Consider the following 72,089-nt stretch of genomic DNA (forward strand, 5'->3'; position numbering starts at 1 on the left):
TAGTCAATCATGATCCACTACCCTGTCCAATAATTGGTTTTTTGCTACAACAAAATAAAGATTAATTCACATTTAGATATTAAGAGTAACTTAGTTATGAATGTTTTTTTTTTGTTCCTACACGATGTAATAATATCTTAAAGTTTAAATGAGTATTGTAATATAGCTTAACGGATTAAGTCCATTTTAAGTAAAAAAGAAACAAACACAACTAGCCAATATTAGCCTTACAAATAGAATAATTTGGTAAAACATAGAAACAACATTAAGAGGTGGACAACTATATTAAGATATGTAATGCATAGTTGAAGTTACAATACAATAATGGAGAGTATCAAAATTGAATCATGGAATGTGAAGCATTTTGTAAAAGGGTAAAATAGGAAAAACTCACACTCACTTATTTGCTTCGATAAATTCTCTGTACTCTTTCTTCATTTTGACCCCTGATACACTCCTGCGTATCCATTCATAATAAATGTCAAGACTAAATAGTGTTTCAGAAAATGTAAAAGTAAAGAACAAAGAAATATGAAAACCTGATCATTTCTTTGTTCTTGAAGAACTGCACACATGGTGTACCCATAATATTTGCTGCCTCAGCAACCTCGGGATCTTCTTCAATATCAATCTCAACAAAATGGACATTCTGATCAAACTCATCTATCACCTATAATACATTTTCTTTTCAATACTTAATGATATTTCAAAAAATATTATTAGTTATTATTACCTTGCCAAGAATTGGCTTCAATGTCCTACATGGACCACAAGTTGGTGATGTATATAGTACACATATGAGTCTAGGGCTTTCATGGTACAATTTTCGCAATGCATACTGCAGATAAAAATAAAAAAAATATGAGTATTATTATATAACATCCTATTTCCATTTCTTTCTGTTAGGTTGTAATTTTCAATTTATTTATTTTTCTTATTATACCTGTCCCCTGTGCTTAGTAAGTGTAATGTCAAAGCCTTCCTGCACATCTCGTGGTGTGAGCTCCTTCTTAACTTCTTCAGTATGTGGCTGTGAAAAATATAAACAAAAAGATGAAATTAAAGTTTTAGACTTTAGTTTTCTTCACCGTTTTTATGTTTGACTTTTTTGGTCAAAATGAAGTAACCTGATGAAACTCAATGAGGAGATTATTGCTGACAAGATATCTCTCCACTGATAAAGCAGCTATGCATCCTGATCCAGCTGCAGTTACTGCTTGTCTCCATTCATGATCCTACCCACAAATTTATTACATATACAATTAATTTCATACAAAACTTTGAAACTTTCTTTTATCAAAAAATGGTATTATATTATATTACCTGAACATCTCCAGCAGCAAAGACACCTTCAACAGAAGTTTTTGCGTTTCCATCCTTGACCAAAATGTATCCGGAATCATCTAGATCAACTTGGCCTTCCAACAACTGGCTGTTGGGGGAATGACCGATTCCATAGAATAAGCCTTTAGCCTCCAAAACTGATTCCTCTCCTGTATCATGTTTCTTGATTAAAATCCCTGACATCTGTCCTTTTGTGTTGCTCACAACATCCAATGTCTCTGTGTTGAAGTGCACTGTGATATTCGGATTATCGACAACTCTGAAACATTCGCCAGAATCAACCTGTTAAACAAACATTCAGGGAGTTGAATCTTAAATACACATTGATTCTAAATACCAACCTACTTTCATTTCATCTTTCTCTTACACCATTGTTTTTTTTTTTTTTTTTTTTTTTGAGGTTTGAAAAATGACTGACCTATCCTGCATTGCTTTGGATGCCCTCATTTGATCCCTGCGTACGAGTAAATGCACATGTCGAGCATATTTAGTCAAATAAATTGCTTCCTCAGTAGCAGTATCACCTCCACCAACAACTGCAAGAACTTGACCCTTGAAAAGTGGTGAAGCTCCATCGCAAATTGCACATGCACTAATTCCCCTACTCCAAAACTCATCTTCACGTGGTAAATTCAGTCTTCTTGCAGTGGCTCCTGTTGCTACTATGATACTATGACACTTCACCTAAACATAAGTTTATTTGTTAATGTTTTATGTTTATTTATTTGTTTCTTTATAACAATTGAGGATTTACCTTACGATCGCTGCTTTGTATAGTAAAAGGACTGTTATTCACATCAATGAATTCTACATCTTCTTGATAAAGTTCTGCTCCCCATCTCTCAGCTTGACGCCTCATCCTAATAACCAAATAACAGTTATAGATAGCATCATACTTTCAAAGCTTTTCTTATTAGGAAATCATGTTATATATATATATATATATATATATATATATATATATATATATATATATATATATATATATATTTGTGGAGATACGTTTTACATTTTACAGTTTTACCTATCCATCAAATCTGGACCAGTAATTCCATCTGGAAAACCTGGAAAGTTTTCAACTTCAGTGGTGGTCATTAACTGTCCACCAGGAACACCACCAACTTGATATCCTTCAAACACTACAGGCTTCAAATTGGCACGTGCTGCATAAATTGCTGCTGTGTATCCAGCTGGACCTGAGCCTATGATTACCAAATTTTCAACACCTTCCCCTGCTAAAACAAAACATAATGTCGCATAAAAAATAATGACAATGAAATTATAAAATCTTGGGCCCTAAGAAAGTAAATTAAGATTGTATTAAGACTGTTGTGGTCCTATATAGTATGAGGTAATCTACAAGTTAAAGGTTTTTAACTTGTAGTTAGCAAGAATGTCACAAATATTCATTGTAGGTGCAAAAAATTTCACAAAAATAACCTTCATAGTTATTAACTTTTGTCTGTATTAATTCATTGGTGTCAACTAAAGGTTTTTTTGCAAAGTTTTGAAAGTGTAATGGCTCGTTAACATGTTCATGTCAAGTACAATGGTTAGAAATGATATTCATGATTTCATTCACATCTATAATACATAACCGATAAGAGGCTCAAGCTCCCATTTAGTGCATAATGACCAAAAGTCCACAAGCTTATTACTATACTCCCTTCTTTTCCTAAAAGCAAAATGAGACATTTTTCCACAAACTTACTAGTATTCCATCCATCCCATGGAAATTGCAGCAATCTACCAAACATGTAGTTTAATGAAAATGTCAAGAACGTAGTAATGGAGTCTTGTGAAAACGAATCAATGAAGATAACTTATTTGGAAGGATGATAGTCAACAAATAGTCCGTTTTTAACATGAAATTTTTGAAAAGGGAAATGTTTAGATTTTCATGGGGCATCTAAGAAAGGGAACAGTTGCAATTTCAATGAATGAGGGAGTATATCTCAGATCATTATCGATATGAATTTCAACCTTGTCTATAAAATTATACAAGCTATTTTTACAAGTAATACTGCAAATACAACATCAATTGGTGTTAAGTTTATCTCGAACATACATGCGGATGCTCGAAATTTCAATAGCCACAAAATCCACATCATTTTACATATAGAAGTACTAGTTTGAAATTCTATGTTAAAATTGTAGCGCTCCTTTCGAGAATGGAGGTTAATACTGGAGAATCTTAAAATTGAGACAGAACATATGTCCATGCATTTATCCATACTCTCGTCCAACTTAAATGCAATAACATCGCTTCCTCTACTATTGAGTTCAATTCAAACAAACAAACACACACACACACACACACACAAATAGATATAGTGTTAACGATTGTTAGTAGGTACCTGAAGAGGTAGGTTGGTCAGCGGATGAAGCTGAAACTCGTAAAGAAGACGGCGGCAGCGAACGACGGTGACTGCAGAATCGACCGCCGATGTTAACGACAGAGTCGAAACGAAGAGTGGTGGTGCGTCGACAAGTCAAAGCGAGTAAAAGGCTGTTGGGAGTAAGAGAAATAGAATGATTGGACGGAGAAGCCGAAGTAGCTCGTCGGCTGAGAGCATTGTTTCCGATAGCGATTCCGATTCCGACGCCGTTGGCAATCTGAGCTGTTGTAGCCATTGGTTTCGGACCATACAATTACAATATCCTTAACCAACTCAACCCAACCCAAATAACAAACACACACACAACTACTGTGTGTTTTTGGGAATCGTATATTTGTCCAGTGCTCTATCCAGAAGGATCCAAACCAAACACGAGCTCTATATCTTCCCACCGTGTATTTTCTAAAATTGTGTAATATGAATTTTAATTATCCCTTTTCTTATCTTAATGCCCATGGTTTTTTTAAAGGAAAATTTATTAATCTGATATTTTTTTGGGTTTTTTTCTAAAATATAATTTTTTTTTTCTTTTTTTGCAAAATAACTACTTATTCCAGAATTAATCGTTCCGGAACCAATTATGGATTACTTTTCGGATGGTCTAATCTATTTCATTGGATCCATAATGTTTATTCCGGAGCAACCGTATATTTTTCAGATCGGGATTTTGAATATAATTCGAAGCGGCAACTTCATTCCGAAAAGGCACATTCCGATTCCGACGCTCCAACTAGATTACGACGCTTCAACTCAATTCTGACATGCATAGACACTCATATCCAACATGGAAGACGAGAACTATGACCATGTTATTTTACGATGTTTTCGTTTTCTCTTTGTTTGTTTAAGGTTCCTATTTTTCTACTGTTACTTACTGTTCCAAATGTAGTAGTCCACCTCCGGAATGAACTGAAAATGTTCTGGAGTTTAAATTAGGGAAATCTTCAGAAAAGTCCTAAAATTTTACCCTAATTTACGAAAAAGTCTCAAACTAAAATTTGTTTACGAAAAAGCATGAATCACCGGTAAAAATGGCGATTTGACCCATTTTTTCCGATAAAATGTACGTTACATGAAGAAAATGACCAAATCATCAGTAAATTTTATTTTGGGACTTATTCGCAAAATAGGGTAAAATAATGGGACTTTAGTGAAACATGTAAGTAATAAAACCGGTAAACCGGAAAAAAGGGGTCAAATCGCCATTTTTACCGGTAATTTATGCTTTTTCATAAACAAAATTTAGTTTTGGACCTTTTCGTAAATTAGAGTAAAATTTTAGAACTTTTCTGGATATTTCCCTTTAAATTAAAGATGTCGTTGTTGTAGGACAAACTAAAAAATAGTTCAGAATTAAGTTTAGTTATTGTTAATTTACATCGAAATGTTGTGTTCTAGATCTTAAAATTTCATTCTGGAAGCCTCCAGAACACGAAAAACCATTCTGGAACACGATAAACTCATCTGGAACATGAAGAACGGGTCCAGAACTAGTCTGGAATATTAGTCATTTTCATTTTAGAATGAAGTGAAAAACAACTTTTTTATTTGCGCAACACGACATGATTGTTGATGCATCAATTACACTCTTGTGTAAACCAAAAATTGGCGGGGAAATTCCTGCGACATTCAGAAACATACCCGAATGTGAGACTATGTTCCGGAATACATGTTTCGGGAGGTGGTTAGACATTCCTAATGTAGATGGGGATCATTTGCTTGTACATTATGTCTTTTGCCACAAAATTATCACTAAACCCCGAAGCTAAGTAGAGGAAATGGTTTTGAGATTGGGGGTTACGAGTTGTATTTCGGGAAGAAAGAATTTTGTCTCATCACTGGCTTCCGGTTTTGTGACTATTTTCCTGCTTCTGCATCTGGCGCCACCTTCTGTTCCCGTGCCTTTCCTATGGTCCAACGAATGTCTCGGTCAAATTACAACATGTTACAGATGTGTTTAAACAATCACTTAATGAGTTATAGGGTGAGGATGCAGTCTGTGTATGTCTTCTATACATGTTAGAGAAGGGTATCAAGGTCGGTTGGCTAAACAACATGTTACAGAAGAGTATTTCGCTTTGCTATCCAACCTTGATGAATTCAACAAGTATAGTCATCTATTTTATGATTACTGATTAATTAAATTACCTATCGTTACTAATATTTTTGTAGAAATTAAAATTCTTAACTAATTTTTTATGTGGTAGATATCCATAGGGGAGGATAATTTGGGATCATTGTACAAACAACTATACATTGTATTCAATAAGGTTGAGAAGCTTATACATCCAAAAGAATCGAAAGATAACGAACCTTAAAATTTGACTTACACCCTACAGGTTTTTTATACGCTTTTAAGGTAAGTATATAATGAAAATTTTATTATTTATCTTTATTTGCTAACATTCTAACTAATTTATATTTAATTGTTTGCTAACATTTAGATATAGATTATTGAGACTTTTCCAGTGAGCAATTTATTTGGTACTCGACAAGAGAATGTGATCCCTCGGGTTGTTGCATGGTCAAAACTGAGGGCATTACAAAAGACTAACTACAACCAGTTTTTACAAATAGACGACGTATGTTTACTTTATTATTTATATATTTATTTATTTTGTAACACCCTGTTCCCAATTGATTCCTAATTCGAGGTTGTGGCCCGAAGATCGGTCATCATAAGGCTTAGGGCCTTTGAAAAGGTGAGATCTAGACCCATTTGGGTGCAAGTAATGTGATTAAAGTGATATGGGTGTTCGGTTCATGTTTTGGAGCAGAGGGGTATTTTGGTAAAGTGTTGGTTCGAACTTTTATAGAAATTGGATTTTTGTTTGGAAGGTCTTAAGGACGGTATGAGTTGATAGAATTGTAGAGCTTCTCGTTACCTTTTCGTGGATATAACGATCGTCGGAAACGATCTTGTAACGAAGAAGTTATGGCCTTCAGAAGATTGGTGAAATTAGGGTTTCACCGGGTACGTTGGGCACACATTAGTGTACGCATGGCGTACTAGAAGGAGGACTAATACGCGAGGTGTAAATCTCGAGTACACTGGGCGTACTAAGCCAAATGATCGCGATCATCCTTTGGAGTACGCGTGGCGTACAAGAACTACGCATGGCGTACAAGAAGTACGTTGGGCGTACTTCAGTCAATCCCAAACCCTATTTTAGGGTCGTAGACCCTATATAAACTCCTTATCTCATCACCTAACCCTGATATATTCAACCTTAATCCCTCCAAACCCCGGAAATGAAACCCTAGCCCTCTTTTGAGTTTTTCGGTGTTATTTCATGCTTTTGGTGTTCATAGAAGAAGAAGGAGCTTCTTAAAGAAATGTGGGATTGCTTGAGGCTTTTGGATCCATGCTTGTTGCATCTTGAATGTATAAAGTTTCTACCTTGGTGATCTTATATGTTAGATCTAGTTCATGAAGTATTTTGTGCATTTTGGAGTCTTTGTGTTAAATATGGGTTTTTACTCTACTCCAAAATCAGTGGGTGCTAGATCTTAGCTCCATTCAGTCCCTAAGTTCATAAAATTGCAAGCTTTATAGTGTATTTTGGTCAATGCAGGCATTAAGAACTTTGTTAAGTCCTTATTAAGCTTTTGAGCCCCTTTTTGCCATGCAAGCACGTACAGTTTCCAACTTTACATGATAAGTAGTCTTATGGAATTAGATATGAGAGTTTGGCACTTTGTCTTAACCAATTAAGGGGTTATTAGAGTGAAAAAAGGGTTTGAGGAGTACGTTAGACGTACATAAGTGTACGCTCAGCCTAATGCTTAATTTGTGCTTAAAGGACTTGTACTCTGTGCTTCGAGGCCGTGTACGTGGGGGGTACATCTTGAGTACGTTAGGCGTACTCCCCAATTCACCATAATTGGGCCTTTTGAGTTTGGGCCTTTTTGGGCCAATAAGCTTTTGTTTTTGGGTAATTATTTACAAAAAATCATGAACTACCGATAAAAATGGCGATTTGACCCATTTTTTCCGGTTTACCGATTTTATTACCTACATGTTTCACTAAAGTCCCATTATTTTACCCTAATTTGCGAATAAGTCCCAAAATAAAATTTACTGATGATTTGGCCCTTTTCTTCATGTAACATACATTTTATCAGTTTCATTGTTGGTCGAGACTAATTAATAGTCTACTATTATTACTATTATATAAGCGTTAAATAATACTTATATAACCCATAATAATAGCCCAAGTACTTATTATAAGTTCATAATAACGTTACTATAATTAAATAAAAGTTATATTAAAAATAGCGTAGGCATAGCTCACTTACAACGAGTTTTATAGAAAATTGGGCTTTGCTCGGAGCAGCGTTCCCGAGCCAAAAAAACTCTTCTTCTCAGAGTTGTCGAGCACTCCGGGGCTTCCACCTCGTGCTAGGGAGGTTCCCTAGGCTTTTCGGGGGGTTTCGGGGCTAGAGAGAGGTTCTAAAGAGAGAGAGAGAGTAAAGAGAAGAAAAAATGGGAAATGTGTGAAGAAAATGAGGGTGGGAGAGGTTCTATTTATAGGGTGAAATATGGGTGAACTTGGTGCCACATGTCATCATATGGTGACAAGACTTTGGGAGAAAACAATGGTCAAGATTGTGCCACGTCACCCATTTTCGCACAACACACTTCCAACTTCTAAAATCCGTAACTTTCTCATACGAGCTCCGTATTTTACGTTATTTATATCCACGCATAGGTAAAAATAAGATCTACAACTTTCATTTTGACTCTGTCAGCTAATTCTGGACTGATCTTAAATTTAACAATACGATAAGATTAGATTGTTAAATGACCGCGAAAAATTCGTAACTCCTTCATACATACTCCGTTTTCGTTCGTCTTTTTACCGTTGAGTTCCTATTAATGAGATCTTCAACTCTCATTTAGGTTACGTAAGCCAAAAACCGCTCGAACTAAAATTCGAGTTTCGGGTCGTGCACTGCTAAGCCAAATCTTAGAAAAATCATAACTTCCTCATACGAAGTCAGATTTGGGAGTTCTTTTTATGGACGATCTCAGGTTAATATATTCTATGACTTTTCATTTATATCACTAAGTCTAAAAGTCTCTCTATCATAAATTCACTATTTACATCTCCCCGGTGTCGTACCAGTTCTGTCGCGAAACTTCGACGGGTCATAACTTCTTCATTATAAATCGGATTTTGGCACTTTTTATATGTACGGAACCCTTGAGACATATTCTACAACTTGGTTAAGATTATTTATTCTAAATAATCTTTTGTCAAAAAGTTGTTTTCGACCCCTATTATCTCTAAATTGATTAGCCCGAATCTACGGGCGTTACAACATTCCTAAGAGTATCTTGGATGTTTTTGGTGCCTCTCCTTTCTCTCTTGTTCGTTCTTGTTGCTTATGGTGTTTGTGACTCCATTATAGGTGCAACGCTTGGGGCAGTAGGCTTTCAGAAGTCAAGATCAAGAAGGTTTGTGATTGTTATTGCTACATAACAATCAAGGTAATATTCCTAACCCTATTCATATGTGATTTTCATATTTGTATGCTAGTCAATTAGGGTTTATTGCTTTGGTATTCAATGTTGTATGTTAAAATTAGAAAAACTTAGATCAAAGCAATTAGGGTTGCATGAACACCATCAGATTGATGTTATGCTCATAACCCATCAATATCGATATATTGTTATAGTTTATTGGGCTTATATGTGTTTTGGATTTATATATTTGTGTCGACACGATGTATGTGTGGTTGGGTTGATGCGGTCCTAACCTCTCTCATATTCTTCTAACTTGCTACTTGGTGTTTGTGACTCATTAGAGGTGCAACAATTGAGACACTAAGCTCTTGAAGGTCAAGATCTACAAGCTACAAGTTAAATGTATTCTTCTAACTTTGTTTTATGTTACAAATTCCAAAAATTATATGCTAGTTAGGGTTCATGCTTTGGATGATTTGATTTGCATGTATAACTTGAGAAAAACATAGATCTGAAGCATTGGGGTTGCATGTGCACCATATGAATCTTGTAGTGCTCAAAACCCATCAGTTATACCCCTAGAAGTGAATTGGAAGTGAAGCATGACTCACCATGGAACATGTAACGCCTGTGTTTCTGGACTTTTCATTAATGTTGATATAATAGTCTAGTTTAACCTTTGTAACCTGTTTTGAAATAATAGAAGTGTATTATTTGAGTATTATGTGTTTTGTGATAATCGTGTGTCTTAATTTAATTAAGAATAAAAATAAGCGTCAAAATAAAATATTAGATAAAGCTGATATCTATGGATAATGTTGTAGTAGTTGAAACGAGGTTTCCGAATATATAAAGAATGCCGAAATCCGAGTTATAACGAAGAAGTTATGACTTGTTGAAGTTTCGCGACAGAACCGACACAACGCTGAATGACGTAAAATATGAAATTAAGATATAACGATATTTATCACTAGTAATCTAAATGAAAGTCGTAGAGTTCGTTAAACCGAGAGCATGCATAAAAAGAACGCCCAAATTTGACTTCATATGAGGAAGTTATGATTTTTCCGAAGTTTCGACTTAGCAATATGCAGCCCGAATCCTTGATTTGAGATCGAGTGATTTTTAGCCGAAACAATCTAAATGAGAATCGAAAATCTCGTTAATAGTAGTGAAACGATAAAAAGATAGGCGAAAACGGACGTCAGATAAAGAAGTTATGAATTTATAACGGAGTTTTCGTGTCTCGGCCTACTAAAAATAATATAAAAGTAATATATTTATAATATATTAAAAATAAATTCAAAATTAGCCAACGGAGTCTAAACGAGAGTTGTAGAGCATATTCTCACCTACGCTTCGGTATAAAGAACGTCGAAAACGGAGTTCGTATGCGAAAGTTATGAATTTCTAAATTTCGGGGCGCGAAATCCCAAAACTGTCGCCCACCACGACGTGGTAAAAGTGTCACGACGTGGTAGGAGCTCTGGAGTCTGTCAGACCCACTTACAATGACGCATGCAGTGACGACCCAGCCACCACAACGTGGTAAACCGTACCACGACGTGGCAAAGGCAAATTTTTCCCTATAAATAGATTTGAAGGGCCAGGGGAGTTTGGTTGCTCAAATTCTATCCTCTCTCTCATATTACCTCGATTTACGTGCAAAGAAGTACCCCCAAAGCCCCGGTATCATACCGAGACCCGAAGCAAGTCCCGAAGCTTGAAGATCCCGCAAAGAAAAGAGTTTCCGAGCCGAAGCTCTGCCCGTAAGAAGCCCAGTGAGTGAAGTGAATCCAGTTTCACTGAAGAATACTACTCTTAGAGCCGTAGTGCTGTCCGATCATCTTCTGATCAAGTGAGTGTGTAGTTACTTTCTTATAACACATAATTATGAAGTATTTGGTACAAAATACGTGTTATGTGTATATTTTGTTGATTATATGTGTGAATGTATATTCACTTTCTTCTAACTCATAGATATGATTTATTCTCTATGAAATATGTGATACGTGTGTGTGCCTCATCTGTTATGTGGAATATGTATTGATTGAACATGCTATACAGGTTTTAAACTATGTATAAAAATATATATTTTTATATACTAATATGTTGGGTAGAACATGGGTAGATAGTTGATGTGTGATAAACAGATGAGAGACCCCGTTGTTGTTGTTGTTGATCTAGTTATTCAGCGGAGTATGGATAACGACCACGGACTCTTTCTAGACAGTCTCGTGGAACGCTAGCAGGCTCATAACTTGTAGGTGTTGTGAACGATGTGTTCACCGGTTTACTCTATCCCCCTCATGGTTGCCTTTAGGACATCTACTGTTGAGGAAACCCCTTTGCAGTAATGGCCGTCCCGATGAAAATCCTAGATTAGGTCCCTTGAGATAGATGTTGTTTTAGGGACGTAAAGTGAGGATAACTGGAATGGGTAATCGGGTTATTGTTGGATTGTTGGTGAAATTAAATATAATTATTTATTGTGGGTTGAAAACCCTATATGCTCACTAGGCTCCCAAGCTTGACCCACTCAGTTTTGTTGTATTACAGGTAGTGGCGCAAGATCATAAGTTGGATGACTTATCAAGATCTTTTGATATTAGACTAGTCGTTATATGTAACTGTTGTATGGTCTATCTTTTGTTGTTTATGCTTTTGATCTGTTTATCGTAACATGACATCCCGAATATTGTTATATAATGAAAATGCATCTCTTGATGAAATGCTTTGATAAACTTTATTTTATCATATTTTGTTTTGGGAACAAATTCTGCAACTCTTTTAAATCAAAAAGATTTACTCTGAAATTATTTTAAAAGCATAAATGAAACCGGTCTTTTCTGGCCGTGATTTTGGGGATGTCACAGAACAAACCTTGTCCAACAAGGTCCTATTACACCTCTCAGCCGCACCATTTAACTGTGGTATCCTAGGAGGAGTAAATTATAATACTATTCCACATTCCTTCAGATAGTCGTTGAAATTGATACTAAGATACTCTCCACCTCTATCAGATCTAAGCATTTTTATCTTCCTTCCTAATTGATTCTCGACTTCTTATTTGAACTCTTTGAACTTTTCAAAGGTTTCTGACTTATGCTTGATTAAGTAGACATAACCATATCTGCTATAATCACATTTAAAAGTCATCTTGTCCAATTGCTAGGTTTGAGGGCAACCCAAAAGGACTGTAGTGGGTTGTTGCTACCCTTAGAGTATGGTATGAGATCTAACCGTTGGCTTCTGCATTTGTGTTTGGGCTTGTCGGCCCTGAAATCTCCAAACCTAATACTTTAAATCACTTAACATAGAACCAATATCCAAAACCTACAAAACCTAAAACCCGAAATCGTACCATTCTACGGTATCCTAGTGGGGACGGTTGTCTTCTTTGATGACCCTCCAAGAGCAAGGATAGAGGGAAAAGATGAACTCATCAGGCGGATGTGGTGGTCTGGTGGATGATGAGAGGGATAACAATGGCTTCAAGCAAAGATCAACACATCAAGCGGTGGTGGTGGTTTGGTAGACGACTCATTTTTTCATCAGGTTGGTGATTCAACCTGCAAACTTGAATTTCAGGTTTTAGAATGTACCTTCATCATAGTTGCACTTCGTTTTCATAAACATCGATCTTTTTCTATGAGACCAAGGTTGATTTCTAATATTCATCATCGATTATATTTCAAACATTTCGATTTATGTGGTTTTAGTGGGATTTTGATTTATGGGTTCAGATGGAGAAAACTCAATTTATGGGTTTCATTTGGATTGTATCTGTGAGTTTTTCCTCAGGATTTTAGCTTTGGATGTGAGTTGTACATTGAATTTTTGTTTTGGATTTTGAGTTGTTGCTTTGATTTTAGATGTATTTCATATTTATGATTAAATATTATGTATTATGTTGACTTTACAGTGATTTCTTCGGTACCGGTAATGTGGCCGGAGATGGTGACTGGAGCTAGTACCAGAAACATGATAGTCTCCTCCATTGGGGGAAGGGAAAAAGATTAAGTGGGGTTAGGTCCGTTCAAAAAAATTATTAATAATAGTTTAAGTAATAAAAAAAATTTACAAAATAAAAATATATCATTAAGGGCAAAATAGTCTTTTTAGGTCTGCCAGGAACCAAATGCGAAACAAAATTACATTTTATGGACCGCCCGAGTTAAGAAAAATAATTAGTGACCAAACGCACAAATTACCCCAAACCACAAGGACAATTCTTGTAATTTACTCCATATATTAACCTAGTTATTTTATATAGTAAATTACCAAAATCATCCATATGGTTTGGTCAAATATACGTGTTTCGTCCCTAACTATTTTTTTTGCCCTTGGACTATCCATGTGGTATTAATTTGTTGCGATTTTCGTCCCTAAAAATATTAAATGATGATATTACCCTTATTTATTTATTTTCATTTAATTTATTATTGATTTATTACTAATATTTTATAGAAAATTGTTATATATGGTTGCCATCATTTACTATTCTAATCAACACCTCCCCCATCAATATCTGCCTTCAAGTACCACCGATAGTCTGACACCTCCACTCAAACCCATAAATCCAACCATTCACCATCACTACCATAACACCATCGTCACCCTTCTATATCCTAATCGGCACCACCATCTTCTCCATCAAAGATCAACACCAACACCGACAATAGTAACATTGCCCACAACCACATTCATTTAAACTCCCATGACTTTTCAATTTCTTTCTAATAATAATTATAATTTGGTTAATTAGGTTAAATAAATATCAAACCTAAAGTGTAATCATATATAAACTAAATTTCAATATTAAAATAATATATTTACTTCTACATATCAAATTATGTTTTTTAACTTTTAACATATTATATTTAAATTTATTTGTTATATATAATTTTGGAACAATTTGTATAAAATACTTAAATAATTAACTTAAATATAACATTACATAATCAACTTAAATATAAATTTTAATTCAACTTAAACAACCCAAAAAATATTTTGTAAATAGTTAAAAGTGATAAATTGTAGTGTCTTTCTAATAATGATTATAAGTTGGCTAATGTGAAATTCCCAATTTTCTCGGCCAGAAAAGACCGATTAAATTTATGCTTTTAAAATAAAATCAAAGTAATTTTCCAAAAGATGTTGCGGAATTTGTTCCCAATACAAAATATAATAAAAATTAAACAAAACATTTCTTAAAGAAATAAATATTTTCATTATACATCAAAAAACTCGGGATATCATGTTTTGAAACAGACCAAAAGTATAAATAGTAAATTATAAGCCTTACAACAAATATTTACAACTACTTGCTTATAATTCAAAAATCCCTCTTCAACCTCCAAATTATGCTCGGGGTCCACTACCTGTAATAAAGGAAATTGAGTGGGTCAATCTTGGGAGCCTGATGAGCATATAGGGTTTTCAACCCACAATAAATAAATTTGTTAATTTCATCAAACAACAGTAACCCGATTACCCATTCTGGTTATCCTCACTTTACGTCCCTAAAACAACTATCACAAGGGACCTAGCCTAAGGATTTTCATCGGGGCGGAAACACTGCTTTGGGGGTTTCCCAGCAATTTATGTCAAATAAGGCAACCATGTGGGGATGGGGTTCAACAATTGAACACCCAAGTTCAATAACACCTACAGGTGGCGAGTCTGCCAACGTTCCAAAGGATTGTCTAGAAGAGTTTGTGGTCGTCATCTAAACTCCGCTAGATGACTGAATCAGCAACAACATCGAAACCTCTCATCATTTTATTTCATCACACATCAACTATCTACCCATTTTTTACCCAATACTTTTGTAGATAAAAATGCATATACAGTTTAAAACCTGTATAAAACATTCATTCAACATTCATTTCAAATAAACAAACAATATAATTACACATAGCACATATTTTATAGAAAATACTTCATATTTATGTGTAAGAGGAAAGTGACTATACACTCACTTGATAAGACGATAATCGGGCAACACCTCGTCTCTTAAAACGATTGTTTTCGATAAAAACCATGATGATTTCCCAAAGACCGGGCTCCACACAGGCAGAGTTTCGGCTCGAAAATCTTTTTTTCTCGGGATCTTTAGGGCTCCCGGAATTGCTTCGGGTGCTAGGATGATACACTAGGCTTCGGGGGTATTTCTTGAAAAGTAGAAGAAAGTTTAAGGGTTTAAAGGTTTAAGGAAGTAAACAAAATCCGGCTACCCTCGAGTTCTATTTATAGGGGCTAGAACCTCGATTTACGTTGGGCGTAAATTTAGAGTACGTTGGGCGTACTGCGAGGCGGTCCAGTACGCTGGGTGTACACCGAGTACGCTGGACATACTAAGGGATTATACCGGACACATCAAGGCTACGAGCACGCATCGATCATACGAAGTAGTAGGCTACGTGGCCCAACTCAGTCCATGAACACGAGTATGCTGGTCGTACTCTGATTTTCCAAACTTCTAAAATTTGTAAGTTTTGCATACGAAATCCGTTTTTAATGTTCTTTATATCCACACGTAGGTGAGACTAAGCTATACAGCTTTCGTTCAGACTCCGTCGACTAATTTTGACTTTATTTTTAAAGTTATATATTTAACAGGTCGGGACAGGAAAAGTTCGTTAAAAAATCATAACTCATTCATCCGACGTCCATTTTCATATGTATTTTTACCGTTAAACTATAATCAGCAAAATCTTTGATTCTCGTTTAGATTGTTTCGGCTAAATCACTCAATCTAAATTTTGAGTTTCGGGTTGCATACTACTAAGTTGAAACTTAGAAAAATCATAAATTCCTCATACGAAGTCAGATTTGGACATTCTTTTTATGCATGCTCTCGGTTTACCGAACTCTATGACTTTCGTTTAGATCACTAAGGCTAAAAATCGTTCTATCGTAAATTCACTATTTACGTCACGCAATGTCGTTCCAGTTCTGTCGCGAAACTTCGACGGGTCATAACTCCTTCGTTATAACTCGGATTTCGGTATTCTTTATATCTCCGGAATCCTTATTTCCATCACTACAACTTTCTTCGTAGTTATCGGGTTTATCTAACGTTTATTTTCCGATGCTTATTTTTTATTCTTAACTTAGTAAATCATAATAATTAAGTAAACAAGTACATAATTCACATATTATTCACATAATTCCTTATATTATTTCAAAACGATTTACAAAGGTTAACCTAGAGTATTACATCATTTTTAGTACTTAGCCCAAAAACACGGGCGTTACAATTCTCTTCCCCTTGGGATGATTCCGTCCTCGGAATCATACATCAACAAACAAATGTGGATAGCGACTCATCATGTCACTCTCCGTTTCCCAGGTGAGATTTGGCCAATTCGCATGTTTCCAATGCACAAGCACTAATTCGAAAATCTTGTGTCGCAACTTCTTAGTCTTATGGTCAATAATTGCCTCTGGTTCTTCGATTAACCTCTTGCTTTCATCCAACCTTAATTCGGAAATTGGAATTATATCGGAAATATCTCCCATGAACTTTCTTAAATAACATACATGGAAGGTGTTATGAATACCATCTAGTTCTTCTGGTAGTTCTAGCTTGTAAGCTTGATTACCAATCCTCTGAAGAACTTTAAACAGTCCAATAAACCTTGGACTCAATTTTCCCCTTTTACCAAATCTTATAAGTCCCTTCCACGGTGAGACTTTAAGCAAAACCGAATCACCAACTTCAAATTTTATCGACTTTCTTTTCTTGTCAGCATAGCTCTTTTGACGATCTTGAGCTGCTAACATCCTTTCCCTAATCACTTTCAACTTTTCAACAGCCTGATGGACTATTTCAGGTCCCATAAACTGTTTTTCCCCAGCTTCAAGCCAACACGGCAGTGTTCGACACTTTTCTCCATACAAAGCTTGATAAAGTGCCATCTTGATGCTTGAGTGGAAACTGTTATTGTAGGAAAATTCTATCAAAGGTAAATGTTTATCCCAATTACCTTGGAATTCCATGGTACATGCTCTCAGTATATCTTATAGTGTTTGAATCATTCGTTCGCTCTGACCATCAGTTTGCGGATGGTAGGTTGTACTCAAACATAATTTCGTACTCATATCCTCTTATAGACTTTTCCAAAACCTCAACGTGAAACGGCTATCACGATCCGATACAATAGTTAAAGGAACACCGTGAAGTATTACTATCTCCTTCATGTAAGCATTAGCAAGTTTATCTATAGACCATTTCTTATTGGCTGCTATGAAGTGTGCACTTTTCATAAACCGATCAGTGATCACCCAAATCATGTCGTGACCGTTCTTCGTTCTGGGCAGTTTAGTTACAAAATCCATGGTGATGTCTTCCCATTTACCCATGGGTACAAATAAAGGTTCTAAACTCCCATACGGTTCCTGATGTTGTGCCTTCACCCTCGCACATGTCACACACCCGACCACATACTTTGCAACATCAAGCTTCATCGTCGGCCACCAGTAATTAGGTTTCAGGTCCCTATACATTTTCGTGCTGCCGGGATGAATCGAGTACATGATATTGTGAGCTTCTTCCATCAGAAGATCTCTTAATACTCCTATCTTAGGTACCTAATTTCAATCTTGGAATACCTTCAGTCCTTGAATCTTTATACCGAATACTAACGTTTTGCCCAAATGTTCTTCCTTTCGGTCATTCTTTTCTGAAGCTTCTTCTTGAGCTTTCTTTATACTTTCCACAATTGTCGAGACAACTTCTATTCTCATTGCCCTTGGCTTTTTTCTTTCAATATTGACTTTCCGACTGAGAGCATCAGCAACAACATTTGCTTTACCATGGTGTTAAAGTATCTCACAATCATAGTCCTTGAGTAACTCTAGCCAACGTCTTTGCCTCATATTCAATTCTTTCTGATTAAAGAGATATTGGAAACTCTTATGAGCAGTGAAAAGTTTGCACTTCGTGCCATAGAGGTAATGCCTCCATATCCTTAGAGCAAATACTACCGCTGCCAATTCCAGATCATGGGTGGGGTAGTTCTGTTCATGCTCTTTCAACTGTCGAGATGCATACGCTATCACCTTTTCTCTTTGGGTCAAAACACAACCCAACCCAACACCAGACGCATCACTATAGACAACGAAGTCTTCAACTCCGTCGGGTAGAGAAAGAATCAGTGCTTCATATAATTTCTTCTTTAGCAACTTAAATGCTTCTTTGTGCTTATCACTCTAAGTATAAATAGTTACTTTGTGGGTCAAACCTGTTAATGGAGTAGCAATCAAAGAAAAGCATTGGTTAAACTTTCGGTAATATCCACCCAATCCTAAAAAGCTTCAGATCTCCGTGGGACTTTTCGGTTGTTCCCACTTTATCATAGCTTCAATCTTTGCTGGATCAACCATTATCCCTTCTCGGTTGACCACATGACCCAAGAATTGTACTTCTTGAATCCAAAAATCACATTTGGAGAACTTAGCATACAGTTTCTCCTTCTTTAAGACTTTTAACACTTCTCGCAAGTGTCTTTCATGCTCCTCCTGGCTTTTTGAGTAAATCAGAATGTCATCTATGAACACTATCACAGATTTATCAAGGAATGGTTTACAAACCTTGTTCATTAAATCCATTAACGCTGCTGGAGCATTGGTTAGTCCAAACAATATAACCAAAAACTCGTAGTGTCCATATCTTGTTCCGAATGCAGTTTTCTTAACATCCTGCTCTCTCACCTTTAGCTGATGATATCCTGACCTTAGATCGATATTTAAAAAATAGCTTGAACCTTGCAGCTGATCGAACAGGCCATCAATTCTTGGCAACAGATACTTATTCTTTATTGTTGCCTTATTCAGCTCTCTGTAATCAATATACATTTGCATGCTTCTTTCCTTCTTCTTTACGAATAACATCGGAGCTCCCCAGGGCGATGAACTAGGTCTAATGAAACCTTTGTCCAATAACTCCTGAATTTGCGTGATAAGCACCTTCATTTCTGTCGGTGCTAATCGATATTGTGCTTTTGTTATTGGTGTGGTTCTTGGAAACAAGTTGATACGGAATTCTACTTGTCGATCAGGGGGTAATCCAGTAAGATCTTCGGGAAATACTTCTGGATAATCACACACCACTAGTATACTTTGTACCTCATTTTTCTTCTTCTTTGCATCGATCATGAATGCCAGATATGATGTACATCCCTTGGCCAAACACTTTCTGGCTTTCATTGTGGAAATGGTTCCAGAATTTACTCTGTGTTTGTCCTCATACACCATAAATGACTATTTCCATGGTGGGTTTACTCTTACTATTTTCTTCTTGCATAATATTTCGGCATCATTGGTGTTAAGCCAATCCATTCCCAACACAATGTCGAAACCATTTAACTCAATAGGCAATAATTCCTTGTGGAACTTATTCCCATTCAAGTCGATGAAGATGTTTTTCACGTGGTGGCTAATAGGTATAAACTTGCCACTAGCAACCTCGACTATTAGAGCATTAACTAGTCTATCAATAGGCAAAGCTAGTTTTCTACCAAATTAATGCGAAATAAAGTAGTAGTTGGCTCCAGAATCAAACAAAATTTGGGCAGGCAATTCGTTTACAATAAAGGTACCTGAAGCGACATCAGTTTCTTCCTTTGAATCTTTAAGTGTCATCTGGAAGACTCTCGCCTTCGGCTTTGGTGGAATGTTGCGTTTTGCTGCCTCTTTCTTTTTCGGATAGTCTTTCAAAATGTTCCCTTCCTCGTTACATCCAAAGCATACCCTCTTGTTGGACGGACACTCATTGGCATAATGCCCAGTTTTCCCACACTTGTAGCAAGTCACCTCCTCACTACACTTCCCAAAGTGTTTTTTCTTGCACTTATCACACCATTTCGCCTCGCCTCCTCCTCTTCCTCCAAACTTCTTCGAATTAGACTTCGAAAATTTTCTTTTCTTGATGGAACCTGAAGTTTCTTCAGACTTTCTCCTCTCGATCGCCAACTTCAACCTTGCTGGTGGTTCTTCCCTTGATCATTTCCTCAACAGACTTGGCAGCCCAAATAGCTACCTCTAGAGTACGTGCCTGTTTTATTGGCACAGGATACTCCCATGGAAGTCCCTATGCGTACCGGTCAACTTTTGTTAGCTCGTCTGGAACGATGCGCAAAGCAAACTCCATTTTGTATGTAAAGGCATTGGTGTATTCATTAATGGATATGTTGTCCTTCTTCAACGTCAGGAATTGGTTCTCTAGCTCTAGCATATTTTGGGCCGAGCAGAACTTGCGTTTAAAGTATACTAAGAACTCTGGCCATGTTATTTGTAGTGGCTCATTAGGGCTTACGGTCTTCCTCAGAGTGTTCCACCAACGAACAGTGCCACCTCTGAACTAACGTACTGCATATGTGGTTTGTAATTTTCCCTGGCAACCACATGTCATGAAAACCAACTCCATTTCTGAGATCCAATCCATAACTCCGATCGGATCTTCCTTTTCGGTGAAGTTCAATGGTTTGCAAGTCTAGAAAATCTTTGTACTTGCTTCCAAGTCCATCATTTCCTCTATCTTGGTTGTTTTGTCTAACTATAGTCGGTTTGCCTTGACCAACAATCCTACTGAAGTTTCATCCTTCCAACTGCCCTTCATTCAATTCGGGCTGTTCAATTGGTATTGTAAGTTCTTCACGATTCTGCTGAAGCGGACGTCTAGTTTCCTCCATTTGACGATCCAACATCGTCTGAGTACCCCAACCATTGTTATTGGCTCAAGTGCTGCTGCTGCAACAGGTACTTGCTCAATCGCTGGTAGTTGAGGCTGTTGAATCCTGTTCCCGTTTGCGTTTCCAAGATAGATATTTAAATCATCTATATCACTCTGAAATGTTTACATGCTAGTTCTAATATCGTAGTCACACACTTAGAATCCTACACACATAAGGTTTCCAGATCCGGTCGACAACAGACCATAGATCCGAACAAATAATATCGTATATGGAAAACATATAGCATTTAGCATATAAAAGCATTTTAGGCAATTTCCTAAAATATTCTAGTGCTCGTGTCTAAAATATGATAGACACTCGTTTCACAATCATCACTTAGCATTCTAAGTTTAAGTCTAGAAATCTTACAAATTCCTAGGTCGCTTAAACTAATGCTATGATACCAACTGTGACATTCCCAATTTTCTCGGCCAAAAAAGACTGATTAAATTTATGCTTTTAAAATAAAATCAAAGTAATTTTCCAAAAGATGTTGCGTAATTTATCCCCAAAACAAAATATAATAAAAAATTAACAAAACGTTTGAAACGACCCAAAAACACGACCCAAAAATTTTCGTTTTTCAATGTAATCTAAACCGTAATATAAGTATCATAACATAAAACATACGCGATGTATCCCCAAAACATAATAAAATATTGTGCGGAAAACTGTATCATACAACATCAATCCAAAAAATCAAAAGACATCCCCAGGATAAAAGCTATGCTGTGGTGTGTGCGATGCTGTCACCCCGAGCTCTTCCCTTTGCTTGCGGAAGTACCTGAAACCAAACTGAAACTGTAAGCACGAAGCTTAGTGAGCTCCCCCAAACTACCACATACCATACAATAACATATAAACACAAATTGGGCCTTGCCCACTGCATCGGGCCGTAGCCCGAAAACTGCATCGGACCGAAGTCCGGAACTGACTGGGACCTTGTCCCCTGCATCGGACCGAAGTCTGGAACTAACTGCATCGGACCGAAGTCCGGAACTGACTGGGACCTTGTCCCCTGCATCGGACCGAAGTCCGGAACTAACTGCATCGGACCGAAGTCCGGAACTGTCTGACTGAACATGGCATAGCATAACACATCAACTAGCATAACACATATACGACATGCTACATCGGGCCGTGGCCCGGAACACATAGTATTTAACACATAAAACATAGCACACAAATCCTGTTCGAACCACGAAGGCATCGAACATACCAACTACTGCATCGGACCTAAATCCGGAAACTACTGCTAACTGAACGGGCCGGCATAGTGGCCTTAGACCCGTTCCTACTGGAAGGAAACTCACCTCGTAAGCTGACTGCTGAGAGTGTGTGGCTCGGGAAGCTAACGGCGGCTGCTCCTGAATCTCCTCGGCTACAAGTCCATAAACACACTCAATCAAATACTAAACACTGCGCTTGGGGTAAAATGACTCTTTTACCCTCGGTCAAAGTCAATTATCTTTTGGGCTGACTCGCCGAGTTGGGCCACCCAACTCGCCGAGTCCCACTCTTACTTTCACTCTTACTCACTGCTACTCGTCGAGTCTGGCATCGACTCGACGAGTACCCTCTTGATCCAAGAACTCAGACAATCTTCATCCGACTCGCCGAGTCGTATGAACAGACTCGACGAGTTGTTCTTGATCCCAAGAAGATTGCCTTGGACTCGCCGAGTTGATGAACAACTCGCCGAGTCCCTCCATCACTGAGTTCACCCTCAACTCGATGAGTCCACTCTCTAACTCACCTCGTCCACTCGACACTGATAAAACTGAAGAACTCGGGACTCGCGACCCAACTCGTCGAGTCGTTCTTCCGACTCGCCGAGTTGCCGCCATGCAACAGATTTTTACTTGATTTTGTTTGAATCCAACACATACAATTGATAGATTTGGGTCCAAAAAGCTGATTTACCACATAAAGTTTCCAACTTTACGTGCACAGCCTCATGAATAAGGGAAATAAGGCTAAAAGATGCATAAAATGGGTAGATCTATGGTTATCATGCAATATAACTCCAAAAAGACAGTAGATCTGGGCTCTACAACACCCCAACATTCAGATCCATAGATATATCGACTTAATAAGACGTTCATGCAAGTGCAAGGCTTGGAACAAGCATCAACTAGCTCTTAGGAGAGCTCTAATGGAAGTTTAAAGCATATAACAAGATGGAACTCCGAAAATACCTCAATTAACTCTGATTTGGCCTTGGATCTTTGCACTACAACACTTCTCCTTGCTTCTTCCTTCTTCTCCTTCTTCACACCTTCACAAAATGGCACCAAAACACATATAAGCTCTTCAAGGGAGGTTTAAGGCTCTATCACTGCGTTCTCAGGGTGAGGGAGGCGAGAATGGGGGCTATAAGGTGGTATAAATAGTGGGCAACCCGGGGATTTTAGGGTTTCACCTAGACAGACGGACTCGCCGAGTCAGGGATATGGACTCGTCGAGTCCCTGGCTCACGCGTGCCCTCAGGCGCGACCCTACTCGGCGAGTCAGGCTAGAACTCGCCGAGTCCCTCTTGAAAAACTCACTATAATTACCAATAAATCAACATACCGGGAACGGGTCGTTACAACGTTTCTTAAAGAAATAAATATTTTCATTATATATCAAAAACCTCAGGATGTCACTTTCTGAAACAGACCAAAAGTATAAACAGTAAATTATAAGCCTCACAAAAGATATTTACAACTACTGGCTTATAATTCAAAAATCCCTCTTCAACCTCCAAATTACGCTTAGGGTCCACTACCTGTAATACCAAAAACTGAGTGGGTTAGGCTTGGAGTCTGGTGAGCATATAGGGTTTTCAACCCACAATAAATAAATTTACTAATTTCATCAAACAACAGTAACTCGATTACCCATTCCCATTATCCTCACTTTACGTCCCTAAAACAACTATCACAAGGGACCTAGCCTAAGGATTTTCATCGGTCGACAACACTGCTTTGGGGGTTTCCTAGCAACTTATGTCAAATAAGGCAACCATGTGGGGGATGGAGTACAACAATTGAACACCCAGGTTCAATAACACCTACAGGTGGCGAGCCTACTAGTGTTCCACTGGGCTGTCTAGAAGAGTTCGTGGTCGTCATCTAAACTCCGCTATATGACTGAATCAACAACAACATCGAAGTCTCTCATCATTTTATTTCATCACACATCAACTATCTACCCATGTTTTACCCAACATTTTTGTAGATAAAAATACATATACAGTTTAAATCTTGTATAAAACATTCCTTCAACATTCATTTCAAATAAACAAACAATATAATTACACATAGCACGTATTTTATAGAAAATACTTCATATTTATATGTAAGATGAAAGTGACTATACACTCACTTGATAAGATGATAATCGGGCAACACCTCGTCTCTTAAGACGATCGTTTCCAAAAGACCGGGCTCCACACATGTAGAGTTTCGGATCAAAAACTCTTTTTTCTCGGGATCTTCGGGGCTCTCGAACTTGCTTCGGGTGCTAGGATGATACACTAGGCTTCGGGGGTATTTCTTGCAAAGTAGAAGAAATTTAGTGGTGTAAAGGTGTAAGGAAGTAAATAAAATCCGGCTGCCCTCGAGTTCTATTTATAGGGGCTGGAACCTCGAGTTACGTTGGGGGTATATTTAGAGTACGTTGGGCGTACTTCGAGGCAGTCCTGTACGCTGGGCGTACTAAGGGATTGTACCGGACGCATCAAGTCTACGAGCACGCGCCGATCATACGAAGTAGTAAGCGACGTGGCCCAACTCAGACCATGAACACGAGTACGTTAGGCGTACTCCTGTACGCTGGGCGTACTCCGAATTTCTAAACTTCTAAAATTCGTAATTTTTGCATACGAACTCTGTTTTTAACATTCTTTATATCCATACGTAGGTGAGACTATGCTATACAACTTTCGTTTAGACTCTGTCGGCTAATTTTGACTTTATTTTTAAAGATATATTTTGGGTAAATGGCACAAAAAACACTCTTTTTACACAGAAATTCGATTTTGACACCGTGTTTTTTTAATGTCAATTTTGACACTGTGTTTTCCAATTTGTTACAATTCTGACCACTTGACCAGTTAACCAGGTTACATGATGTGTCAGTTTTGAAGACATGGCATGTTGACATGATATGCTAACGTGTCAAAATTGATTTTTTTTCCACAAAAAACACTAAGTTTTCACTTTTTTCGATTTTGACACTAAGTTTAATTTTTTATTTCAATTTTGACTTCATTTTTAAAGATATATTTTGGGTAAATGGCACAAAAAACACTATTTTTACACAGAAATTCGATTTTGACACCGTATTTTTTTAATGTCAATTTTGATACTGTGTTTTCCAATTTGTTACAATTCTGACCACTTGACCAGTTAACCAGGTTACATGCTGACGTGACATGATGATGTGTCAGTTTTGATGACATGGCATGCTGACATGATATGCTAACGTGTCAAAATTGATTTTTTTTCCACAAAAAACACTAAGTTTTCACTTTTTTTCGATTTTGACACTAAGTTTAATTTTTTATTTCAATTTTGACACTATATATTTTTTTGTTCCAATCGAACATCATTTATCAAATTTTGTTCAATTTTGTCTATTTTCCATTTTAAACCGTATAAATATATTTTTTTATTACATTTTAAACCGTATAAACATAATTTTTTTTGTTTAAAAATCACATTTTTATTTAAATACAAGGTGTTTTTTTTTTTTTTTTTTTACATTCAAAGCATTAGTTATATCACGAGAATCAAACTAACCACAAACTTTTAATAAGATGTAAAAATTTGATGGGTTGCAAACTTGATATCCGAGTTTTGATCGACTACACGCCTACAAACCTCCAAACATATTTTAAAGTTGCATATTTAATATAAAATATAATTTTTATATAACTAATACATATTTATACATAAAAATATGGTTTGAGTGTAAAAACAAATGTAATTATACAAAACTATGGTTTTTAAATGAAAAAAAAAACATATTTATACGGTTTAAATGTATTAAAAAAATATTTATACGGTTTCAAGTAGAAAATTGTCAACATTAAACGAAATTGGAAATAATGATGTTCGATTTGGAACAAAAAAACATAGTGTCAAAGTTGAAAGAAAAAATTAAACTTAGTGTCAAAATCGAAAAAAATAAAAACTTAGTGTTTTTTGTGAGAAAAAAAATCAATTTTGACACGTCAGCATATCATGTCAGCATGCCACATCATCAAAACTGACACATCATCATGCCACGTCGGCATGCAACCTGGTTAACCGGTCAAGTGGTTAGAATTGTAACAAATTGGAAAACACACTGTCAAAATTGACACAAAAAAACACGATGTTAAAATCGAATTTCTGTGTAAAAAAAGTATTTTTTGTGCCATTTACTCATATATTTTTACAGGTCGGGACATGAAAAGTCCGTTAAAAATTCATAACTTCTTCATCTGATGTCCATTTTCATCTGTCTTTTTACCGTTAAACTATAATCAACAAGATTTTTTATTCTCGTTTAGATTGTTTCGGCTAAAAATCACTCGATCTAAATTTCGAGTTCCGGGGTGCATACTATTAAGCTGAAACTTAGAAAATTATAACTTCTTCATACGAAATCAGATTTGGACATTCTTTTTATGTATGCTCTCGGTTTAACGAACTCTATGACTTTCGTTTAGATCACTAAGGCTAAAAATCGTTCTATCGTAAATTCATTATTTACGTCACGCAATGTCGTGTCAGCTCTGTCACGAAACTTCGACATGTCATAACTCATTCGTTATAACTCGGATTTCAGTACAATTTATATATTCAGAATCCTTATTTCCATCACTACAAATTTCTTCATAGCTATCGGGTTTATCTAACGTTTATTCCCGACACTTATTTTTTATTCTTAACTTATTAAATCATAATAATTAAGTAAACAAGCATAAAATTCACATAATTCCTCTTTATTATTTCAAAACGAGTTACAAAGGTTAAACTAGACTATTACATCATCTTTAGTACTTAGCCCAAAAACACGAGCGTTACAGTTAATAATGTTAAATAAATATCAAACCTAAAGTGTAATCATAAATAAAAACTAAATTTCAATTTTAAAATAATATATTTCTTCTACTTATAAAGTTATGTCTTGAACTTTTAAGATATGATTCTTAATTTATTAGATTTAATATGTTGTTATAGGTAAACCATTATCAGTTTAAAGCTATAACGTTTGGACAGTTTATACAAAATACGAAAATACCTATATTATATATTATCATATAATTTAAAATAATTAATACATTATATGAATTTAGTATACAAATTATTATATCAAATTTAACAACAACATTATTGTTATATTAAAAAAACATATATTTATAAAGACTTCAATTATATAGGTCTTATAAAACAAACATTTTTCCTTGAACCTCATGCATTTGAAACTCCCAAGACTATCAAATTAATTTATAATTATTGAAATATTATGATTTGTAAATCCCAAAACTCTTCAAATCATGCTATTTAATTGATGATTTAAATAAAATATTTATCATATATAAGAAATTTGTATATTAGATATTGCATGTATATCAACACAAAATGATACATTATATTTATATAGTTTGAAGAGTTATGTGAGTATTTCCCTAGATGTAGGAAAGCAATTGCAACTTTTCCAAATATAAATTCATGTAAACTCAAATTGGGTGCATGTAAAGTTTTAGATATTAATCAATGTTCAAATTTAGGTATGTTTGTAAATGTATACTTGAGATAATTCTTTAAATTCATGTGTTATGCATCTTTTTATAATCACGGGATGATGAAGTGGGACTGATTATTACTTCTCATGAGCTTTTGATAAATCAACTTTCAAGCTATTTATCAGTTAGAGCAATTGACTCTATTAACATATATGTGTCTTTATGTTGTCTCTATTTTTTATGTTAAGAAAATATATGTTATGTCCAAGAGAACATTATTCAACATGTATTTTATGCTACTATAAGTTATATATTATGTTAGTTTCTATCGTTTATTTTGTTATAAATAACATTGATGTAGTTTTTTGTAATTAATTTTGATGAAAGGAGTTGACAGTTATTATTCCAAATTGTTGGTGGTAATGACGAATTAAAACAAATGATTTTTAATATGATATGATTTTATTGTTGAAAACCAATGGTTATGTGTGTTATAAAAATAAATTCTTTATAGTCTACCAAAACTTATATAGATGTATCTATTTTAAATGTTTTTATAGTAATAAAAATAAATAATTATGTTATTACATTTATCAATTTCATTTTTCCATATTCATTCTTTATCGTAAAGGAAAAGTAAAATAAATAAATTATTAATATTTTCATAAGACAATATAAGTGATAAAAATATACCTCAAGTGTAACACTGTTTCTCCTCTAACCCACTCTAAAAACACACACACATACACACACAAACACACACACACACACACACACATATATATATATATATATATATATATATATATAAAGATTGGTCGCAATATATAACGATTACTATAGTTTTGAAAGTCAAATCAAAATTTTATTTGGACTATTTATTCTCTTCTAATATTTCATAATTTTAAGGACAAAAATAAAAGTACCATATAAAAGTAGTTTTTTTAAATATAATAATGAAAATTTTTCAATAAGTAGTTTTTAATTAAGTAAATTTAATAATTGTTAAAAATAACATAAAACTAAAGAATAGATTATATTATATTAAAAAATTATTGTTATGTGAAATAATAATAATAATAATAATAATAATAATAATAATAATGGAAATATAAAATATTTAAATAAATTATTTATAAATTAGTTAAAGATACATATAGTTTAAAATAATTTTAAATAAAAAACTCAATCAATTTGATTCAAACACAACTTTTTTTATCTTTCTTATCGTATACTTAAAATTATTATAATATTAGTTACAGCTTAATATAAAAATTAGCATTTCATTGATAAATGCTTATATTGTTTTTATAATATATAATTGTTAATATTTATATTATATTATTAGATACAACTCAAGAGTTTAAAACTCCCACCACAACTCAATAATTTTTTTTAATTTAAATGTAATTATGATTTCATATTTAATGTAATTAGTCATGTCTCTATATTTTCTACTACATTCAAAAGTTTTTTAAACTTATGATTATTAATATGCAATGCTTTTTTATTTTCTAATTATTTATTATACACATTGTAGTTATATTAGTAATATATAAGTAAGTTTTGATTAAAAAAATCATATGTTTGAAGAGATTTTAGATTCAAAATGAAATAGTTAAAAAAAAAAATAAGTTTTGTCGCATGGTTATTCCAACACAGATTTTTTATAACAATGTTTCAGTATAGCAAATATATGTTGATTTCTAAATATTCATTTTGAATGATTTATAAGTGTTTAATAAGTTTTGTTTGATGTAAATGTTATAATAGATGTTGTAGTGTTTTTATTTTATTAAAAGCTATAGTGTTTTTCTATACTATTTGTTATTTGTATTATATACATATATTAGTTTCCACGGCAGTTAAGAACAATAACCTTTTGTCATTTCAGAATTTTACCACAAAATTTGTAGAGATAGGCAAGAATTTTGCCACAAAAGTTGTAGAGATTGGCAAGTTTCGTCCTTAATCTTCCTCCAGGCAATTAATTTCTTTCTATTTTCCGGAAATACAACTTCCCTAAATTCTCTCAATCCCTCCTCGGATTTCTTAATCTCGTGCTTCACTTTTTCGTCCACCGGAGATAGAGACATAGAGGATGGATGAGGGAAAAGAGGCGTTGCTGTCTGGAGCATCAGTTGAATAAGTTTTCAAATTTATACCTTATTGAACATGGTGATTCTATCATCGACGACTTCGTCGCTTCCTCTGGCTTCTCTTTCGATTTTGGTAATGTTTATCTCTAGTTTCTCTTTCTCCATAATTCGTTTTCGACCCGTTGCCGCCAGTGTGGAATCTATCAGAAGAACCGATGCGCTATCGTAAGTATATTAATGGGTCTATTTGTGTTTTTTATTTGATTGGTTTTGATTTCTCTATGTTTCAATCACTTTCAGGCCTTCGACAAGAGCAGGTGGCGTCTCTACCGGTGGAATTCTTGGAATTGTGAAGAGATGGCGTCGGAGTTATAAACGTGTCTTAGTTCCCATGGGTGAAAACTCTCAAGAAGGCTTCTGTCCAAGAGATGATTAATGTAAGAGTATCCTCTTTAAATTTCACTTTTTTAACTTATGCCAACCTATTTATTCTTATTTAGAGTTTTTTTTGGGTTGTTTGTATCTCAGTATGTAAATGACTTCATTTGAAGTTCACAAAGCTTAGAATTGGACTTTGTTGATGGGGCGATACATGTATTGCACTTTTGATTAGATGTTGAAACAAATCCCACCAGGTGTTTGTTAAAAGTTTTTAGTGAATTTTTATAGGTTTTATGTTATATCATCTATTAGTTTCTGACTGGAACTGATCATCTATTGGTTTATGAAATTTAGTTAAACAAAGAAATCAAAGAATGAAACATTGGGTTATTGTTTTTGAATCCCAGGTACAACATTTGCTGAGGTTATTTTTTGGAGTGAGCTTTTGACCGATACTATTAAGGCTAGTATTACAATATTATATATCAAAATCGATTAGTTATTCGTTTATTAGATTTGTGCTTTTGTCTGTGGTTAGTTTATAAATATGATTTTAGGGCTTTAAAATTTCATTTTTATGCATACAAATCAAAAGATGGTGTAGTATAAGAGTGATATGAAAGATTATCATTTGGTCTTTTCTTGGAAAATGCAGGGAAATATGGAAGATTTACCCCTGTAACCTTCCTTTCAGAAGATGTAAAAAGTTAAAGAAGTTAGCTTTTCGGTTTCACGCATCTTTAGAACCACAGCATATCATAGATTATCATATTTTCTGAATTGAATCATGCCATTTTTAACCATTTCATGCTTTTTCTTTGGTGTTCTTTATTTCCTCCTATGATCTACCTGAAAAATATTTCTCTCAGCTTTTAGGTGTTTATTATGTTGACAGATTTAAAACACTATTGAAGAAAGGAGTTGTGTTGTCAGGAAGGCAAGCAACAGGAGGGCACAATGTTATATCTGATGGGTTTTAGTCATAAGACATCCTATGTTCTCATACAAACCCTAATGTTTGGATCTAGGTTTCTCTATTGTACATGCTTTGAATCCAAGACTATAAACCCTAATTCTAGCATACAAGTAATCATATTAATATGTAATTGGGTTTAAGATCATACCTTGATTGTTATGTAGCAATAACAATCCCAAATCTCCTTGTATTAACTTTGGAAGGCTTAGAGTCACAAGTGTCACTCCTCTAATGGCTCACAAACACCATAAGCAAGAGGATGAAGAGGAGAGAGGTTGGAGGCTGCCAAAAACGTGTGTAAACCCTTACAAGAACCTTAGCCACGTTTTTGAGCCTTAAGGGGTCTTTATATAGTTGGGCTATTAGGGTTATCTAACAAGGAAGCCCTAATTTGGATGCTTAAGCCCTAAGCAACCCATAGACTCCTTTTATCAAGCCCATGGACGATTTCCTTATGGGTTTCCCTTTAGAATTCGTCCATCCCTTAATACAAGGCAATCCATGGCCCAAATTGCAATTATCCTATAATTACAATTCCAGTCCCTTAAGTTTAATTAATCTCTTTTAGTCACAAAACTAATTACCAATTAATTATTGACTAATATTAATTAAACAATATGATTTCTCCTTTAATATATTATTCCCATAATATATTAATAAATCATATTTAATCCTTACTCTCCATAATTCATCCTATCAAGTTGCTTTGGTGAAGGCAACCCAAAAGGACCATGCACCATCGGGTCAAGTACATACCAAAATAGTTATGGACTTAGACACTAATCCAACAGTCTCCCACTTGGATAAGTCTAACAACTATTCTGCGTATGACTTCATATAAGATACGCGTGTCCTTAGATAAGGGATCATATATTCCTCCATTCTAGATATCGTATGAGATATGATTTCTAATCATTCTCTTTGTACTACTTCTCGATTTCTGATTTATGACGACAGACTAATTGAACAAATCAAATTAGCCCTAGCCCGGCTGAGCATTTACGTATGTCATCACTAAACCATCGAGGGGCCCAAAGATATCGCTTCTATCCTACCTTGGATAAAAGGAACGGATAAACTTTGATACAATGCTCGCTTGCACTCACTCACCGAATTACACACAACAATGTGTTTTATAACACCAAGTTACTGGTGCGTTTACATATTATCAATGTGCAACCGATCAGCAAGATACAACTCACACATCTCGGTTTCAAGAATATAAGATGTTATCGTCTCACTAATCACTCGAGATAGTGATCCAAGTGAGCGTGGGTTTAATCCAATGCTCAAATCATATTCATAAGCACTCATGAACGTTGCAGCAAACATTTGCTTATGTCTAATACTCTTTTAGACAATCCACACACCAATTCACGACAATCTTCATTCATATCTACTTCCAACATATGAACGATTGTGGCCCGTTTGAATAATTCGATTATTCTTAATAAACTCAATTATTCTGGAAGTCAAAACATGCAAGGTGAAACACAAGAATAATACTAATCCCATATGGCCTCAACCTTTGAGTATAAACAAAACACGTTTTATTTATCATCATATCGATTACTCATTATTTGTCGTTTCGGGTAATCAACTTCTTGCTTGAATTCCAACACTTGTCCCATGCTCCTAGCATGCACATAATGTTTACCTATGGTTCTTACTTTTGTGAAATAGACAAATTGAACACATTTCCAATCATTCTCATTTTACAACTCCAAATCCATTTTCTTAAGTGTAAGAATATCAAATTCTCGCTACTTATAGAATATGCTAGATTCTAACACTTTATGCAACGATCCTTTCGTAATGTCACTGCACCAAAGTCACAAAGACTATTGCCAATGATATTACAAAGTCCTCTATCGGAGATTGTTACAAGACAATTCCTTAGATACGATGTCTCTCACTCAAAGTACATTCCTTTGAACATCCTTTTGCATAAAGGTTTCTAATCTAGACATAGATTTTCAATATTTACTTCCCAATATGGACACGCTTCCATATTTTCCATATGACAACTAATTTCTTAATAGAATCTTATCTATTCGTAATGATGTCGATATTGTCCATCCAATATGGAAACATTTCCATAATTTCCAATACTATACTTCCAACTACTCACAAGCGACCAATCCTCGTCGAACTTTGGATTGTCCTTTGATAGTTGTTTAATTATTTTAGTCAAAACCGATTCTAGTCCCTTTTCCCTCTAAATGTGCTAGACATTTGGAAAATTTTAGAATGGTCAAACATTAAAGCATTTGCAATCGATCCTATACCCGAAGCGTATGGGACACGACGCATAATGTTTTATTTGCTATGTTCTCAATATTCGAATTGTGAAGAGGAATGCCGTAATCATAATCGAAACTTTAAGAACACACTATGTACCCTTGACTAAGTTTATTAACATTTCTCAACCTAATCCTTTAGATTTGAAATGAAACATAATATTCTCTCCCTTAATTATAGCAAAACAACCTTTCAACTCTTACAACTTTACAAAGTATGACTCTTGTTTTCTATAATTAATATTGCCAACTATGCAATACTTGCCTTAATAATCATACAATCATAACATTTATGCTCCCACTATCATGATGATTATTATAAAACATAACACTTATGCTCCCACTAGCTTCGACATGTATTCATAAACATCTTAACTTTCAGAAAAACAATACTTATTGAATTTCTTAAGTTCATGTTTCTAATACTTAGTGCTTTGATAATCTTTTATCAAGGTTTCTTGAACTTATACACCTTTGCCTTAGATAGTTCATATGTGTGTCTTAACAATTAAGACTAATTGCCAAACCTCACAATTCAAATTATGGAAAGGGATGCCGTAACCATGATCGAATTCGAGAATGCAATTTTACAACCACTATCTTTTAAAATCTTTCTTAGTGAAAGCATTTTCTCACAATCATTTTCATGAAGGAGGAAATCTTATGACACTTAGATTTAAACGGTGTATGTGTTCCTATCCATGTGAATTTGTTAAAACCAAAGTTTACGACAAATTCAAACTCATATGGATCGAACTTTCTTAATCTTGATTTCTTGCCTTATGGTAGCACAGCTGCCCACCACGTCTTCCAAGTAGTTAAGCAGCTCACCCTTTCCTATCAATGTACTTTCCATTGATCAAGGTCCTTGCCTTTTATGCATTCAAATAAGAACTCATAGGACTCATATGCATAATTAACTTGATTGGATTGGCACAGAAACAAAATAATGTCTTCACGATAGGTTGTAAACCTCAACTCGTGTGCTAGTGATGATCGATAAGGTTTATTTGATTTGTTCTTGAAACCTTTCAAGACCATTAAGACTCCCACTGACTCCTTGACATATAAGATTCCTTTGTCAATAAACATTTCTTGACAAACAAACATTCAAGAGTTAGTGTAGCTTTTATCAAAACAAAACACTTCATAATTTTGGTCTAAGTTGGTCTTTGTCTTATTCAAGACATCACAACTTTCCACATTTGATGAATGTTATAAACCTTTAATACTTTTCACTCATTGTCACAATCTTAACTTTAAGACTTGTTATTGGAACGAAGTATGATAGACTTCTTGATTTAACCATTTTTTCAATCCTTGATTCCCCTTCTTAAACATACAATTGTACTAAGACTCACTTAGAGGATCAATTGAGATATGGTTCTTAATCATTAAGGCCTATCATAAAGCATAAAAGGTACTTTCCCTTCTTCTTAGAATGGAGAAACTTTTATCTTTCTGCCTACTTGACTCTTCTTATTCGTTCTGCTATTAATTTAAACATTTTCAATCAATTCAGAATTACACTTAATCTTATAAGCATAATCATATTTACTAAACCTTTAGTAAATCATGACGAATATCTTTGTTACTCTTATGGTGAACTGGATCAACACACAACTTTGTGTATTCGATCTCCTAGTCCTTCACTTGACACTTTGTCAATGAATTAGTCCAATTTTCAAATACGAAATTTCTCATTCATCGTGCATCCACGTTGCATGATTCCAAGTTTCTGTCCAATTGAAACTTTGGGTGATGAGAAACTCTCCCTATTTGGTAAATTCTTGACATTTCCATAAATAACATAACTAAGAATCATATCCATTCGTTGTAGAAATATGCAAACATCAATTTTCACATAACGATTTCATTGCAAGGAAGTAAACAAATAAATAAATAAGTCAAACAAAATTTATTTTATTTATAAAAGCAGCGGAAAAAAATATTTGTCCTTACAATGCAAAATTTATTGAAAACTATGTAAAAAGAAAATTTCTAACAACTCTATCATAACTATCTAAGCTCAAAATCCAATCTTCAAGTCCATGAGATCGAGATCCATCTCTTGTGATTAGATTCATCTTGCTCTCTTATCAAGCTTCCTTTCTTTTCACCGATCCTTCAAAACATTCAAATGCAATCTTATCACATCATGTATTAAGAATCAATGAATAAGAACTTAATGGAGTTAGATAGTGGATTCTTACCTAAAGCGTAGTCATACTTTTGACTCTCCCATCTCTTAGATCTCTTAGGTAAATAGGGCAACTTCGTCTCCAATGCCCCTTCTCTTGGCAATAAAAGCAAATTGATTCTTTTGGAACAACACATGGAACTACTTCAGACATCGCCTTTCACTTATGATCAAACTTTTCGATCATTGGATGTCTTCCATTGCCATTGTCTAAATCCATAGAGGTCTTGAAGGCAGATTCTCCAATCAACTTTGCTTTTCTATTGTGCCAAACCATTGTTGATTCAGCAGCAATAAGCATGTAGGTGAGATCTATAAGTGTCACGTCGTGGTTCATCATATAGTACTCTCTTACGAACTCACTATACGAGTTAGGAAGTGACTGAAGAACCCAATCAACAGCCATCTCTTCACCGACAACGGATCCCATCATTCTTAACCTATCAATGTGTGACTTCATCCCTAAGACGTGTGCACACACCGACTTGCCAAAAGGGCTTGAGTGATATTGAACTTTTCAGTTTTACAATCTTGTGGGTTAGGGAGAATAATTGGAGGAGGAGGAGGAAGTGAAGCATGATTTCTTGTTCCTCGATCGAATTGTGGAATATCATCTTCATGTGGAATGCTTGTTCCACGGGATTTGAGAAGACCATAGTTGTCGAACTTTGACATCGGGAGAAAAACGAATTCAAGTTAGTTGATTGATTGAGTCCTTGGTAAATCACCCAAATGAAATTCCAAGGCTAGGACCCAACACAATATCCTACAACTCGGGAGAGGGATGCCGTAACCCAAATTGCAGAACATTTGAAGGTAAGTGAATGACGATTCACTAATTTCCACCATGAGAAACGAAAAAGAAATTTACGTTTTAAATCTATGAAAACTCCTAGATCCTTTGAGATTCATTGAACATTTCAATGGCATGTTTAAATCTCGATATGCCCCTCTTGTTTGTGACTGGGATGCCGAGGATCACAAAGCGGGTGTGAATAACCATGCAAACTACATGGTGCCCTCGCATGTTACAATCACCTATTCGATGTGCCGGTAAACCACACACGCTCCACCAAACTATGACAAACATTGAGTCACCCTTTGCTACCTTTGCTTAGAACCATTTAGTGTGCCGGTAAACCACACACGCTCCACTGACGTCTTCGCAAGGGCACAAAGTGTAATTTCATGGAATTGCATCAATTCACTTTTACCTAAGTAACTAAGATTGGGAATTTGAAAAACATTTAGTTACTTTGTATTTCATTATACTTATAATGGAAGGTTTCGTCCTATTCTACCCGTTCGGCTAACGACCCTCCACTAGTCAAGAGTGCGGTGGGTAAGAGTGGATATCCATTCAATCGCCATTTTATAGGCAATTTCCTTAAACACCCCTTATAGACCAGCTTCGTGAATGAGGCCTACTAATGGTAAGACTGACTTTTACTCATACATATATATAATGTTAGACTTTTAATGTTATATATAGTATAGGGTGTATTTTATACTTTTAAATACTATATGGTTAACTTTAACAATTACACTTTTAATTCAATTAAAAGGTTAACCTAAACTTTTATGGATTTATTAAACCTCTTTTAATTATACTCCTTAATTAATTAATAAAACCATAAGGGTGTGATTTGAACTTTTCAAAACATTACTAGAGTTTTAGAATTTAACATTTCTAATTAAACCTTTTAATCAACTTTTAAATTCCAAAACTTGAGGGCAAGTTTTGAAACCTTTTTTAAAACATTAGGGTTTTAACTATTTAAATTTCAAAACTTCAAAACTTTTGGGTTCAAATTTAAATTATAAAACCTAAAGGGTAAAATATGAAACTTTTCATAACAACAAGGATCAAATAACAAATAATCTAAACTAACATTTAGTTACATAATTATCCATATTTGATTTGTTTAATGATTTCTTGCAAAACAATTTATCAATTTACTCAAAATAATTAATCAATTATCTTATAAGGAAACAATTATCTTGTTAATTGATAATTATCTTTAATTAGATCAAGAATATAGTCATATATATCATAAAATCGGATTTATATTGATCTAACATGATAAGGTAACTATCCAAATGCAAAAACAGCAAGAAATCCCGAGATAAGCATTATCTGATGCTCGAACTCGCCGAGTACTACACTGTACTCGCCGAGTTCCTCAGCCATAAAGCCCAAAAAACGATTTTCCAGTTATACAATGCATCAATACAATTGAAACCAAGCTAGGCTCTGATACCACTGATGGGTTTTAGTCATAAGACATCCTATGTTCTCATACAAACCCTAATGTTTGGATCTAGGTTTCTCTATTGTACATGCTTTGAATCCAAGACTATAAACCCTAATTCTAGCATACAAGTAATCATATTAATATGTAATTGGGTTTAAGATCATACCTTGATTGTTATGTAGCAATAACAATCTCAAATCTCCTTGTATTAACTTTGGAAGGCTTAGAGTCACAAATGTCACTCCTCTAATGGCTCACAAACACCATAAGCAAGAGGATGAAGAGGAGAGAGGTTGGAGGCTGCCAAAAACGTGTGTAAACCCTTACAAGAACCTTAGCCACGTTTTTTAGCCTTAAGGGGTCTTTATATAGTTGGGCTATTAGGGTTATCTAACAAGGAAACCCTAATTTGGATGCTTAAGCCCTAAGCAACCCATAGACTCCTTTTATCAAGCCCATGGACGATTTCCTTATGGGTTTCCCATTAGAATTCGTCCATCCCTTAATACAAGGCAATCCATGGCCCAAATTGCAATTATCTTATAATTACAATTCCAGTCCCTTAAGTTTAATTAATCTCTTTTAGTCACAAAACTAATTACCAATTAATTATTGACTAATATTAATTAAACAATATGATTTCTCCTTTAATATATTATTCCCATAATATATTAATAAATCATATTTAATCCTTACTCTCCATAATTCATCCTATCAAGTTGCTTTGGTGAAGGCAACCCAAAAGGACCATGCACCATCGGGTCAAGTACATACCAAAATAGTTATGGACTTAGACACTAATCCAACAATATCTGTGATTTTTGGTTACTGTTTTGAGTTTTCATTGTTTTGGAGCATGGTTGGTCATACATTTAAAGATTTTAACAAAAGCTCGGCGAAAAAGTTGGATTGAACTATGATTTTATAGCAATGAATGGTAAAAACTCAAATTTTAAGCTTTCAAAATTGAAAAATATATGATTTTAAGAATCCAATCAAGGATTTGAGTTTGAACCTTCTTCTTGCAGAGAATGAAATCCTATGAAGCTCAGGTTTGAAAATCTAAAGTGGAATGGAATGATAGGATCCTATGAAGAAGATATATTGTAGTAAACTAAACTGGAATGGAATGTAGAAGTTCCAATACTTTTTACATGCTCTATGATTCTGTCTTACATCTTAATGGTGGGGGTTTCTTTTTTGATTTGTTCATACTTTAAACATAAAAAGCAAAATACCATTTTTTTTACTATCTCACTGACATCTGATTTGTTTGTATTTCCACTATTATTTTGAAAAACTATCGGTAACATATTAACAATCATGAACAAAAAATATACGCAACACGAATCATGAGTCATGAGTCATAACTGATGTGTATAACTGATATTGACGAAAATAACCTTGTATCAGTCAAGGGTATTTAGGTAATTAGATTAGTAGTTAGGTGTGGCGTGAGTTACTCAAATCAGTTTGGTTCACTGTCAAAATCTTCGGATGAGATACTTTATCGATGATTTGGTTTAATGGGAATACTAAACAAGAATAATAACGTAATTTATTTATGTTATTAATATTTTAAAAACTACTTATATAGATCTGTGCTCATTAACATATTTATAAAAGTATAACTCGGTAATATATGAAACTGTCTATCATTATAGACGACACTACCAAGGAGAAAGTCACAACTCTATAAAAGGAAATGGATTCATCATATCGGCATTTGGTGGTTCTATTTAGTGAAAAAAGTTCAATTCATGAATTTAATAATTATAAAAATATAATTAACTATTAAATAACTTTTAACAAATATTATTATTTACTGCACCAATCAGGTTTGTCGTTTGCTTCAACCAAAGCCAATTTTCATACAATTCTCCTAATAATTTTCTCTCTTAATTTCAAATTTATTTGATATACAATATTTGTGAATCAATTGGTTGTTGCAATTTTCCCCATTAATATTGTTTTTGTTTCCCTTCGAGATGTTATTGAATAGACTAATAATTTATAATTTTCATTCTACTACCACTTTTAAACATGAATCCATGGCTACTTTTAGAATCCAAACTCATATTTGATTTGATATTAGGCAGCATTATTGAAAGTTGATTTACACAGAACAAAGAGTTTTCTTGGCTACATTTACAGGTTGTACTATGTGATTGTTGTTGTGTATGCTGACATCATGCGCGCCTAATTTTTGTTGCAAAAAGCTATGAGGTGTGCATTGAGATATGGAAGGTCTTTTGGATGTAAAAGTGTGATATGAACAAGTTTGAGAAGATCAAGTGAAGAAATGAGAAACAATGATGGTGAACGTAAATAGAATGGATGCACAGGTTAGAACTATAGCCATGTCTTGAAGTTTTGGACTAATAGAATCATGAGGTGATTCTAATGTGTTGTGGAGAAAGGACAGATTTGTATATGAAATAATTATAACTTGTGACTTGTTTTACTGACAATGATTAGATTTTTTTTTTCACTTTTGAGGAAACGCCGACCAAAAACCATTAAACCAACAAAAAAAAGTGACATGCGGTTCGTTACGGGCTCAATCACTAGTTATTCAATTAATTTACCTAAGCATGCGTCTACGTGTTATCACAAATATATATTGCTTGTTATATATAAATTGGCATATGTTTTATATATAATTTTCACCATTTGAAACGTTTTATAAAATCATCAAAAGCTGTAATATTTATTTTTTCATACTACTTTGTATTTGTTATATATAGAAATCAATATATGTTTGATATATAATTTTCACAATGTAAAACGGTCTATAAAATTATGAATTAATAATGAAAATAACTAATGATATAAATTTATTATAGAGTTTGTTTTGCCATGATATTGATTTTTCATGTATAAATATTAAATCATAATTTGTTATATATTATTATTTTAATTAAATAATTATATTCAAATGCATTTGATTAGTATAATAATAACAAACAAAGTTAAATGCTTAAATTTGTTAGAAAATTTCTCGCTGGTTTAATAACATTCTAATTTCTATCCACTTTGAGGGCAGCATTTTGGTGTTTTGACTAGTGAAGGGTCCAAACAAAAAATTTCAATTTGTGATGCGGCCAGCACCGTCGATCATTGCTCCTCCTGCTGCCGCCGCCGCTGCGTATATAAATCTAGAAAACTGCCATTTTTGTATCTCGTCTACGATTCCATAAAAACCTCACAAAACCCAAAACAATATATGTAAAATCTCGAAACGCAACCCTAATGAGACGACAATGGTGGCACTACCTACAAAAAAGATAGCGAAGAGTTCAATATCGTCAACGCCGTTATCAATCAATGAAGAAGGTTTCATATCTGATTCACAAACCCAGATTCCGTTGTTTCTCATCATCGTCTCGCGTAACCGCGATCTCGAGCGAAGTTTCAAGCATCGTGCACTCAGTGGATCCGATGGAACCAGCACTCGAACAAGTAGTCCCATTCCTCTCTCCTGAAATCATCACATCCGTGCTCCAAGAACAACGAAATCCATATCTTTGTTTCCGATTTTTTGTGTGGGCGGCAAAACGAAAGCAGTTTCGCAGCTGGGGTTCTCATAATTTGATGATTAATTTGCTCGTATCAGACAATTCGCATCTTTTCGATGCTTATTGGAGAGCTCTTGAAGAGATTAAAAGCTATGGGCTCCGAATACCTTCTGATGCGTTCGCGGTTTTAATAGCCGGGTATTGGGAGACGAAGAACGCTGAGAAAGCAGTGGAGTCATTCGGTAAAATGAAAGATTTTGATTGCCAACCTAATTTGTTTACTTACAATCTAATTCTTCATATATTGGTGAATAAAGGCATGATTTTGTTAGCTTTAGCCGTGTATAATTTGATGTTGAAGTTGAACTGTCATATGAATTGTTCAACCTATACTATTTTGATTGATGGGTTGTGCAAAAGCGACGACATGTCTGATGCACTTAACCTGTTCAATGAAATGTCTCAGAGAGGCATAGTACCTAGTAAGATCACTTACACTGTCGTCCTTTCTGGGTTATGTCAAGCTAAGAGGATTGATGAGGCCTACAAGTTATTCGAGAACATGAAAACCACTGTTAAGCCAGATTTTATCACTTACAATGCTTTGCTAAATGGGGTTTGCAAGTTGGGTAAAATGGATGAAGCATTCGATCTTTTGAAGAGTTTCAAGAAGGATGGTTTTGATCTTGATTTAAACAGTTATAGTTCTTTGATCGATGGGTTGTTTAGAGCTCAAAGGTTCAAAGAAGCTCATGATACATTCCACAAAATGACCAATTCTGGCATCACACCTGATGTCATCCTGTACACAATCATGATCAGAGGGCTATGTAATGAGGGCAGAGTAGATGATGCATTTAAGTTAATAAAGGAAATGACTGATAAAGATTTGGTTCCAGATACTCAAGCCTACAACACTTTAATCAAAGGGTTTTGTGATAAAGGTCTCTTGGATGAAGCCCAATCACTCAAACTTGAAATTTCAGATGTTGATAATTTCCCAGATTCTTGCACTTACACTATTCTTATATCGAGGATGTGTAGATATGGTCTTGTGGATGATGCACAAAACATATTCAATGAGATGGAAAAGTACGGATGTGTCCCTTCTGTCATCACCTTCAATGCTCTTATTGATGGGCTTTATAAATCCAAGCAGCCTGAAAAATCTTTCCATTTGTTCCACAGAATGGAGATTGGAAAAAACCCTTTTTTATTTCTTAGATTTAATCAAGGATCTGATAGAGTTGTTGAGAGGGTGACAGAGTTATGTGAATCAGGGTCACCTTTAGAAGCTTACAAACTTCTCACACAGATTTCATTCCTTCCAACCATTACAACTAACAACATCTTGATCAATGGTTTATGTAAAGCTGGGCTCTTGGATGCTGCTTTAAACCTCTTTAAGAAGCTTAAAGTAAAAGGAAACACACCTGACTCTGTTACATACTCAACACTCATTCATGGGCTAGAAAGTGTTGGGAGAGAAAAAGATGCAATTATGCTTCTAAAAGAAATGGTGGAAAACGGGTGTAAACCTACTCCTGCAGTTTATAAAACCCTAATGAAATGGTCTTGTAGAAGAAACAAGACATTTGCTGCTTTGAATCTTTGGTTAGAGTACTTGAAAAGTGTCTCAAAACGAGATGAAGAAGTCATCAAATTGGTTGAAAATCATTTACAAAATGGAGAAATAGAGAGACCAATGAGGCTATTACTTGATATGGATATAAAGTCAAGGGATTTGGATCCAGCACCTTATACAATCTGGCTTATTGGATTTTGTCAAGTGCATAAAACAACAGAGGCTTTGAAATTGTTTGCTATTCTTAAGGAATATGATATTACTCTTACACCTGCAAGTTGTGTGATGTTAATTACTACTCTTTGTAGAGAAAGTAATTTGAACATGGCTGTTGAGGTTTTTCATTACTCCTTGCAAAAAGGTTTCATCTTGAAACCAAGAATCTGCAGTAATTTGCTTAGATCCCTTATTCGATCACATGATATGTCAAACCATGCTATTGAGCTTATGAAGAAAATGGATTCTTGTGGGTATGATATGGATTCCATTAAATGGTTTGCGTTAAGCACTCGAAGTAAACAAGGAATGCAAAATTTGTTGACAAAATGAGAGGATGTTTTTACACAAAAAGTTTGGTGTCAAAGGGTGTTGTTGTAAAAGTTAATGGAGGTATGAGAATGCATAAGTGAGGGGGTGGTGTATACCCTTTTTTGAGAAGTATTGGAGTTTGTATCCTAAATCTTTTTGTAGTTTTAAACAAATGTGGCAAAGAAATTCATTTGCTTATTTAGTTTTCAATAGAATTTGACACCTTTATTAGGGCTTTGTACTTTCTTTAGGAAAGTAAGTATTTATTTAAAGTTGGTGATTTTGTAATTGGTAGTAGTGGATGTTATGCACTAATGGAAACACTTTTATGAGGTTGATTCCTTTTATCGTTATAGACTCGTATGTATAAATGAAAGAAATAACAACCTACTTTCATTTATTTGTTTATTATTTGTTCTAACTTTTCTATCTTTATAGTTTTCCATCATATATTAATTTGGAAGTATAGATGCTTTAGGGTTTAAGATTATGGTTGTTTCTTTTTTACTTAATAAAGTCAAGGTATTGTGGGGGTTTCCCCTTTACCAAAATAAAATTAAAATACCAATCATTCATCATTAACATTAAGTTGCACAATGTGTCAACAGTACCTTCAATATATGATGCATCAACACATTTGATAAAGGAGATCCCTTTTACATATTAAACCAAAAAATATTAATGGCCCTTTACCCTAGAGTTCTACTATACGAATTATCATATTATTTTGTTAACTCTTTGCTTTTACATTAGATGAATGGTGGAGTTGCATAAATTTTAATTCAAACCGCATCTTCTTCCAGATGTGAGTGTATTTGGAGTGTTATTTTCAAGAGTTCATACCAAAATGAGTAATCGAATGGAGCATCAAAAGCTAAATGACCTTGTTTGCGTCCATCACAACTTGTTTTTACAGAGTATGTATGATGAAAAAAAAATCAAACAATAAGTTTCATTGTAACTTCTTTTCACTTTCTTTAACGATGCTTACAGATATATTTATTCTTTTCTAGACTCAATGATTCGATTGATTACAAATGTATCTATAGAACTGATATTTGGGTGGTCGATGAATTAGTGAAAGGAGAGCTAAATTATTAAGAGTTGGAGAATATGTTTGAAGAAGAACCACCAAATAACAATGAATCGTCTCCTTTTCAAAACATTGTCTTTTATAACTATTATTTACGGTTTCAAGATTTCTCAAAATTTTCACTAGAGTTTTAAACACTTTATTAATTGGTTAAATATTCTTGTTAAATAACTATTTTCTCAATGAAAGTTCTATTTGTTGTTTGATACATTATGTTATTGTTGTTACTTGTTTACTTATTCCATAGAGACATTTTTAAGTATGGCAATAATCATTGGGTTTGGGTATGCCTGTGGTTGTTAAATATCCCACTTTATAGTATTACTAAAACTCATTACAATCTCATCCGAAAAAATGATATAATTTATTTAATAATTCAAAGCTTTAATAACAACCAGTTTAATATCCAAGAAATGTTACATAAATATAATCAGTTCCATGCGAGGTTTATAATATCCTAACTTATGAAAAAACAATCCAAATAATAACATAAGTATTAAAAACAATATCTTCAATTACATTCCCCTCTATTCCATTGATACAACATCATCATGTTTCTATAGAGTTAAGTAATTGCCAACCAAACGTGCAATAACTGTAACAAAAAACAAACTAGCAAACAAAATCCGTTGTTTAATTACACAACTAACATTTTATTCAATGTTAAAATATAAATTTGAAAACATACGTATTTATAACAAAATTTTAAGTAACATAAGAAAAGTGGTGGTAACTTGTAACTATAATATCATAACCACCGCAAATCCTTAGAAATTATTAGAAAAAAAAAAAAAAAAAAAAATCTCATAACCATTTACCCAGTCCAAAAGTAGTAGGATCCATAGACACTTACATAACCATATAATCATAAATAGACATAAAATTTGTTGTTACCACTGGGCTTCAAGCAATAATCCAAAATATGAAAAGTAGACCTTTTTCTCAACAATTTACACGTTTATATTTGACAAATAAAGATAGTACAATGCTAAGTGTCAAAAGGCCTACAAAAAGACTTGAGAATTCCCATTCCCATTCCCATGCATTAAGAAGTTGTACCCGGGTCGCTAATCACACCCAGGAAATCATCTTTAATTGTTCCAATGCAGAACTGCAAACCAACACACCAAAACATTAATTTTCACTTTCTAGGGCTATTTTCAATGATGAGGATGAGAAGGGCATTCACGTCTTTTGCACATATCATACAAAGAGAGCGAATCTTTGTATGAAGACTTACAATTTCTGTGGCATCAACTCGGGTCCCAATGATCTTTAATCGGACCTCACTATCCTTTTGAATTTTCACCTGAAAAAAGTCCAAAAACAGGGATAACATTAAATATGCATATCACTTGTGTGTGCAAACCTCAAGAAACAAAAATGGAAAATGCCATTGATTCATACAGATCCATCTGAAGTTGTGTAATTAGGCATATCTCCAGACTGAAACTCCATGTCATCAGGTATCAACTACAACAAAAACAAAGATTAGAAATACCAAATGAGATTATATGAACACCAAAATGAAGAAAAAGCTTCAACTCACATGGTTTGACACAAATATTTGAACAGGACCAGCTTCAGCAAAGAAACCCATCTGCAAAAAGTTATTATGAACAAAAAATTTCAATAACCCTAAAAACTGTGTAATCAATTTTCATCAAAAACACTCTCTGGAATGGATTGAGTATATCACCTTGTTAACCATGGTGACAACAGCTTCCAAGATCTCCCCTTTGAAAGGTCGAAAGACAACACATTGATACTTTACAGGAAAAGTAACAAAACCTGTGCCATCTCGAATAAGCCCTTTTCCTACGTTCTCTATACCAGTTATGGCTACAACGAAACCATGCCTCCCACTGTAAGCGAAAAACACAAATTAGACGTAATCATGGCTGAAATTGGAACTTGGAAGGAGAAGAAAGTTGTTACAGAATGTAGGAATCATTAACCTGCAAGTGCCCTCTACGTCTTTCATGAGCTTTGAAACGAGTTTTTCCCGAAGGTCGCGACCAAAGTGGCGAGGGTGGAGCTGCATGTTTCGCTCCAGAATAATGTGGAAAAACATCTCCGCTGAATCCAAAATAGAATACGATTCAGTACTATTTCATGATTTCGATAGAGAATACGAGTTTTACGTTTGACCTACTAACCTAGGGTTCCCAAAATCAATACAATAGATAAATTTAAGGTCTTGTTATTCAAACTTTATATGGAACCCTAACAATTAAACGAAATCGAAACCTAAACCTAAAACTGAAATATTCAATAAACAATGTGTAAGTTACTGTTGATAACAGTAGCAATTGAACAGATACACCGTTGCAGAAAGCTCTAAACTTGTAGAGACTAACTGAATATAGAGATAACCATGGATATTAGTAAATACTAGATACAAGAAATCGTTGGCTAATCTTGTTCCCTGTTGCAGACATCACAAAGATTTCAATTTCACACATATATCTAAAAGTTGCAGAGATCACACAGATTTCGATTTCAACGGAAAACAAGGGAAAAAGGAAAACCAACAGCAGAAAAAAAAAATGAATGAACGAAAACAGGAAAAATATTGAAGAAAAACGAACCTGTATCTGTGGGTTGCGAAGGTCTGCGGTGAGCTGTTGGGCGCGAAGGTCTCCGGTCGGTGGCTTCACAGTGGCGGGGATGGCAATCGGCGGTGAGCAGGGGAGAAATTGCTTGAGGAGCCGACGAACATGAGAAGAATGGAGGCGTCTGTGTTTGTTTGTGTATGAACGTAAGCTTTTTATTATGTTGTATATTAGTCCATTTCTAAATAGTGAGAAATCATATCCTAAATTCCTCCCGATCTCATTGGATCAATCTGTAACAATGGGATCTTAGGATCTATCTTAATACATTAACGATTCGGTTCCACCTCTATAGGAAAGATGTTAAAATCTTGATTTTGATATTATGATTTTAAGATCCTCTAAGTGAAAAACGATCCCGATTATATTATGATCCCGATTATATTATGATCCCGATGTCATATTTTTAGTTTTATTATATAGACAAGTATCAAAAATTCGTCTATTCGTACTTAAAATCGAACATCACAAGTTGCAAAAAGTCTTCTAGATAATCATCATTTTATTAACTCACTTCGAGTTAAGCAGAACACACCCATAATAATCCCTTTGTGATCTAATTTCTTAATTATACATGATCAAAATAATCTTATTTCTAATTAATATGTTTTATTCTTAATGTTTGGAGTTTGTAACAACAAAAATTATGATTGATGCTTAAGAAGTTAAAATTAATTATACCATCTTGCAAACAAATTTGAATATAAGTTCATTTTGGTAGGAGCTTACGATCCCGATCCGATTTTATAATTACGATTTTGCAAAACGTAAAACAATTTTAAGTAGGATCTCGAATTGTCAACCTTGATATTATCTAGTCGAGCCTAAAAAATATTTTATTCAACTTGAAATCAAGCATTGCAGGTTGCAAAATCCTCATAGACCATCACTTTATCTAGAATTAGGCAAGTTAAACTCATGATATTATGTTTGTGATCTTAATCCTTTAATTGTAGATCATAATGATCTTGTTTATTTTTTGTAATTAAAATGTTTTCTTTCTATTTTTTCAATTTGCAGCAACAAAAATTATGATTCATATTTAAAAAGTTAAAATTGATTCTATATCAACGTTTTAATTAACATCAAGTTATAATGTATACTACACACTCAAGACCTTACAAACAAGTTTGAATATAAGTTCATTTTGATAGGATCTTTGGATCCCGATCCGATCTTACGATTATAATCTTGTAAAACATAAAACGATATTTGGTAAAATCCCCATCTTAATAACATTGTCAACAATGACAACAAGACACTAATAAACTATTTTTTTAACTTATCGTCCAAACATTATTTTTTAGTTTATACCGGTGTGCAACCGATAATAAACCAAAAAACCTTTTAAATAAGTTTAGCCAAACACCCTCTTAGAGTACTTGTGATATGATTTCGGAAAGATATTCCTCAATGTTGGGAAAATTTGAGAAATGAGGTATTCGAGGAACAACATCCGTCGGTGGTGAGGTAGCGAAGAATCCGTTCTCCAAGCTCTAAAATCAAATTCTTTATCAAAGGTATTATCCCTTAAATTTATACTCCTAAAACTCTTATATAAAAAATCTGAGTAGATTATATTTTTGGCTCTTGTTGTATGTTAAAGTTTTTGGGTTTAATCTAGATTTTTCACTTATTATATTTATATAATATTTTTTACAAAGTGCGTCCTTTATTATGTTGTAAAGTTCATTCTAAAAGACAAGACTAAATTACAAAAATGGTCCCTGTGGTTTGCACGATTTTTCAGTTTTAGTTATGTAACACTCATAAAAATCATGATAAATTTAACTTTTAAAAATCCATAAATTTCACAAATTTTTTACAAACATAGTTTTCAAAAGCATTTCAACATCAGAGTTCCCAAAATCTTAAGTTCAAAACATGATGATGTGTACGGTCACACATTTGCCTTCTCGCGGTCATCTGAAGTACCTGAAACATAACCCAAAACTTTAAGCCAACGCTTAGTGACTTCCCCCAAAATACCAAAACATAGCCAATTAACATAAATATACAATAACAACATGCAATGGGTCCACAACTGAAAGTCTGGATTATCCCTGAGCCCACAACATAATTGCCCTCGAGGCCCATAGCATATGCCTGACTTGCTTCCCGACCATATCAGTCCTGGATTGAATACCATCAAACCCTCAGTTCGAGTTTGGCATGCCCTACCCGACCCTCAACTCGTATCTAGAATGCTCATGAGCCCTCAATATGAGTCTGGCATGCCCTACCTGGCCCTCAGCTCATATCTGGAATGTTCTAGGGTTTGTTGGCTACCACACGGAGCAGTACATCGTCGACCCAACCCAACATAATATATCAACATATACTAAAAAATAAACATAAACAGATAATCATGCAACAGAGTCACAAGTAGTCCTATAGATCTACCAGTCTGGCATATTAATAACTAGCATAAACATGCATATATATCCCATGCTTAGCACATCATTGAGTATCAAACCAATGGGCCATCCTCGTTGCCTTCGACCCACAAGTACAATGAGAAAACTCACATCACAAACTGAAAAGAAGTTGATGAGGTCTCGACTCTGAATCTCAGCTCTCTAACTGACACCTATTTCCACCAATTGACCAATTCCATCAAAATCCCAAAATACCCTCATTATCAAACTTGGTCAAAGTCAATTGGTCAAACCCACTAAGTCAATTGAGTCAACATAACCAAGTCAACTCGACCAAGTCCACTCAGGGTACGTACGTAAAGCGTACTTCTGAGGTACGTAGGATGTACTCATAAGGTATATAGGACGTACACGAGGCCTCATAGATTGACCACTATCAGGGTGGTTGATCGAGTACGCGGAGCGTACCCTCACAATCCCAAAAACTTCATTAAGAGCTTAATAACTTAAGCTCTTACGTCCCTACTTCAAATCCATGGCCAAAATACACTCTAGAGTCATAAAGTTTCCAACTTTATGACTTTACATGCCTATTAAGAGCTTAACTCAAGGTATTAATCCGTTAAGACCTTCTACAAGACGTATGAAGCGAAATTGACCAATGGGACTTCATTTTTATGACTTAGGACCCATCCTAGGGTCTGAAAGGACAACTCAAGTCGTCAAGAACATGTCATGCTCAAAATGAGACAACTGGGACTAAAAAGCACATGAAATCAACACATAAGCAACATCTAACAAACTAGCCATCAAGGTATGAAATTTATACCTTGAAATGATGGAGAAAGGTGCAATACTTCCAGATCCAAGCTTTGCCTCAAGCTTCTAAGCTTTACTACCACCTTCTTCTTCTTCTTCTTCTTCTTTTCTTCTTCTTCTTCTTTCTTCTTCTTCTTCTTCTTCTTCTTCTTCTTCTTTCTTCTTCTTCTTCTTCTTCTTCTTCTTCTTCTTCTTCTTCCTCTTCCTCTTCCTCTTCTTCTTCTTCTTCCTCTTCTTCTTCTTCTTCCTCCTCTTCTTCTTCTTCCTCTTCTTCTTCTTCTTCTTCTTCTTCTTCTTCTTCTTCTTCTTTTTTTGGAACACTTAAAAACCCACACTCAGCCTTCCAAAGACTCCAATGAGGGTTTACAAGAGAACACGTTTTTGATAATAAAGGCTGAAAATGGGGAAAGAATGAGACTTAAGGATGCTTAAATACTAACCAAACCCTAAAAACTAGGGTTTATGAATCTGGCAAGTATGCCCAACGTACACTGATGTATGCCCAACGTATTAGGGTGTGCACTAGTACGCTCAACGTACACCATGTACGCTTGGCGTACTCCAAAGTCCCAAAAATTACAATAATGCCATTAAGGTTCCATTGCATACTTTCTTGAACTAAGGGACCAAAATGCAACATAAATAAATTAAAGGACTGAAATTAGAAGTACCTTGACATCGGGATGTTACAATTCTACTGCAATGAATAAATTAGGATAATGCTCCCGCATCTCAGCCTTCGGCTCCAGGTCCACTCGGAGCCCCTCCGATAATGCCATTGTACCTTTACCAAAGGCATCTCCTTGTTGTGCAAGACATTCATCTTTCTTTCCAAAATAGCTACCAACCTCTCAACATAGTTCAGGCGCTCATCTTCCTGAATATTATCCAAGGAAACCACTACATCCTCATCCAAAATACACTTTCGTAGCTGCGAAACATAGAAAGTGTTGTGAATCCAATCGGGCTCCTCAGGTAGATCCAACCTTGCCAACCATGGAAATCACTCGGAAAGGTCCGATATATCGGGGATCCATCTTCCCCCTCTTCCTGAAGCGTATCACACCTTTTCAAGGTGAGACCTTTAGTAATACCATATCACCGACCCGAAACTCCAACTCGGATCGACTTCGATCGACATAACTCTTATGCCGACTCTGAGCGGTTTGTAGTCTCTACCTGGTTTGCGGAATAAGCTCTGTGGTCTGAAGGACTACTTCGGTACGTCCCATAACCTTCTAACAGCCTCCCCCAACAAACCGGGGTATGACATCTCCGACCGTACAAGAGCTCGAAAGGCGTAGTGTAACATCCATAAAATTCATGAAAATTTAAAACTTTTACAAGCATTAAAAAAACCATTATTTATTACAAAATGTTTTCAAAATAGTTTCATATTAGAGTATCCTAGAAATCAAAACCATAAAACGTGAGGAGGTGCACGATCAAGCCTTCGCCTTCCCGCGATCATCTGAGGTACCTGAAACAAAATCCAAAAATGTAAGTCTGAAGCTTTGTGAGTTCCCCCAAAATACGCGCACAAAAAATAACACACATATAATAATAGCATACTATGGGACCAATCAACCATCGGGTTGGAATGCCCGAGACCCTCAACCATCGGGCTGAAGTGCCAAAACATAGTAGATGTTGGATCTACAATCTCCTTCTCATTCCAAGCTTCTCAAACTTCAAGTCTCTTCAAGAAATGCACCAAACACACACTCTTTAACCTTACACACACTCAATATAGGAGGTTAACTCGATTAGGGGTTGTTTCTGGACGTGAAGGTGGTAAGGGAGGACTTAAGGTCCTTTAAATAGGGTGCAAACCCTAAAAATCATGGATTTCAAGCACAACCTCAACTCGTCGAGTTAGGTTCTCCAACCTGTCGAGTAGGTCCTAAAGTTCACGCGGCTTGATCAGTTTCTACATGATGAGTTTGGGAAGCCAAATCGTCGAGTAGGTCTAAAAATATGAATATAAAAGCTTCAGATTTATACCTAGGAGCCGAGATGTTACAATTCTCCCCCACTTTAACTAGACTTCGTCTTCGAAGTTTGCTGCAGCAAACAAATCCGGGTAATGCTCTCGCATCTCAGCCTCCGGCTCCCAAGTCCACTCAGATCCCCTCTAGTGCTCCCATTATACCTTTACCAAAGGTACCTTATTGTTTCGTAGAACCTTTACTTTCCTCTACAGAACAGCCACTGGCCTCTCCACGTAATTCAGGTGCTCAACGAATTGAATATCATCTAATCACACCACTACATCCTTATCTAGTATGCACTTCCACAATTGCGAGACGTGAAAAGTGTTGTGAATTAGATTGAGTTACTCCAAAAGATCTAGTCTATATGCCACCTTGCCAACCCTGGCAATAACCCGAAAGGGTCCAATATATCGGGGACCCAACCTCCCCCTCTTTCTGAAGCAAATCAAACCCTTCCAGGGTGAGACCTTCAGTAGTACCATGTCACCAACCTGAAACTCCAACTCAGATCGGCACCAGTCGACGTAACTCTTCTACCGACTCTGAGCAGTCTGTAGTCGTTGCCTGATCTGTCAAATCCTCTCGGTAGTCTGCAAAACTACCTCTGTCCGACCCATCACCCTGTGACCAATATCACCCCAACAGACTGGGGTACGACATCTTCGTCCATACAACATATCAAATGGTGGAGCACCAATACTAGAATGAAAGTTGTTGTTGCACGAGAACTCTGCAAGAGGTAGGTAGGAGTCCCAGCTCCCACCAAAGTCAATAACACAGACCCGCAACATATCCTTGAGGGTATGTATGGTCCGCTCACTATCGCAGTCTGTCCGCAGATGATAAGTTGTACTGAAATACAGCCGCGTGCCCAATTCCTCGTGGAACTTCTTCCAGAAACGGGATGTGAATCAAACATCACAGTCTGAGGAAATGGAGACCGGTGCCCTGTGGTGAGCAATGATCTCGCGAATATACATATCGGCCAGCTTCTTGGCCGACGAGCTCTCCCGAATGGGCAGAAAATGGGCTATTGGTCAATCGATCCACGATGACCCATATAACATCATATCCCTTTACCGTTCTCGGCAGCTTAGTGATAAAGTCCATCGTGATCTACTCTCATTTCCACATAGGAACCTCCATGGGCTGCAGTTTGCCATGCGGCCTATGATGCTCAGCCTTGACCATCCTACAGGTCAAGCACCTCTTGACCTACCATGCCATCTCTATCTTCATGCACGACAACCGGTAACTCAGTCTCAGGTCTCGGTACATCTTAGTGGCCCCGGGGTGAATAGAGAAGCGAGACTTATGAGCCTCCTCTAGTACAATCTGTCTAACCCCAACAGACATCGAAACCCAGACCTGACAGCAACGAGTCAACAATCCGCGACTATCCAACACAAATCAGGTGATCTCGCCCCTGGTCCTCTCAAGCTTCCAGCTTTCTGTCGTACACCCTGAGTTTGAGCTTCCCTAATCAAGATCACGAGTGGAGAATCCATAGATATCCTTATACATGTTGTTGGTACAGAAGATCCAGGCGACTTACAGCTCAGGGAGTCTGCCACAACATTCGATTTACCTGAATAGTAAAGGATGTCACATTCATAATCCTTGACTACGTCCACCCATCTGTGCTGCCTCATGTTCAGATTCGGCTTATCCATGATGTCTCTCAAACTCTTGTGGTCCGTGTATATGGTACATCGGACCATGTAGAGGTAATATCTCTAGATATTGAGAGCGAACACCACCGCTCCCAACTCCAGATCATGTGTGGGATATCTCTCATGCGGCTTCATTTGCCGCGAAGCATAGACTATCACCATCCCCTCTGCATGAGGAATGCTCCCAATCTGATGACCGATGCATCATAAAACACAACAAAATCCTCAACTCCCTCATGGAGTGTCAACACTGGCGCCTCGTAGATTCGTTGTCTCAGAGTCTCGAATGCAGTCTGCTGCTCAGGGTCCCACCAAAAATCCACCCCCTTCCTCGTTAGATGAGTGAGGGGTACTGCAACCTTGGAGAAGTATTGTATGAATCTCCAGTAGTACCCTGCCAATCCCAAGAAGTTCCTGATATCTGAGGGAGATTTTGGAACCTCCTATTGCATAACCGCCTCGATCTTGGCCAGGTCAACCAAAATCCCCTCCTAGTTAATGAGTTGTCCAAGGAACTGAACCTCTTGTAACCAAAACTCGCACTTTGAGATCTTGGCATACATCTATTCTCGCCTCAAAACCCCCAATAGCTTACGGAGATGCTCTGAAACAAAATATTTGGCACAACAATTAAGTTAGACTTAACATACTTTAGTTAAGAAAATCCTTTTAGACTGAAGATCACAGCGTGACCAAGGAAGACCACGACGTGGTGATGAGACTTATCATACCTATTTTGTCTGGGCATGGACACGAGATGGTAACATGTCTGCCACAACGTAGTAGCAGATTTTGACCGAGACTGGATTGAATGGCCACGACGTGGCCATGGGTTGGCCACGACGTGGCTTCAGCTGGAGTTAACTTATTGACCAAGTTTGACTTCAAGCCAAATATGGGTGGAAATGAGTATTTGACTAAAGGATTGGTCTCAGTTTGGTTTTAGGAAGCTTGAGTTGATTATGTTATTGTTAAGGTAGCAGTTGGGCTTCTATTAAGTGGTTCAGGTGAGTCTTCCTCACTGTACTAATGGGTTAAAGGCACTAATATCGACTCATTGGATTAGATATCCTATGTTGTTGTGTACTGTTATGTTGGGATACATGTTCACTGATTATGTGAGTAGGCTGGTAGATTTGTAGGACTACCTATGTTTGCCGATTATTTGAGTAGGCATATGTCAACATGTTATGGTTTGTTGGGTTGAGGCAGACTAGTTGGTGTTGAAGGCGAAGATACCTAGGGAGACCCGGATAGACTAAATACCTGTGAGGTGGTCCAGTCAGGTTGAAGGCCCAGAGAGCGGTCCAGATAGACTGTATAATCGGTGTGGCAATCCAGTCAGGCTGAAGGCTCATGTATGCATGATGTTGTTTGTTATGATGTTGTGTGGTGATACTTTGGGGAACTTACTAAGCTTTGGCTTACAGTTTTAATTGTTGTTTCAGGTAGTTCAGAGGATCAGGGGAAAGTAAAAGCATGATCATGCGCATTCCTTCATATTTTATGTTATTGGATTCTTGAGAAACCCTGATTTTGAATAACATTTTTAAAACAATGAGTTTTGTAAACACTTTATGGATGAAATGAGTTGTTTTTAATTTTTTTTTTTTAAATTTTATGATTTTTGAGATGTTACAATTGTTCACCAAAATGGTCATCAAAAATTTTGAAATATTGGAAAATAACTTAAGCTTTTCAGCTTTACTAAAAATGACCACAACACATAACAAGAGTTATTTTGGACTATTTTACGGATGTTAGAGGACCTTGAGTTATTGGACAAAATAAGAAACAAATAAATAAAGGAAATTATTGTAGGATTATATTTATATTTGCAAAGTAAATGGTTAATGTTTATCAAAATATATCACACATCAAAGATAAATTATGTAGTTATTTGATGTTATAAAAATGAATGACAAAGGGTTATATACAAACGTGAAAGTAAAACAAATCCTCCAACATTTTTGGTCGTATGAAATTGTTGCAAGTGAATTTTTTTTAAGAAAAGAGACATAATCGTGTAAAGTAATTATTCTTTTGCAAAATTCCGATTTTATGGTTAAGTAGACTGATTTTTATGGATTTTTAAGGCATTCAACTTGTTTGATGGAACCTAGGTTTTTGCAAATCGGCCGATTTTTTAATAGTTCGACTCAACCCACCATAAATATTGTTGAATCTTTTGTTTTTTTGGTTTCACTTAATTGGATAACTATATATATATATATATATATATATATATATATATATATATATATATATATATATATATATATATATATATATATATATATATATATATATATATATATATATATATATATATATATATATGGAAAAATGAATATACCCTTAAGGGTATATAAACTTAGGTACCCAAAGACACCATAATACATCGTTTTGTTTGATATATTCGTTTTAATGTTCTTTAACTTCAACCCCTAACTTGAGTTACTTTCAAGATTTTCGAAATTCCATGATTATCTTTTTCTTAAATCACATCTTTTTGTCGAAGATCTATTATTGTAGTTGAAAATGAAAATTATGTAAGAGGAAGATAAATGTGTAATTTATAAAAATAATAAACGTAAATCAAGTTAGAAGTTAAATTGTACAAACATTGGACAATTACAACGTATTTTATGTTAAAAAACGACGTAGTCCAATGATGAATTAAAGTAAAGACCCTATATTTGTGTTTTTTGAAGAGCAGAGAAAGCGAACTTCTTTTGAATCAAATCAAAGCATATAAGAAGTGGCTTGGAGAACTAGCATTTCCCTACAACACTTAGATGCAACCCTTGAGATTTATAACACTTGTATAAAGTATTTAACATGTCTTAGAGTGTCTTAACTTTGTTTATTAGTTGTTTAAAGACTAATTGTGTATATACATATATCCTTATATGTTATTAGGATCTTTGTGCGTGTCTAAGTCTTCACTTGACACCAAGCACTCATCCGATACTTCCTTCCGATCCACTTGCTACAGGTGAGTTCATACCCCCGGGTACTTAAACTTATATACCCTTAAGGTATATTCACTTTTCCCATATATATATTATTTTAGATCCGTTATTGTCAGTGGCCACTTGTAGATGGGGATGATGCTGGTGGGCTAAATTTGAAGTTGATTGAGAGCCAATAAGTGGGTCGATATCCTAACTAACCCGTTAGACTGTAGTGGGCTGATTTTTGTGTTGCTGTTTCGGCTTCAGTTTGGTCTCTTCCGAATATTTAGTATTTACAATACAATTTACAATTTACAGTTAACGAAAAAAAAGTATTACAAGGCTCAAAAATGACAAATCAATTACAACATAATTTATTTAAACAACCACAAACAAAAACACAAGGTCAGAAAAACAAATTCATGACAATAATATACATTAAAAAAATACGTTTTATGGTTTGCGTTCTAAAATTTAGGCATGGATTTTATAATCATCAATAGTAAAAGAAAATAGTAGAATATAAACCACAAAAAGGTTAAATATCCAAAATGTTAGTAGGTTTTAGTTTTTCGTTTTTTTGATCGAATTCATCAAATTGAAAAAAATAAAGCAAAACAAAAGGTTCATCAGGCAATTAACATATTTGAAAGAGTCTATGATACCACTATTAAAATCAATACTTTTTTTTATAGAAACAGTTTAATATAAAAACAAGAACGCAACAGAAATATCATATCAATATTACAACTTTATTCCAAAAGCCTAATCTCAAATAGATTAGATTAATTACTATCTACAACAACTATATAATGTTTAGACTAACCGGTAGCACGAGCTGGACCGTGGTCTAGTGGGCCACGAACCACGGCCGTGCACACCACCCCGGTGGTTCGTGGTGGGTCGTGGTCGTGGCCTTCCGTGTCCCGGACAATGGACGTAAACGACCAATGAGCTCCGATGCAAAGAATTCGACCGTTTGTTTAGTTTGTGTAGCCGTTGTTGAACGGCTAGATTTATAAAAAATTAAAAAATTAAAAAAAAAAAATTACCTATAAATACCATATTTTTACTCCTTATTTTTTACACCATTCTTTTCTATCTCTATACACAAACTACACACTACATCTTCACAACCAAAATTCATGGATCCCAACCAAAATACCCCTCCAAACTACCGAAATCGCAAACCCGATAACGCTTTTGCGTTAGATACAACACCTCGATAATTCCCGACTATGGAGTCACCTCAAGGCGGTTTTATCAATCTACTTCAAAGTGGTTCCCCTATCCAACAAACACCACTTTTCCAACAACAATATCAACCTTTTCCGGCTTTCCAACAACAACAAATGCAACAACAATACCAACAATTTCAATAATTCCAACAACTACAACAACTCCAACAACAATCGTCACAACAACAACAACCACCAATTTCACAACCACCAAGCTCACAACCACCACTTTCGCCGGATTTTGTTCCGGAAACGCAACCTTCACCACCACCTCAACCAAAAAAGAAAAAAAGGAAAAAAAACGGCCCGACCCACTACCAACCAAGAAAGGGTCCCATGGACAAAAGAAGAAGAAGGAAAGTTAGCGGAGGCATGGGTGGCGGCTTCCGAAGATCCAATTGTAGGAGATAGCCAGACTTACGGAAGTTTTTGGGAAAAAGTCCGAGCCATTTTTTATGAGTTAATGGAAAGTCAAACTCGAAATGCTGATCAAATTACGTCGAAATGGCGATATATTCGACTAAAATGCACCGATTTTGGAGGAATCTACAACAATCTCCTAAACATACGCAAAAAACGGCTCGAACGATTTTGATGTATTCAAGGCGGCCATGGACCAATATGAAAAAACAACGCCTACACGCAAAGCTTTTCCGTATATGAAACCGTGGCTAAAATTGAAAGACTCCCCAAAATGGAAAGAGCAAACGGAAGGAAGTTCCCAATCTTCCGGTTCAAAGCGTTCGAGAAACCCCGATGGAACTTCTCAACAATCGGACGGCCGAACACACATCGACATCAACGACAATCCGATAGATCTTGAAAATGACCAACCTCTTCGTCGGCCCATTGGAAGAAATAAAGCAAAAAAAGCGACGTCAACATCTTCGAATTCTAGTGTTATGGATATGTTCGGTGATAAATTTGATCGATATGTGCAACTTCAAGAAACGAAGGCCGAGGTGATGACTCGGATGGAACAAAAAATGATCGAAGCACAAACATCATTTTAAGAGGCACAAGAGACACTCCAAACAAAAACCGATATGGAAATCTTGAAAATGAAAGCGGACGACCTTGAGGGCGAAGACTTGGAACTTTTCCAAGCAATGAAAGAGTCGGTTCGAGCCCGACGTAGGCATAGGGGGTAGTTTATTTTATGTATGGTTAGAATTTTTAGTTTTTTTTAATGTTTTTTTTTTTTTTTTTTTTTTTTTTTTTTTTTTTTTAAATTTAACTAATGTAATTTTTATTTTGATTGTTATTTTTATTTTATTTTTTTAATTTCAATTACTTTACTTTTTATTTAATGTAATTTGGTATTTTAATTTAATGGAAAAACTAGTATTAAAAAAATGTTTTTAATGTATTTTTGAATTAAATTTAAATAAAAAAATGAGGTGGAGTGGTGTGTTTAGTGCTAAGTATCCCATGTTAGTGGTAGTGAAATGTGGTGTTGATGTGGCACCCACCACATATATGGTATGTGGTGGGTATAACGGATAACCTTACAAACCATTACCTCATATTGTAGGGTTCATTTGGTGTAAGAAACTATAATCAAACATATCACCTCTATTGGTGTCTACACTTAGCTAGTAAGAGATGATGCCTTCTTTTGTTGCCCTGTGGTCGACAATCAACCAATAGGGAGAAAAAAAGGGCGGTGAAGGGAAGTAGATCATTACCTCTAATTGATTATCTCGATTAATTAATTGCTTCTAAAAATAAACTATCTATTTTTATTTTGTTTTTATTCAATAAATAATAAATAGCCTTTTATTTAACTATTTATTTTGATTTATAAAACATAATTTACCACCGTCATATATATATATATATATATATATATATATATATATATATATATATATATATATATATCTACTCTACTAATAAAACAGTACCTATACAACCACGTGTAACCTCCTTGCATCCAACTCCATTCATTTTCCCACTCAATAGTGTTAACTGAAATTACCACTTTGCCCTTCCGTTGAAACAATACTGCAAATCCGCCAAAAACAGAAAATTTGATTTTCAAAATTCTAATTATCAATTATACCATATTAATCTGCAACAAATTAGGAATAAAATATGAGCTAAACTTTATCTCTATCCCAAATAATCAGTCAATCGAATAACAATCCCAAAAAATCAGGCAAAGTCTTTCTAATTTGAATTTAAATATATGTATATACACAAACACCTATGTTCCTCTTTACGTTCCTCTTTCAGTACGAATAAGTCGATTATTCATCGTCTGGTAAGGGATACTACATTGTTTTGATTTTGTTCTTCATATATCGATCTTATACTCATCGATCTTATACTCATTTGTTTTGTTTTTATTCTTCATATATCGATCGTATACCAATCGCCTTCTTTTTCTGGACTGCATAATCAACCAGGTTTACCTTTCTTACGTATATTCATTCTGTCTTTCTATGTTATATAATTTCTGCTTCTATATATATTTTACTATTTTACTCTTTCCCCTGCATTCCTGTTTCTCTATAATTATAGTATCAAATACAACAAATAGAATTAGTAAAATACTATTTGGTTTTTTCTTTTTATGTATTCTGAATAATAAAACTTCTGTTATAGTCTATGATATAGATTTCGATTTTTTTTTTTCTCATTATATTATTTTACTTTCAATGCTTTATACATATGTTATATATAACTATACTTTCTAAACCTCACAACTATTATACAGATTTTTAAACGATAATTAAACCATAATGTGACCTAATTATCAACTTCATTTACTATAGAAAATACCATAATGCCCTTAATTTAAAAACAAAAAACTTAATGTATATTGCTATTTATGTATTCTGAATAATAAAATCTGCTACTTATGTATTGTGAATAATAAAATGTGCATAAAGATCTAAAAATTGTCAATTCGTATTAATTATATACTGCATATTATTTGCAGAAAGTCTGTTTCATTCTCTTTTATGTTCTTATTGCATATTAGAAGGATACCAACATACTTTAGCTTTTATGCTAACTTATTCTATTTTTTTGTTTTCTAGCATGTCCTAGGTAGAAAGAAAACTCAAAATATGTTCATTGGCTTCATTTATATTGTTTTTTTTTTTCATACTGACAGTAAAAATGAAATAATAAATATTGTTTTATGCTACTAACCTTAACATCACCAAATAATAAATATTGTTTTATGCTACTAACCTTAACATCACCAACTTTTGTTACTAGCCAAAAGTATTGCTCTTTCAATAGTAAACAAAAAATAAAAAATAAATGAAAAATTATAAAACGACACAAAAAATCAAAAAGGAAATCAATAAGAACATGGTTTGGCATGCGGAATTAAAGCTTGCACAATTGAACATGATGATTTGGGTGTTTAAGAGATATATTGAATGTATATGGTGTTACACAAAAAGGATCTAGATCTAGACTACATAATTAACACACACTTACACACTCACTTCTACATCTCTCAAAGCACACCTCTGCAATTTCATCATTTTATGACCCCATTTGAGAAGTTGGACCACTTCTATTATTTCTTGAAAAGAGCAGGGACCAAATGCGAAATTCTTAGCTTTCTTCCCCAATTCGCATTCTTCATTCACCCTCTTTCTTCGCATGTTCCAGGCTTTTTTTTTTTTTTTTTTTTTTTTTTCTTTTTTAGTTCATTCGCATTTGAGTTGTTTGTCACACCAAATGCGAAATGAATATTAACCATAATCACCTTTGCATCTTTAACCCCAATCCATACAACCTCATATGCGAAACCCAATTTTGATTTGTATTACCAAATGCGAACATTTTTGCTTTTACACGTGAACTGCATTTGACTCCAATATTGAACAAATCACATTTCACAGTCCTTCTTGACACCGCATTTTTCTTCACGAATCGTCCCTCAATCATCAACCCAATTAACCCAATTGCGAATCCAAAATCAAAACTTATCTGTTTTCATATGCGAACCCAACTTCTACTATAGTCTATGATATAGTTTTTTATTTTTTATAACTGTCATGTTACCCTTTTCCACTTCGTTTACTCCAAAACGACCATATTGCCCCTAACTTGAAAATGTTTTGATAAATGCCAATTAACAATTAAGACAAATAAATAAATAAATAAATCAATGGCTTTTGATTTTTCTTTTTATATTTTAACATTTTTGTTAACAAAACAATTATTTTTTAATTGCAAGGTACAATGGAACATATTACTCCTATAAAGGAAATTGACTCAATTAAGGATGATTTCACAATTAAAGTTCGAATCATACATCTTTGGACTCAAAAGTCAAAATTTAATGCAAAAGAAACATACTCGATAGAAATGATTTTGATGGATGAGGAGGTATATGATGTATATATTCAATTATTATTTTTGTAAAAATTTGTATATATTTATAAACAATTATATATAATTATTTGTTATTTGTTTATTTTTTAGGGAAGGAAAATTCATGCATCTTGTGTGAAAAAATGGTTTCCAAAATTCAAACGCTATCTTAAAGAAGATATTTCGATATATGTGAAGAAACCTAATGTCGCACCAAATACTTTAAATTTTAAGTTTGCTGATCCAGAAAGAAAACTTAACTTTTACCACGATACAACTGTGAAAGAGTGTGAAAATTTTTCTGGATCTGCACACGGCTTTGATTTTGTTGACTTCAATACAATCGTTTCGAACAACATCATGGAGTCAAAATCTTTTGGTTAGTTCATTTAATATTAACTTTTGTTATATAACATCCTACTTTCTTTTTTATCTGCTACAAATTGATAATTTTTTTTAACTTAAGCAATCTATTTTGTTGCTTTTCAAGATATTATTTGACACATATTCGAATATGGGCGTATGGATACATCTGAAGAAGATAAATCAAAACACAAAATGCTCTTGCATCTTCAAGATATAGAGTATTTACCATTATGACAAATAAATAATATACTTTCTTTTATATTAGCTACAATATTTTTTTATTCTTGTCAGGGATACTAAACTTAAGGTAACTTTGTGGGGTCATAATGCATACTACATGACAGAATTTCTGGCTAATAATAACAGCCTTGCACCGGTTGTTGTTATTGTTTAGTTTGCCAGAGTGAAGTTTATTAATGGTTTGTAATTATTTTTAAAACGTATTTTTAAAAAATTTATATATAATTAATTAATCAGAAGTATTTTTGCAGGTCGTCTTTTTTCCTCCACTTACTTTGATGTTAGTAGGTTGTTCATAAACAATGATATCAATGATATTACAAGCTACAAAAATAAGTATTTATATTTATAATGACCATTGTAGTTTGAGATTTATTTTTTTCATAATGTATTTAATTTAATTATTTTTTTGTTATGAATTAACAGATTGGTTTCTGAAAATGGACAACAACTTTCGTCAAGTGGAATCAAGATGATTGCATCAAAACAAAACACGGAACACGATGACTTTCTCAAAAATCATATGTTTTCTAACATTGATGATTTGTTTGAACCTTTAGAGGTACTTTACATTATTTTTAAACAAACTATATTGTTAGTAAGAAACAACCAAAGTATATTGTTATAACGAAACTATAATGCATTTTTGCATACTAACATTTATTCAGATTGCACATTTTTTTAATTTCAAGGAGAAAACGGTCATTATTGTTGGTACTGTTAAGGGAATACGTCAAAACATACGATGGTATTACCTTGCTTGTAGCAACTGCTACAAGTCAGCAAAAGAAAAAGAGTCTTCTACTGATAAGGTTGATGGTTCACATGAAGTGGCCGAAATTGTTACTTATAAATGTTCTAATCCTAATTGCAAAAATATCAAAATTTCGGTTATTCCAAGGTATTATATATTTATTTTATATAAAAACAATATATGTTTATCATAATTTTTTAATATAATATCATTTTATACTTTATTTAGATTTAAAATCCCACTTCGGGTTCAAGACAACACAGGAACTTTGACTTTAACCTTATTTGATCAAGAAGCAAAGAAGCTGTTTAAATACACAGCTAAAGAGTTGTATGATAAAAACAAGAAGGTAATTATTTTATGGTTTTTAATATATTCTATATGTTATACATTATATGTTTTACATACAAAATATCTAACAATATTTATTTTTATTTTAGCTTGGCATCAGTTTGGATTTGTATCCAATGGAGTTGAAAGTTGTTGTTGACAAAAAGTTGGCAATTAAAATTGATATCACGAGTTACAATGTGGATAATAAAATTAATATTTATGGGATAGCAAGATTGACTGAGAATGCAAACATAATTGATGAACTAGAGAAAAAGAATCTGAATTCACAGGTTTTTTTCAACAATTATATATATATATATATATATATATATATATATATATATATATATATATATATATATATATATATACGACATTGGCCCAATTATACATGAGTAAAATAACATTTTCTTTTGATCTTATAATGCAGCATGATAATTCTGATTCATTCATTATTGGTTCTTCAGATATTGCCTCCCAAGAGACCAAAGTTGTGAAGGTTCTACTTTTTTAAATATAATTTTTAAATATTTCAATTTAATGTATAAGAACTAACTAAAATTTATTGTAGGATTCTTTTTCACACACAGGTGAAAATTTAACACCGTGTGCTAGGGACAACTCAACTGCAACAAGTCCTACAAAGTTGTTTTCTACACCAACCGAATTAAAAAGAAACCTTGCTACATGCATAGATCTTGATGAAATGGAGAATTTGTCTACTTCTAAAACTCCTCGGTTGTCACCACCAGATGAATAACCAATCCCTCTTTTGGTACCCAAGAAAGAAAAGTAAATGCACTTTACTTCTACAAACAATATTACTTCGTGCTTAATTTTGTTTCGGCATCATAGACTCCTAAGCCGTTTACATTTTAAAGTTTCTTTATTTTAAGTTGGATTTATTGGAATTTTATGATTTTCATATTCGTTTCTTCATATTACATTGGCTCAACTTTTTCAGTACTCTAATGGCATTTACTATGTTATTTTGTTTCACGTTTCTGAACATCATATAATCCCAAAATTATTATTCACTTAACAATCACGCTACCCTATTAAAATATTCATCATTGATCTTAATTTTGGTCCCTATTTTCTTCTTACCTTTTATTCCTTTTGGTTTGTTCATTATGTAATTATCACATGTCACTTGGCTTGAATGTGCAGAATTTGATTCATTTTTTAAAGCATAAAGATCTCAAAATTGTCAATTCGTATTAATTATATACTGCATATTATTTGCACAAAGTCTGTTTCATTCTCTTTTATGTTCTTATTGCATATTAGAAGGATACCAACATACTTTAGCTTTTATGCTAACTTATTCTGTTTTTTTTTGTTTTCTAGCGTGTCCTAGGTAGAAAGAAAACTCAAAATATGTTCATTGGCTTCATTTATATTGTTTTTTTTTCATACTGACAGTAAAAATGAAATAATAAATATTGTTTTATGCTACTAACCTTAACATCACCAAATAATAAATATTGTTTTATGATACTAACCTTAACATCACCAACTTTTGTTACTAGCCAAAAGTATTGCTCTTTCAATAGTAAACAAAAAATGAAAAATAAATGAAAAATTATAAAACAACACAAAAAATCAAAAAGGAAATCAATAAGAACATGGTTTGGCATGCGGAATTAAAGCTTGCACAATTGAACATGGTGATTTGGGTGTTTAAGAGATATATTGAATGTATATGGTGTTACACAAAAAGGATCTAGATCTAGACTACATAATTAACACACACTTACACACTCACTTGCGAAGTTGGACCACTTCTATTATTTCTTGAAAAGAGCAGGGACCAAATGCGAAATTCTTAGCTTTCTTCCCCAATTCGCATTCTACTGTAAAATTCGCATTCTTCATTCACCCTCTTTCTTCGCATGTTCCAGTCATTTTTTTTTAGTTCATTCGCATTTGAGTTGTTTGTCTCACCAAATGCGAAATGAATATTAACCATAATCACCTTCACATCTTTAACCCCAATCCATACAACCTCATATGCGAAACCCAATTTTGATTTGTATTACCAAATGCGAACATTTTTGCTTTTACACGTGAACTGCATTTGACTCCAATATTGAACAAATCACATTTCACAGTCCTTCTTGACTTCGCATTTTTCTTCACGAATCGTCCCTCAATCATCAACCCAATTAACCCAATTGCGAATCCAAAATCAAAACTTATCTGTTTTCATATGCGAACCCAACTGATTGACTTTTCAAAATCAAATTCGCAACTCCAAATCGTTCGATTATTCGCCCCAATTCCAAAATCAAATAACAGATCCTTCGTATGATTCATTCAATAACCAAGGCTTCGTTCCAGAAAACATCGCCTTTAACAGTTATTCGTTCCCACAATCTTTAACCTCCGTTTAAAATCGATCCCTGTATACAAACCCAATAACCAATCGAACACATACCATTCGAAAACAATAATCATTACACCCTTCAACAGATTTGACATCACATTTCAAAACAATCGATCTTACTTCATCTGCTTGATATAAATTGAAGTCCAAACTTATTTTCGCATAACGAAATCTTCAAAACAAGTTTCAATCAAAATTGATTTTATTATGTAAATTCGACTTCAATCATCCCACTCAACCATTGAAATTCACTGATCAAGAATAACACCAAATCAATTTTGACTTTCTTTCTTAAACCATTGACTGTTGAATACTCATCTCACAACACAATCACTCAAATTCGATTTTCAATTTTGAAGATTCGAACTCATACTCCCGCTTTCGATTTTAATGCAAATTTGAAATTCAATTCTGAGTAACAAACGTTTGATGATGTCAAACTAGAACTCAAGAACAAATCGATCGATATCAAAAACCAATGGTACAACAAAGTAAAGCAAGAGTACAAGTCAAGTGATGAAATAATGAACACATATACTTATACAAGTTTAAAACCGACATTTTTACACTATTGTAACCGATTTACTCAAAAAAAGACCATATTGCCCTTAAGTTGAAAGACTAAACTAACAAAAGTTGAACTGTTGCAATGGTTTTATTTCTTTTGTTACTCACCAAAAACACTACAATATTCAACAATTAAACTAATTGGCTTAATATGTTACCTTGATGAAAGAGCATAACAACAAACAACACACCTGGAAAACAGTGTAGCAACAACAATTTCTGCATAACTCTTCTTCTCAGATGTAAAAAATGTACCAACACCAATCTCTGGACCATCATTTTCCTGTTCAGGTTCCAAAAAACAAATTTATATGTTCATACATATGTTTTTCGTTGCTGGTCCATTATTGAAAACATAAATTTAGAAATCAACAAAAATCATCAAATTTGTCGATTTCCAAATTTTGTATATTTTACATAAATAAAAATCAATCTTTTCTTAATTTAATTAAGTACATAAATATTATGTATGAATAATCACCTGAATAATCGCATTTTCAAATTTCAAATTTCAAATTTTGAAGTTTTGATTGCTGAAAAGTCTTCAAAACAGCCAATAATTTATTTCAATAATTTTACGTTTTTTTCCACTTCTCTGTATGTCTTCTTCTGTGTACACTCCTACTCCATCGATTCTCCTGCAAAATTAACAGGTAAGTTTTATTTTTACTTTAATCTATTTTCTGTGAGAAAAAATTAACAAATACGACGAAATTGCAAAATTTTCTAAATAGATATTGGTGGATACCCGAACTAGATAAACGAAGGAAGAAAAAACAAATGAATATGTAGCATATACATGTAATCGACTTCGGTTGATGACATACATATAAGAAATCGATAGATGAAAACAAAATGTTAGAAATTAAACACATGAATGAACGATACTTACTGTAATCGGGATGATAACGATTTTAATATGGGTGGTGAATCATAACGATTTTGTTAGGGCAATAATATTGGATTTATAAATACCATTCATCCAATTTCTCTAACCTTCAAATCCAGAAAGGTAAAGTTACAAATGGGTGGGAGGAGGATTGCTTCTGTTTGTGCCGATTACATTTCCCATTTCCCAAAATGTATAATTTGTCTGTAACCACAGATATTATAGCTACAAATTTATTATTTAAGATTTATAAATAAAAATAAACTATATAATATAAGTACATATATTCTTAATTTACGGTTCATTTTTAATACAAAAGTGTAAATGCATTTCTATAATATTAAATAAAATTGAATTATTGTATTGGTTGATTAAAACATTTTGTATATCCTTCAATTTTGGAAAACTACAACAATACAAGTTATTTTCAAGAAAGAGCAATACTTGCTCCAAAGAATGAAGTCGTTCAGGAAATAAACGATCGTTTGTTATCGAAGTTTCCAGGAGATGAGGTTGAATACTTAAGTTCAGATAGTATATGCCAATCTGAATTTGTCCATGATCAGTTTGATGCAAATTTATATTCACCTGATGTTTTAAATGGTCTAAAGGTATCAGGTTTACCAAACCATAAGTTAGTTTTAAAATCGGTGTTTCAGTTATGTTGCTGAGAAATATTGATCAGAAAAATGGCTTATGCAGTGGGACAAGACTCCAGGTTATATCATTGGGCAAATGTGTTATTGAGGCGCATATCATATCTGGAACTAATATTGGAAACCGTACTTTTATTCCAAGAATGTCTTTAACTCCATCAGAAAAGAAGATTCCCTTCAAATTCCGAAGAAGACAGTTTCCATTGGCTGTATGTTTTGCAATGACCATTAATAAGAGTCAGGGACAATCATTATTGAAGGTTGGTTTGTTTCTCAAACATCCAGTGTGTTCACATGGGCAATTGTATGTTGCCTTATCTAAAGTTCAAAGCAGAGATAGATTAAAATTATTAATTTTAGATAAGGACGGTGCCCTCACAAATCAAACTTCCAATGTTGTTTATAAAGAAGTTTTCCAGAATTTATAAACAGTGTTTTTGTACCATATTTTATTTACTTGTAAAAAATAATATTTCATCCATCATATTAAATAAACAATTTAAAACACTTTATTGCATTTCATTTATTCATGTAAATTACAATATCACTATTCTTCACTTTTTGTAAACTTTGATATGTTTTTTTATTACACAAACAAAATGAAAATTATAATTCTATTTCAATTTATCAACCGTGGATTTCCACGGGTTTTAACCTAGTATATATATATATATATATATATATATATATATATATATATATATATATATATATATATATATATATATATATATATATGGGAAAAGTGAATATACCCTTAAGGGTATATATGCTTAGGTACCCAAACACATCATAATACGTTGTTTTGTTTGATATATTCATTATAATGTTCTTAAACTTCAACCCCCAACGTTATTTACTTTGAATATTTTCAAATTTTCACTATTATCTTTCTCTTTTATCATATCTTTTTGTCGAACACTTACTAGGATTTATATATTGTCGTTGAAAATGAAAATTATTTAAGATAAAGATAAATGTGTAATTTATAAAAATCATGGAAGTAATCAAGTTAGAAGTTAAATTAATGAGCATTGTACAATTAGAATGTATTATATGATATAAAACGATGTAGTGTGGTGAGTTTGGGTACCTAAGCTTATATACTTTTAAGGGTATATTCACTTTTCCATATATATATATATATATATATATATATATATATATATATATATATATATATATATATATATATATATATATATATATATATATATATATATATATATATATATAAAAGAGTTATTTGGAAAACAAAAAGAAAACCCTAAAAATCATAAAAATGCATAAAAAAAACCTAGGTATTACAAAGATTTTTTTTTTTTTTAAATTTTTTTATCAAAAAATCGCAGCCTTTTTGACAATTTCGCTAAAAAAAAACATTAAAAAAAATTATTTTTTTTTGTAATTTTTTTTCAAAAACATTTTCAACGATTTTATGTTAAAAGCTGCGATTTTTTGATAATTAGGGAACTCCAATTTGAATGAGATTTTAAATTTCAAACGATTTGTCGAAAAAAAGTGTTTCAGATTTCGAATGCACACGATATCAGAGAAGATATATTTTAGGAGTACAACTTGGTTCAAAATTGATGAAAATACTAATTCAATCCCTAAAAATAAGGAAATAATAATTTAAATGTATTTTTAATACTTGTATCTCTAGCATTATCATTTGTAAGATATATATTATAATATTATTATATTAATAGTTGGTTGTACTTTAAAGCTTAAAAACTTGAACGTCTTAAAAAAATATTATTATTATATTGATTCTATTTATAAAAATAAGAAAAAACATCATAAATGATCCCTGTGGATTCCCAAAATCTGAAGTTTAGTCCCCGTGGTTTAAAAACGTCATAGATGGTCTCTATACTTTCAAAACTTTTGACGATTGGTCCTTATTGCTAACTCAGTTAACTTTTGTCCGTTAACTGAAGGGTATTTTCGTCATTTCACTACCATAGGGACCATTTATGATGCTTTTTCTTATTTAAAAAAAAAAGAAAATAATTAAATAAAATCTATCTCTCTCTCTCTCTCTCTCACATCGTGTTCTTCCTAAAAACACACACTGAGATTACTCCTCCAACCCTATCCTTGCGAGCCTTTTTTCATGTTTCATGTTGTTAAAATATTTGATGATCGAAGGAACTCGATTTCTACTTTCTGCTGCATGTGTTTGTGTTTATATTGGAGGAGGTATCTCGATTTCTCCTCTCTATTGCATAATAACTTGAAATGGGTGGTGTTACTCAAATCGTGAGCTATTGGGTCTGATGTTTTCTTTCAACTTTGAATGCATCAGATGTGAAATTAGACACTTTCAGTTTTGTGAAGGTATTTTTCTTTCAGGTGTTTCATCGAGCACTTGGAGTGCATTGTTCTTATCCTCCTTCATTTTCTGATTTTTTTTATTAAGATTTATCACCATTGGAAGCATACACTTCCAATTTTCTTTCCAGAGACATCCAATTCAGCAAATAGATAAACATGTATAGAGATAGGGATATGAAATTATGGAGTTGGAATTAAAATAAGCGAACATTGTAAGAGATATGGATATATACATAAGGAATCGGAAGTTCTCAGCCTATCCGTTATTGTTCCCTTTACCTGACTCCACTCCTCACATTCTTGTGCTTCCAAATCCTCTACCTATCCTCCCACGATCCTTCCAGAAAAGGTGATTTTACATTGTAAATCTATTGAAGACATTGCTAATTATAAGTGTATTCTAACTTCTCTCGAAATTTCTATATCTACCATTGATTTTACACTTCAGATTTAGCTCCGTTCAGTGGATTCACAACACTTTCATTGAAGATTTTAATCAAAAACATTTCCTCTCAAAGTTTGATTCGGTGAATTATGTTTTCTCTGTAAAGCAGAATCAATTGACAAAGGATTTCTTGAGATCGAAAAGAAGGATGTATTGGTGATTCGAAGCATGAGGAACTTGCAACAACAAGAAGAAGGACATCGTCTCCATCGGAAATTCAGACAAGGAGGAAACCAGTGAGGGAAGCCTAGATGAAGAAAAACACCGATATGGGTTTTCCATCGATCCATTGTGGTGCTTCTGGTGGTTGTTTATATGGCGATAAAACACAAATGAGGGTAGTTGATTATCAAGCTTCGTTGATTGGAGCTTTGAAGTGAAATTTTTTGTGGTGGGTGTTCTTTAAGTACAGGTTTGATGAGAGAAGAGAGAGAGAGAGAGAGAGAGAGAGAGAGAGAGAGAGAGAGAGAGAGAGAGATTTT

The 72,089-nt window shown here is 34.2% G+C and overlaps 3 protein-coding genes and 2 long non-coding RNA genes across 6 annotated transcripts; 3 read left to right on the top strand and 2 right to left on the bottom strand.

The window, feature by feature from the left end:
• Positions 1 to 256: 256 nt before the first annotated feature.
• On the bottom strand, positions 257 to 4,141 carry NTRC (NADPH-dependent thioredoxin reductase C). 2 transcript variants are annotated; one of them, XM_078996441.1, is made up of 10 exons: positions 3,702 to 4,141; positions 2,369 to 2,576; positions 2,099 to 2,204; positions 1,763 to 2,028; positions 1,324 to 1,603; positions 1,128 to 1,235; positions 944 to 1,030; positions 734 to 838; positions 540 to 670; positions 257 to 457 (listed from the first exon to the last, which is right to left on the bottom strand). In XM_078996441.1, exons 1-10 carry the CDS (start codon positions 3,976 to 3,978, stop codon positions 397 to 399), a joined length of 1,629 nt encoding a protein of 542 aa, XP_078852567.1. In that variant the 5' UTR covers positions 3,979 to 4,141; the 3' UTR covers positions 257 to 396. The 2 variants fall into 2 exon arrangements, with proteins under 2 accessions (XP_078852567.1, XP_078852566.1); XM_078996440.1 differs by having other exon boundaries at positions 2,369 to 2,579.
• A 25,515-nt stretch (positions 4,142 to 29,656) lies between these two features.
• Positions 29,657 to 31,276, top strand: LOC144998073 (uncharacterized). The gene is made up of 3 exons (XR_013660100.1): positions 29,657 to 29,999; positions 30,075 to 30,211; positions 31,051 to 31,276. It is a non-coding gene; the product is annotated as an uncharacterized LOC144998073 (long non-coding RNA).
• Positions 31,277 to 40,935: 9,659 nt separating this feature from the next.
• On the top strand, positions 40,936 to 43,855 carry LOC145048045 (Pentatricopeptide repeat (PPR) superfamily protein). The gene has a single exon (XM_078996443.1). The coding sequence runs from the start codon at positions 41,214 to 41,216 to the stop codon at positions 43,536 to 43,538; it is 2,325 nt and encodes a 774-aa protein (XP_078852569.1). The 5' UTR covers positions 40,936 to 41,213; the 3' UTR covers positions 43,539 to 43,855.
• Positions 43,856 to 45,438: 1,583 nt separating this feature from the next.
• NRPB7 (DNA-directed RNA polymerase II) lies at positions 45,439 to 47,342 on the bottom strand. Its single transcript, XM_078996444.1, has 7 exons — positions 47,202 to 47,342; positions 46,569 to 46,689; positions 46,310 to 46,475; positions 46,160 to 46,210; positions 46,018 to 46,083; positions 45,851 to 45,919; positions 45,439 to 45,721 (listed from the first exon to the last, which is right to left on the bottom strand). Exons 2-7 carry the CDS (start codon positions 46,682 to 46,684, stop codon positions 45,656 to 45,658), a joined length of 534 nt encoding a protein of 177 aa, XP_078852570.1. The 5' UTR covers positions 46,685 to 46,689; positions 47,202 to 47,342; the 3' UTR covers positions 45,439 to 45,655.
• A 17,225-nt stretch (positions 47,343 to 64,567) lies between these two features.
• LOC145047235 (uncharacterized) lies at positions 64,568 to 65,027 on the top strand. The gene is made up of 3 exons (XR_013682165.1): positions 64,568 to 64,611; positions 64,752 to 64,820; positions 64,893 to 65,027. It is a non-coding gene; the product is annotated as an uncharacterized LOC145047235 (long non-coding RNA).
• Positions 65,028 to 72,089: the final 7,062 nt, after the last annotated feature.

The sequence above is a fragment of the Lactuca saligna genome, chromosome 5 (assembly GCF_052625555.1).
Source record: "Lactuca saligna cultivar CGN05327 chromosome 5, ASM5262555v1, whole genome shotgun sequence".
Lineage (NCBI taxonomy): Eukaryota > Viridiplantae > Streptophyta > Magnoliopsida > Asterales > Asteraceae > Lactuca > Lactuca saligna.

Bases quoted from the DNA above. Each gene is read 5' to 3' on its own strand.
- LOC145048045 (XM_078996443.1), top strand. From the start codon at position 41,214: ATGAAGAAGGTTTCATATCTGATTCACAAACCCAGATTCCGTTGTTTC.
- NTRC (XM_078996440.1), bottom strand. From the start codon at position 3,978: ATGGCTACAACAGCTCAGATTGCCAACGGCGTCGGAATCGGAATCGCT. The intron at 2,029-2,098 runs GTAAATCCTCAA...ACTTATGTTTAG, and splicing joins TACAAAGCAGCGATCGTAAG to GTGAAGTGTCATAGTATCAT. The intron at 1,031-1,127 runs GTTACTTCATTT...TATTTTTCACAG, and splicing joins TCCTCATTGAGTTTCATCAG to CCACATACTGAAGAAGTTAA.
- NRPB7 (XM_078996444.1), bottom strand. From the start codon at position 46,684: ATGTTTTTCCACATTATTCTGGAGCGAAACATGCAGCTCCACCCTCGC. The intron at 46,084-46,159 runs GTGAGTTGAAGC...TTTTTGTTGTAG, and splicing joins AAATATTTGTGTCAAACCAT to TTGATACCTGATGACATGGA. The intron at 45,920-46,017 runs GTATGAATCAAT...GACTTTTTTCAG, and splicing joins ACACAACTTCAGATGGATCT to GTGAAAATTCAAAAGGATAG.